At 44.0% G+C, this 72,089-nt stretch overlaps 1 pseudogene; it reads left to right on the top strand.

Moving 5' to 3' along the window:
- The first annotated feature begins 23,565 nt into the window (after positions 1 to 23,565).
- LOC144773727 (uncharacterized) lies at positions 23,566 to 56,196 on the top strand (annotated as a pseudogene).
- The last annotated feature ends 15,893 nt before the right edge of the window (positions 56,197 to 72,089 follow it).

Genomic DNA, 72,089 nt, shown 5'->3' with positions numbered 1-72,089 from the left:
GAAAATCCGCAAAATCCGCGAGCGGAACGGATTTTACGCCCATGCTTAAGGTGCACCACCCAGTTGCCACTCTTTGCTACTAAGTCATAGGGACATCTGATAGGTAGGCAGAGGCGACCAACCTGGTAGGCATGTCCTGGCTGTTTGCAGCCTCAATATTCCTTGCAAGGGGAAACTTGTCCTCTTTTACTTAACGTGCCAAGGTGTTAAATTGCGTTTCTTTAGGAGACTCACCTTTCACCACAGGACACTTGTTGCTTTGCCTCGACTTGGGGGGACCATTAATATTTCTCTTACTACAGCTCTTATTCAAAGGGGTATCCACACTTATTCATAAGAGTGTTTTGTTTGTGCACAAGGTCAGATCTATAGATAATGGTGGCAGATATGTGATATTGGTGGGGTGTTGGCCATTCGAAACATAATGCTGATTAACGTTTATGTCACCAATGTTGACGCTCTCGACTTTTATCATCAGGTTTCTGCCTGAGGGGCCAAGCAGATACAGATTTGATACTGTGGAGGATCTTAATATGGTGCTCATACGCTTGGTAAACACAATGGGGTCCCAGGTGGGTGGCAAGCTGCACATCCTGCTAGTCTTCCACTATATCCTAGAAATGTTCGGGCTCTCTTGCACCTGGTGCATGCGCTCTACCTCGGTTGGTGCTTATACTTTCTGATCTGCACCCCACGATGTTTCAACCTGGATAGATTTCTAGTTTCTCTCCATCAGAGTTGCTCAGTGGATCTAGGATGTGCACTCTTTCCAACCACCGGTGAGATTAGTTATGCGGGTGTCAGTGACACAATGTATACCACGGCATGATGCTGTGTTTAACCAGGTTTTCTAGTTCGAGCTCCGCGATTAAATTTTAGATTACTTCGCTCTTAATGCTGGCTCCATGGATAACCAGGCCACACTGTGGGAGGCTTTCAAGGCCTAATGTAGGGAGTTATCATTTCCAAACATGCAGGGGTTCTGCAAGACATCCGTATCCATCTTTGTCGTATTGAGAATGAACTCGTTACAATCGACTCACAGCACTGCCGAGCTGTCCTGATAGCCGAGTTCTTTGAGCGTGCAAAGAGGGAGGTGGCTTTCCTCGGTGAATATGCGCAGGTTAGGCAAAATGGGGAGGGGGAGAGACCTAGCAGTACACTACCTTGCCTCCTGCGCCATAATAAACAGAGTGGGTATATCCCAGACTTCCTGAATGCAGGAGGCGGCCACTGCTTTACAATGACAGTATACTGCGGGAGCTGGTGCGCACTTTGAGCAGTTATACACTGCATGGCTGGCTGATGCTGATGCTGAGACAGTTGGAATATCTGGCAAAGGTGGCGATGGTGTGGCTGACTAATGGGCAGCAGCAGTTCCTTAGTGAGCTCATCGCTAGCGAGGAAATTATCCAGGCCATTGATGCCCTGGATGTTTCCAAGGCCCTGGACTCAACAACCTTACAGGTAGTTTTTATAAGGCTTTTAAACATATACTTGCCTTCCACCCTTTGGAAGTATATGCCAAGTCACTGTAGGTGGGGTCCCTCCCCCTCCATGCTTACGGAGGCTGTCATTACATTGCTAGTGAAACCTAATAAAGCATCTAATTTGTGTGCATCCTACCGGTCGTTGTCCCTTCTAAACCATGACAACACAACCCTAGCTAAGGTTATCGCTACCCGCCCTGCCGATGAATCAAATCATATTGCCAATACAAACTGGCTTTTTTCAACACAGGTCCATTGCTCTTCGTCTATGTACCCTCTTTGTGATGATAAATCAGATTTCTTGTGAGTTGCCGGCAGCAGTGGCCCTCGTTGATGCTGAAAATGCCTATGATTGACTGAAATGGGCATTTTTGCTGGCCATAAAGATGGCCCTGCTGTTCCATGATTACACCACTGAAGCACCAACCGTGCTTCTCCTGATGGGGAAATCATCTCTGAATAGGACAGCCCTTCTGTAGATGGGCTATCTTTAATTTCTATACGGGCCCTGAAGTGAAGAGAAAATCACCCAAATGAAAGTCCTAACAATCTTTCTATTTGTCTCAGAGTTCTCTGATTCCGCAAAATAGCTTTATATGTTCTTCTTTATCAAAAAAGCCTTCCCTTTCAGAAAATGGAGTGCAGCCATGGTGGAACTGATTGATAAAGCTAAGATATCCATCACAGAATACCCACTTCGGAATGTTGATAGAAATTTCTAGAAAAGCAGATGTTAAGTGACCAGGAGACCTACTTTCGGAACCATAGAATTGCAGTTAGTCCCTGGATTTTTTTAACCCATTGTGAAGTTTTTGTTCTACCTCTAAATTGAATACTTTCTCATGTACTCTAGATTACCTATAAATCCAGATTGAAATGAGCTTCCTCCTCTTCAGTTAACTCAGATTCAGCCTCAGCAACATTGACCTTTGAAGGGTATTCCTCCAAGTGATTTCTGAGAAATACAACCAGTCATTGTCCTGGGAGTGATCTTCGAAGGAGGACATGAGCTTTACAAATCTGCTGTTTTAGCTGGAAAGACAGTCTCTAGTTTTTTAAAAAGATGGTCCAGGGAGCATTTGTTAGCTTTCCACTTGGCTTTGGTATAGGGGGGGCTTTCTAGTGCATTCGGTGTGATTACCGGCACCTTCTTTTTTTTCTGGTTGGAACCCTTGGGGTCAATCAGTAGCATTTTGATGAGTTTGTCAATTTTTTAAGGAATTGGTTCAATCTTCAATGCCATGGTATTTTCTACTGTGTCATGAACAATTTTGCCAATCATTGGGTAAATATTTTCTCCCAGCGTAATAGTGGCCACATATTTCTCTGCCGTGTTAGGGGTAAATATGTAGATAGTCTACCAATTGTTATCCTGACTTGCAGAGCTGACAGACGCGTTAAAACTACCCCTTTCTGGTTACTCAGAACTTTGTTAGGGGCATGATTCCCAGGCACACAAGATCAAATGGAAGTCTTTTGAACTGTACATGCTTCCTATGGCGCACAATGCCATAATATCTAAAATGGCAGCTGCGCTCCTGTTACAGAAAGAGGACTGTGAGCCCAACCCTCACCACGCGGGAATTGACAGATTGGAGCCCTGCATTGGAATGTTAGCTATACACGTTCCAAGGTATATGCTGTAGTGCTTACAGCGTAAGGGCCTCATTAACCACAAAACGACGTAGCAAGCCATTTTGCTGCCGCCGAGTTGTGTCATTTTTAAAGCACAGGGATGCATTGTATTAACAACAAGACATCCGAGAGCTTTCCCCTGCGCTGGCGCACAACTGGCTGTCATTCTCCAGTGCAGGCACCCTTGTTTCATATTTCAAGGGTGCCTGTGTTTTGGGGGGGATTGTTTTGTGAATTAAAGGAAACCTTCCTGCACAAAACCAATCATCTTTCAATGCATTATGCAGGATGCAGTATGCATAAGAGAGGAAAAATGATTAAATATTAAATTATTAAATAAAAGTATTTCTCCTTGTTGCACCACTCCTACGCCTCCCCCAGGGAGGCATAGGATTCTGATACATTCCCTGCTTCACAAAACGTTGTCAATCTGGGAATTTGTCAGGTTCCATGGATGTTGCGTGGGAACACCAACAGCAACACCAATGAAATACCCCTTAATGCGTGAAAAAAGTCCATATTCAGAAGGCCATGAAAAGTCATGCAGGGTGACTGTACTAGGCCTTGTAAATATGGGCAAGCCCACTGCGCCGCCAGGTTTGTTTGTATTACCTTTCGTGTGTACTGCTCTATCATTAAAGCAATGGAACAGAGGCATAGTACTCACCTCTGGGTTCTGGCATAGATAGATTAGTAGTAGCACTGGAGCCACATTTCCTCTGCTGAAGAAAACACATTTTGGAAATGTAATCCCGAACATTGGTTTAGCAACTGCTGTCGGGCATGATGTGCGTTGGGTCTTCCAAACAGAGGGGTAGCTTGACACAGCTAAGTATGTAAGTGACATAGCATGCCCCTTAAACGTTAATGTATAGCATTGTGAAGCACGTTTTACAGCAACATAAATATTTTCCCTTTTTACTTCTTGCAGGGCATTTTGTGAAATTGGTTTATTTAATTAGAAAAATATATTATGCTGCACCACCAGCCTGTTTTTGAAAATAAAATGGAACTGTTACACTGTGCTAATTACATTTGCTAACAATGCATCAACAGAATACTAAATTCAATCTGTTCACAAAGACTGCAGTAGGAGTATGTGCGTTTTACTCTGCAGTACTCCAGGGGGGAATATCGCCACCATATCGTCACTTTTAGTGATGCTGTGGTGGCGATAGGGGCTTTGCCTTATTTACAAGGCAGCGTTAAGCCACTTAATGTGGCTTAACGCTGCCTCGTAAAGAAGGCACCCTTTCACACTGTACTTAGCATGAAAGGGGAGGGCAATGGGTGTTGCGGTGGGCGTTCCACTGCAACACCCATTGATTCTGATGCTGCAAGAGTGGCATAAATAGGAGGCAGTGCCAAAATTAAAGACCAGGGAAAACCTGGTCTTACCCAGGCGAAACGAGGAGAAATAATTTATTTCTCCTCGTTTTTGCTGTTTCCATGTGTGCTCTCTTGTGCAGCACACATAGAATTAGCAAATATTCATTGAAACAATCCCCCTAAAAATCTATTTTGCAACTTCTACATGTGCTGCATTAAGCAGCACAAATAGAAGTGACAAAACACCATTTAAAAGATTGTTTATGTGCAGGAAGGAAGACCTTCATGGACATAAACAATCATTTCCCTCAACGCAGACACACTTTCAATGTGGTGCAAGGATGCCTGCGTTGAGGCTAGGTAGCTCAACAAAGCGCCAGCGCTAGGAGAAAGGCAGGGGTGAAACACATTCTTGTGAATATGGTGCATCCCTGCATTTTCAGAATGGAGAAGCGTGGTGTTAGCAATAATGGCTTAATGCCACACTTCTCCATTCTGTTGTAAATATGCCCCGGGTTTACTAGTGAATTTCAAGAGTAAACAAGGACTATCCTGCCCTACTCAAGGAATTAAGCAGGACTACATAAGTAAGTCCAGCAAATCGCTGTCAATTGAGCGCAATGAATTTTCATTGAGAGGTTCATATTGATGTGGTTATTGGATGCAAATGTTGAGAAGTCTAATTTCATTAACTGTTTTTGGCAAACTATTATTTGACGGCATTTTATGCGAGAGTGGCTAGCTACTACCAGTTCTTTAAAAAAAAATGTTTTTATCAGGCTTTTCAAAAATAAAAAATACAATAACAAATGTATAGGAAGGACGAGAAGTAAAACTATTACAGTAAGATTTCCATTTAGTATCTCAGAAAGTAAGGGGCCCATTTATGAAAAGTGTTGCATCAGCGCGATCCTTGCGACACCATGTATGCACCATGTTTACTGTACAGCACTCCATGTTGCAAGGATTTCCAGATATGTCAGTATTCCTGATGTATCTGTAGGTACAAAATTGGAGCATTGCTGGAGTGTGTGTGGGAACAGACGCAACTCCAGCAACGAATCATTTCATATGGGGCACCCCCATGTGAAAAGCCCTGCGTCTCACCTTATGCCTGCTGAAAGCAGGTGTAAGGATTTGACACAGTGACGCCCTAGAAGTGGTGCACTGTAATCTCATAGATTTAAAAAATGGTTTTAAATCTACCCAGGATGGCCTCAGCCACAGCAGCTCCGAGAGGCCTACACTGGCTTCCCATTGAGTCTAGGATCTCTTTCAAGATTCTTTGTCTCGCTCATGGGGCCCTTAATGGTACAGGTGCTGAGGGTCTTAGGTCACTTATCCACCTTTACTCTCCTGGTCGATCCCTCCGCTCCTCCAATAAAAATCTTCTGGAGGTCCCTAGGTTTGTAAAAGCCAAATGGGGAGGTAGAGCATTCTCTATGGCTGCACCCAGGCTATGGAACTCCCTCCCCCCTGAACTCCGAGGGCAACCTTCATTCGCCTTGTTTCGCAAAGCATTGAAAACCTGGCTTGTTTCCGAAGTGTATTTGTAAAGACTCCTCACTGGTGTGTATACATTATTTGATCTGCCTAGGCGTCTTGTTGCCCTTGGGCTAAGTTGCGCGTTAAAAGACTCTCTTCATTCATTCATTAACTTCTATGTGGCTTTGCTGTGACGGAACACCCACCCTGCATACTTTATACCTGACGTAGATATAATGTAGCACAGGGGTTTACAAAGTGACGCATCTGCCTAGATACGTCATTTAGTAAATATAGAGCAATGTGGTGCCTTTCTTAACGCTGCCACAAGGTCACAAAAAGTGATGCAATGGCGGTATATGTGCTTCTTAAATAAGGCCCAAAGTATTCACACATTTTAGACGATATAAAGATTAGTAGAGTGTAGGTCAGTGAGAGAAATTAAATGACCAGGTTGAGACATTTGCAAACATTGCTTGCACTATGACAGTGATCCTGAGGGGGGTCTACTTCTCGTGGAAAAAGGGATGTAAGAAGAAAAGAGAGCAGAGTAGTTTTAATGGGTGACTCCTTTATGAGAGACGAGCTATATTTTTCAAAGCATTATGGTTGTTCAGCTTATTACTACCAAGAAATTCCTGTTTTCTACATACTATTCTTAAAATAATTTAATTGCTTGGCTTGGCCTTCTAAATGATTTGAGCAAACGGAGTAATTTCGGATTCAGGTGTGAGTTGCTTATCCAGCCCAGTGTTTGAGGTTTGTTCTAAGACATTCACAATCTGTTGTAAATATAATAACAATATTCATCATCCACAATATACATACTGGCTTTCACTATAGTGCTCGGTTTTAGTGTAAATGAAGAGGCAAACTCACTTCCTCACAACCCGATGTACAACCATTACAAGAAAGACCAAGCAACATCTCTATGGTTACTAACTTTAGAATGTGCCTGTCTTTAATTTGACAGACAGCACGGAGAACCACACCCGGACAGGTGTTTTCTCTATGATCATGGCCCCAATCTTCGCAATGGCTATAAGATGGGTCAAAGAATATAAGCAGTCCGTTTTTGTCCAGCTATCTTTATGCTTTTACATGTAGCCTCTCGCCATTGCACAGAGCCAGCCAAAACTGCCTGCAGTACAGAGACACATATCCATCAAAACCCTGAAGGTAAACTGGTGCCTTTAGACTCAAGATGACCCGTCGACTGTCTGACATGCCTAAAAAGCTAGGGGAGGTTGACTGTCCCTATCATTATTGCGGTACTCTCATTATGGACGGTAAGAACGAAGGACTTATATTATCTTTTTGTCTTGGTCATTTGGTGACTGGACTTGGAAAGCAGCGTCGTAGCTTAAGGGTGGTGTTTGGGGTGCCCCCAATAAATGCATTATTTAATACATAGTTGGGTACAGGAACTTTTTCAGTCTGGTATAATAAGGTGTCTGTCGAATTTCGTCTGGGATTTTTCAATGCCCTCAGACAAACACACACACACACATGCACTCTTGTCTCTGTTTTGAAGGTCTTAAAACATGGTTATTTTACAAAAAACAGTTTTAAGCACCCCTCACAATCAGCACTCTTTCTCTTTCCACTGGCGCTTAAGCCCCCCTCATACACTGCTTGTCATTTAATGATTAACATGATATGCCAGCGTGATTGTCGGAAAATCTAAAGCTCACAGTCTTATTGACCAAGCTACACCTCTGTTGGAAAGAAAGAAGTGTAGGTGATGTCTACATTTTGTCCATGGTACCAAGTTCCTCTGCTCATAGCAGAAGTGTACAAACTAAGAAGCAGGTATCTCTTGTCGAAAACTACCAAATTCCACCGCTGACTTACATAAGTAAAAACACACTCTATGTCGTTGTGAAAATGTCATTTGATGATTATGCAATGCAAAACTGTGCACAAACAGTTAATAGGAAGCTTGGGAGAGTTTGGCTGCCTGTTTCCAGACCAGTCTGCATTTGGCAAAGTCCCAGGATAAACTAAACAAAATTAATATCATTAGACATTCATTTATTTTTTGCATGAGATTACTGACACCATCAATTGTTTGTTCTTAGAAGCACCTGCTCACCTGCTAAATAACATGAATTAACAATTTTGTTAGAGATGGTTTACAAATGCTGTAAATTAAACCATTCTTGTGTTAAAATCACAATGGAATAATTTACTGAAGGGCATAACCAAAAATCCTCAAAACTGAGGGATTCTCCTTCTGTTTCTTTGGCTCTCTACTCTGCCAAATTAGAGCTTTGCACCTACTGAAAGTTCAGCCACTGGAGGCACATTTGTCTTCATCATTGGCTGAAGCAGGGGCTCTGCTAACTCTGTCATAGATGTTGGCAGTCTTGCTGCTCTCATCTATAGTGCCAGATCCACCAGCATATTTTGAAAAGGTAGTACCCTAAAATGTCTTGATAGCATGGAAATTATGGGAAATGTAAACACAATTCAACTCATAACCTACAACAATGGTCTCCAACTCCACGCCAACTCTGTGGCCCGGTCTACAGATCTTTGCCTCCATGTTAGTTAGAATGGAGCACAACTTAAATACATTAACTTACAATATTTTAAAGTTCTGTCAATGATAAGAGGTTCGGTAAAATTATTCAAGCATTATTTCTAATTTAAGAGATTAGTAATTGGTTTTGTTTCTTTTATTCAGGTTAGATAGGTCTGTTTACATAAATATCAAGAAACATTTGATTAAAGATAAGGCAAGAAAAACCATGTGTGTTCCATAAACGAATGAGTCCCTTTCTTATTCTAAACGACCTAAACCTACCTCACAAGAGCACATAAAGATGTATTTCCTGAAAAGAGCAAGATTCTTTGTAGAAATAAGCTAAAAGCTATAAAAGATCGAGCTACCCTTAAACCGCAGTTCTGGAAACTCAGCCAAGTTCCCTAGCAGCTTCAGTAGCAACTGTTAAACCAGGAAAAAGGAAATATTCACAGCTGTAGCTATGATCAGCAAAGGAGGAGAGTCTCTTAATAAAATTATCAAGGAATAGAACATTACTGTTAGCAGTAGCTTACAGCTGTTCGGGCAAGAATAACACAGTCAAGTGCTAGAGGGTCTGGAAGGAAAAAAGGTACATAGAATTCCCATCCCTTCTCTAGCTAGGAACACATACCATATAGAGACATGAAAACATATGCTACAAACTCCGGGTGTTAGATCACATTGGGCCAATGGAGAAGGATCTGCCGATGGTCTGTCGTCTCTCCTCTCGATTCCCACGGTAAATGCTTGAGTCGACATGGTGTTATCGTAGTTTATACAGCCGCTACATTAGAGAAGGTTCTCACAAGAACCTTTGCAAACCTTCTCTGTGTGCTGTTGAGTGTTTGTTCAATGGACTAGTCTAATAAATGAAACATTTTCTATCTGCAACTTCCTGGTTAAATCATGAGCATTATAAGCACATTGTAAATGCATTTGTCTTAAAAAGATTAATTCTTATGGTGTGAGAAAGAAAGAAATACATTTTCTTTAGTACAGCACATTTTACAACATTGTGAAGTTCTGCAGTCAAATTCCAGTATTGCATCAGCATTTTCCCGTGCGTTCATTGTATTTAAAGGGGAAAGGGAAGAAATTAAGAAAGAAAATGAGGTCTAGCTGTGAGAAGTCGGTAGAAATGAGAACTTTTCTGAAAATTAATATTCTGCACGGTAATTATTAGCACGTTTAAGAAAGCACAATTTTCTGCAATTCACTTTGTTATGCATTCTCTATGTCAGGTCACATGTTTCATTAATGTAAGGTCAGTTTTGTCAAAAATGTTCAACTTTCTCAGTCTCAATGGAAAGGGTGCCAAACTTTCATAAAAACATGGGTATTGTGCCCCTAGCATTTTGGGAATCACTCCTAGCCTGTTAAGGATGCATGACATTTGCACTGATAATGTTCCCTCAATGTGTTCCACTTCCATTGCGCTCTGCAGATATTCCACAATCAGTTACAAGCATTTGCAGAATTTCCATTGGAGTTGCCCCCCATCAAAATTGGCCCCTCCCATTGTGGACACAGTCACTTTGATGAGGAGCTGCTTTGGTTGTGGTAGATTTGTCTCCTCCTGTATGGCAGAAGGTCTCGCCAACTACAACGGCTGATGGAAATTAACCGACACGTTTTCCTACAAATGTCCAAAATAACCCCCTTTTATTTTTTCATTTAAATATCTGTATATCCTGTATTTAAAGCTTCAATTTAGAGAATTACTTAGCACATATGAGATTCTGATTTATACACTTAACACTAGCAAGATGGAAAACTTTGACTTATTGGTCAAGTGACTTTTTTCTTTTGAATTTGTCTGCAGGATACTTTGTTGAGCCAAAACAACTGGACATTTGTCTTTGATGTTTTACTTTCATCTCTTTTTAGACATCCAGTGTTTTAGATGATATATCAACAGATCATTTCAGTCCCAAAAGTGTAATTTGTGTGTTTAATGTCTAACATAGATATGTTTTGCTCTTTCAGTACGATTCTAATTACAAAAGGAAGAACACTCACAAATGTAGATATATAGGCCTACGCCTTCATTTTGATCGTTTCTGAAATGTAGAAAGATTGCTGGAAGGTTTTCTGAATAAGTGTAGAACTGGAAGTTTTCCAAGAGTATGAAAAGTAGAACATTTACTCGTAAAGAAATGTTCATGTGTACCTTGTTGCATGAAACAGGTCTCAATAAAATACATTTACACTGTGTAACTTGTTTGTCTCTCTCCAAGGAAAAATTTCTTCCCCCCTACACCAACACTAATTCTGGGGTTTCCTATCCATTCAACACTCAAATCCGATTTAGTCTTGTACTTGAACAACAGAGTAAATGTCTGACCATTTTTAGGTTGTGAAACTGCCAGTAAAGTTATAGTAAGTATCCACAAATTTTAGAGTGTGTGGGTGTTCACCAACCTTTGCATGTGGGCCTACTCTGCAACTGTGAGTGTATTTTATCACAGATCCATTGCAATAGATGCTATTATTGTTCTAAATCCTTTTTACTTCTGCATATACTTAACATTCCAAGAGACCCAAAGATGTGCAAAGACTATTTTAACAAGGTTTTTTGAAATGTCTATCTCACTGAAAAGTTGCAGCTTCCTGTCATGCTTTGGAAAGTCAATGTCTGGGTGGATGACTGGGGAGTAGTTTTGGTTCTATTTTTCTAAACAGAAGGATGTCTATGAGGATTACCTAGTTATTACATGGTGCACTCCACAAGTTATCTTTGTTCAGGATAATCAGGGCATTAGATTATTCCATCATTCCCAAATTAGGCAAATTATGAACAAAAGGAAAACAGCAGCTGAAAGGATTATGAAACAGCAAAAGAAGCAGTCAGTGTAACATAGCTTTGGTACGTTCTTCTCTACATCACCACAGTGTTTTACTATCCACTAGTGAAACTATTGTTAACTGTAATAAATTATGTTATTAGTTGCGGAGGATGTGAGTCACAAGTCTCTTTACTAAGAACCAAGTGCTAGAACCTAGTCTTGCAGGGTAGAGAAGCAGAGCAGTCCAAGGCCTAGAAGTGTGGACTAGTAACACGAGTTCACTGGTATGCAACAACAACACACTGAATAAATGATTGTTCAGTCACTTGTATTACCCGCACACTACTACATACTGCATATTAATTGCTAATGTATACAATGAGGCAGGGGTAGTTACTCTCCAAGGGTGTCGGGGCTCCGCCCCGGCTACATTCAACAGTAAGTGCTCATATTTGATTTAATAAAAAAATACCTTTTTATTGTAGTCTTCTACTCTATTTATTACTGCTAGAACATGGGGTACTGTCTGCCGCACTCACCGATACTGCCGTCGTTGTCCAGTGGCCATTGTGGAGTCTGGACGTCACTAGACTGACTCTTGCTTGCTCCCCGGGTGGCCCCAAAGAAGCTTAAGTGTTTGCCAGGCCGACAACCTCACAGCCCTGAAGGCTGTGATGTCATCAGCTCGGTAAAAACCTAGCTTCAAGGAGCAGTCTCCACCCCCTGATGGCGTGGGGGTTAAGTTAGCCCCGGACGTTTTAAAAACAAGCCTTTTATCGCTAACCCTCCACGTCAATCAGAGAGTGGAGAGCTTGTCACCACACCCTTTCCCAACTCGTTACAGGGCGTTGTGGGACCCACCCTGTGATGAGATGGGAAAGGGTGTGGCAAGCGGGAAGCAGGAATCAAGTCTGCGCAGACTCAACCTCAGACTGCTTCCCGCACGTGAGTCTGCACTAGCAATCGGAGTCATGGTGGAAGCCATTTTACTGCATCACTCGAGACGGGAGATGGACTGCATTTTAGAGCCGAGGCAGTCCATCATTACTGCAGTGCCGACAGAAATGATTGCATGCCGTTGCCACAGCACTGCAGGTTGCTGTCCAGAGCAGGGCAGTAGGAGGGGACTTCTGTTGTTAACTCAAGAGTCGGAAGTTTACCAGGTAAGACCAAGGCGGGCATTTCTAAACGTATATAGGCCCGTTTTGGGCATTGTGGTCACATGGATGGATATCTGTGTGGGGAGGGGCGCAGACACACAGTGCATCATTGGCATTGCTAAGGTCCGTGTTAAGTGAATTTTAGTTTATGTTGTATACAGTGAAACTAAAACAGTGTTAATTTAAATTCTGCTTTAGGATAAATGTGAACAACATGAGCAAATGAGATAGAAAGTGGTTAGACAGAAAGTCGTGCGGCAGAGAGAGTAAACATATAGGCAAATGGTGAAAGAGATAGAGAGGTCAGGTAAAAAGAGATGGCTTGAAACAGAGGTGGCGTAGATGAAGGAGAAGTACAGGGAGATGAGATCAAACAATTGCGATGTTCAGTGAGGGTTTGAGGTAGAGATTTGAGGTAGAGACAATGGGTAAATAAATTACCTTCATTCAATCTAACTTTTCTTCTGCTAGCTTCTTACGCAAAAGTTACCCAATTAAGGCCAAGGCCACCGACCCTGCTTTTGATGTAATGCCCTTTTGGCTGAGGTAGTTAAACAAGTGATCTGGTGGAACGCTACATGTCGCAGACAACTAAGAGAGGCCCTGATACTTAATAGCTAAACGTTTCTTAAACAATTATAATCCATATGTATGCCAAAACGAAACAACATTTGAATGATATTTAACAAATATATGACTACTCTCTGCCATCTTCCGCATAGGGCCAGCAGATCCGAAAGAAGTTAACATTTGAATGAGATAACCGATTTGTGAATTAGATCTAGCATCCCCGCTCAAGGCCAGTAATAACAATGCTTTTTGAGTGCTCGTGCAATGAGTCATGGTTTACGATTCACCTCATCTTTCAGACAGGGTATGCATTACACTCTGCAGCGGGTAGGGAGGTAGTGGTAGGCACAGGGTGGTATAGAGAGGAAGAGTGCAGAAAGGTGTTTTGAGAGACAGTTGAATTAGATCTAGCTAAGGTAGAGAGAGAGAGAGGGGGCAGGTACGTACAGATGTAGCAATAGGTTGAGAGAGAGCGAGAAATGAAAAGAGAGAGAGTGAGAAGAGATGACCTGAAGTAAGGGCAGAAACTTCAGACAGAAAGATTATTTGTTTAATTTAATTCAATTCAGCTGCCTCATAACGCAAGGGTTACGTGTGAGCAGGCGAGGTAAACCTTCTAAGATTCAGTGACTTCTGCATGCCCATCTGTCACACTTAAAATAATCTTTTTTATGGACTACATTGTTATAGCGGGCCTGTTCTGATCACTTCACCATGGGTTGCTTGGAAGGTGGAGGCCCCAGGTATTCTTCATTTTAAAGATGTGTTAAAACAGCTCTGCTCATGATGCCCCTCTTCCTCATCCCCTGCAGTTCACGTGCGCTGACTGTGCCCCTTCCATTCTGCACTTCCTGTGCCCTCACACTGCCACATCCTCTTGTGCACACCTCCCGTTCACGGCCGGACTGGCTACCGGGCAGTTGTGTGTGCTGCCAAGCAGGGGGATGATTTCTCCGTGGTGTGGGCTTATTTCATTGATGGGGACCTGCGTGAGCTTTGAAATAAAAAAAGCAAAACGAATTTCGTTTTGCACACACAAGTCCCCAACAACGAAATCATCCCACTGCTCGACAGCCCTCACAAATGCCCGGTAGCCAGTCCGGCCCTGCTCCTGTTCCCCACACCTACCAACATACAGCCTGCATCCACAGTGCCGCATGCTCCCATGCACTTATCCTGCCCTCACAGCACCCAATCTCCCCCTGTACATCTTATATCGTTAAATTGGCCCACCCTCCCCAGTAAACAAACCCTTTAGCTCACAGTGTCCAGTGGTCCCAGGACTGAGCCACCCCCAAGGATGGAACCCTATGCAGGCTATTCAGGCACCCTGTGTTCAAGGACAAGGCCTAGAGGTTGGGGCCTTGGAGTATCTGAGGTAATTAGGGCATTGTGTGTAGGGAGGAAAGCTAGGGCTCACAGAAGGCATTGGAAAATTGCACGAGAAACAGAAACCGTTTGGGGGGTCTTCGGTTCCCCCCTGCGAGGATAGTGTGCATACCCTACCACCAGTGTCATCTCTATATTCGTGCACAGGCATCCTGGGAAAGATCCTGGACCACCAGCTAGAGAAGGCAGCGGAGGTGATTATACACCCAGACCAGGCTGGGTTTGTAGGAGTCTGCACAACATCAACTAATATACATAAGGTGTTCTTTGTTCTAGGACAGGGTACAGAAGGAGGCAAACAGTGTGCCCTAGCCAGCTTGGATGCCCATAAGGCATTTATTACAGTGAATTGGCTCTGCATGAAAAGTGGATTACTACACTATGACCTAGGGGTGGGCTACCTGAAATGGGTGGGACTCCTCATTACAGCCAGCAAAGCTAGAGTGAATGTGGGTCATAGATTATCAGATAGCTGGGCAGGGGAAAGAGGCATGCGGCAGGGCTGCCCCCTATCTTCAGTGATATTCACCTTAGTGATGAACCACTGGCACAGGGGATTCACTCCAGCCACGGGGAAGACAGCATACTAGTGTGTACCAGGCATAAGATCATATCCTTGTATGCTTATGACATACTCCTAACAGTCAGAGACCCAGGGTACACATTGAGGGCAGTGGAACATATGAGACAAGAAGTTGGATGCAACTTGAGTTTACGGCTGAATGTGGATAAGTCAGTCCTGTACCCTAAAACTCAATTCAATTCAATTCAAAAGTGCTTTATTCGAGTGTTACTCATAAAAGCAGACATACAAACACATAATAAAATGCAATTAAATTACAAAGGTCGAATATAACATAAGCACATTGAGAATAAAAGATACAATACATTTCAGCATATTTCATATAATCACAGGTGCAAAGTTCATTTAGTAAAATCAGGTTTAAAAACAATCCAATATCACTATAAAAAATCTAAAATTCATAAAATTATTCATCCATAAAGACACCTCGTGTGGGAACAGAAGAGAGAATAGATAATCTAGCAGTCTCTGTTCAAGTAAGCAGAGAGTAGTTACCCTACTAGCAATCTCTGCCTAATTACCCACGCCCACCCCAAGTACTTTGCAGTCGCTATTATAATCCAGGTTAGGGAGGTAGATTTTACAATACGCAAGGCTACCATACTACTTTTAGTACCCAGATTTCTACACATGGGAGCCAACCAAACACGTCTGGGAACGGAATATACATGACATGAGAACAAGAAATGACCTAGCGTTTCCTTTCCTTCCCCACATGTTGGGCAAGTAGCTGGACCTCCATCTCTCCACTTTGATGTTAAGTTGCGTAGAGGTAGAGAACCAGCCCTCATTTGGAAAAACAGTTTCCTATCCATGGGTTTCGTTATAAAATCCCAGTACATTTCATACATAGGAAACAGCTTGACTTCAAGGAAAGCAGTAGTCATTGACCCATTGTTAATACTAAGCAAACTCCTGTTTTCGACCCGTTCCCAGAAAAGATTTTTTATAAATAGCTTAGATGGAAAAGATGACCCGGCTGGATCGGACCACAATTCATTTAGTCCTAGTTCACATAATGCTAATTTTAATGATTTAAACCATCTAATTTTGTTAAATCGGTCTGCTTTGATAACATCAGCAAACCCTTCTGCATAATGTGACAACTCAGGAGTGGTCCAGATTCTACGCCAATATAATATCGGACGAAGTTTACACATTGCCGAGATTTCTTTCCTGACAAGGTCATATCTAAGAGGCAAAAGGGGACTGCTCTGTGGAGTGCCTGTAAGTTTCCGGAGGAAGTTATTTTCCGATATCTGTAACTCCTGGAGATTTTCTTGCCCCCACAATTCAGCCCCATACAATGCTGACCCTATTGCCTTAGCCTCATATATGATCAAGGGAGGTTTAATCGGTTTGGTCAATGATTTACTGTGCTCCTTAATGATGGTACCAGCCAATTGCTTATGTCTTAATACTGCAATGTTTAAATGTTGGTTCCATCTATTATCATTAGAAATAAGAATCCCCAAGTAAGTAAAAGAATTTACTACTTCAAGGTAACGCCCACTCATGGATATTTTAGATTTAAAATTTCTATAAGGGTTAAAAGCCATGAGTTTTGTTTTAGCTGCGTTTACCTCCAGGCCATGGTCACTACAAAACTTGTCAAAAATTACCAGTGCCTTTTGCAGGCCGCTAGGGGATTTCGATAAAATTAAGGTGTCGTCGGCGAACATTAAAATAGGAATTTTTACACCTGCGAGAGAAGGAGCATCCACAATCTGAGATTGCATACGAGAAACTATGCCATTGATAAAAAGGGTAAACAATGTTGGTGCCATCGAACAACCCTGTCGAACCCCACGCTCAACAGGAAAATCGACAGTGTTGTTTCCATAGCCCGCCCATTGGATTTTAGCGTAAGTACCCTCATGGAGTCTTATGATCAAGGTCAGCAGGGTCATTGGGACCCCCAAAGCTGCCAGCACTTTCCCACAGTTTTGCCCTAGGCACCAGGTCGAATGCAGCCCGTAGATCAACAAAGGCTGCGTAGAGACTACTTCCACCCAGTACCACAGTCCTCCACTGGATCAATTGGAAGCGGAAGACCTGATCCACAGTGCTGGTTGCTCTACGAAACCCAGCCTGAAAAGGAGACAGAACATTCTGCTCCTCTGCCCAATCAAGCAGATTGTTAATAATTACACGCCCTACAACCTTTTGAACAGTGTCAATTAAGCTGATAGGGCGGTAATTACAAGGTTGAGCACGATCTCCCTTTTTGTGTACCGGGATAATGACAGCACCCCGCCAGGATACCGGAATTTCAGCACCCCTGGCAATGTGATTTAGTAATAAGCAGATGTATTTACTCCATCTATCGGTGTCATTTAAGAAAACATCCGCGGGGACTCTGTCAATACCCGGTGCTCGGCCACTATGAACGGATTTCAAGGCAAGCAGCACTTCACTCTGAGCAAAGGTGTCACCCTCAGCGAAAAGATAAGTAGGACAGGGACCGTTACCGAATTCGGCCCCGGAAGAGTACTGTTCACTAAAAAATTTGACCCATGCATCATGGGAGACATTGTTATTGGGTGCTTCTGGAGTCCTTTCGTTACCCCATTTGACAATGTGCCAAAATAATCTAGAGTGTTTACGATCACTTGCACATTTCAACTTCTGCCAATGGGATTCGTCCCATTCTCTTTTAGCCCTGGCAATACAATTTTTGTAGTGCTTCCTAGCAGATCGGATCTCGCCCAGGTTGTTGCTCTTAATGGCAACTCCTAGGTTAGATCTTGCCGCCCTACAGTCATGATTATACCACTTTGCAGCTTTATATGGACAGACCTTCTTATTATGTACTGGTTTTATGAAGTAACTTTTAACTTCATTAAAGAGAGTCGTGTGTGCTTTAGTTATGTCCTCATAACCCTGTGAGGTCCCAGCTACGCCCTCCAGAGCCGCAATTGCCTTGTCTGTCGCAGCTCCAATTTTTTCGAGGACCTGCTGGTCTGTCCTAACACCTGACCACCTTAACCTGCGCATATCGTTAGTTGGAACGATCGTCGGGAGCAAAAGTTGATCACATGGGGTTGGTGCTATTACTTTGAACGACCACCAGTTATGAGAGACACATAAAGGGTCATGGTCGCTTTCTGGCCTTGCTGTTACCACCATGTCTCTAACAGATGTCCATATAGATATGCTGCAGATGACATAATCAATGCGACTTTTGTTTCGCCCGTTGTTAAAAGTCATGGCAGGGACGCGATCTTACTTTGTTCGACCATTCAGGGCTCGTAGCCCGTATTCCAGGCACATTGCGTTTAAGCCTAGTATGTCAGCCGTCCAACGAGTTATCGGAGGAGTGTCTAATGTGGGGATATCCCATAGCTTATCTTCCTCTACTCCAAGCGGGGAGTCACCAGTGATGAGAGGTTCAAAAGTGCGATTTAGATCGCCTGCAATTAGGATGTTTTTCCCTGCAGAGTGTATCTCTAAAAAATTAAAGAGACTCAAAAGAACCTCAGATTTACCTTTATTTCCACCTCTAGCGTAGATGTTATAAATATCTATAGAGATGGATAGATCGCTAGTGAGTCTGATGAGCTGGATATCTTTTTGATGAAGCTCCACACATTTTACAACAGTTTTTAAAGACTGCCTGATCCATATAGTAAGACCCCCCATCGGCCGCCCTTTAGGGCCCTTAGAAGCAGGAACATAAAAATGTATGTACCCCACAGCAAAAACAGGGTCACACGCCCAAGTTTCTTGGAAGATGCAAAGATCGTACCTGTTAATAAATTCAAACCAGTCAGCACAATCCAACTTGGAACATAGTCCAGCCACATTCCAAGACAGAAGACTCCCCGTGTTAGTTATCGTGACAAAACTAGGGCTAGTAATAGTCTCATGCATCCTCTTTCCACCAATATTGTTACAATTAATATTTTCGTTGGGTGGGCCTACTGGATCCTCTAAGGAGGACTCCTTAATTTGATCTTTAGTTAAGTAGCTGGCCACATCAGTAATACCACAGACAATCAGTGGCATAGAGTTGCAAATAGGTGGTTGTCAATCACAAGCATTCAAGTTTGATAATGCAGAGAAACGATTTTCCAACCCCAGGCCCCAGTCCACCGAGGCAACATCTTTCCTCCCCCTCTTAGTCACAATGTTCCATTTAGTTCTCAGAAAACTTGAATTTGGACCACTTCCCTTCCTTGGGTAAAAGAAGTCCAGAGTTAGTGGAACTATTGAAGTTGATCTCCGCTGTGGTGGTAAAATGTTGGGCAATATATTAGACAAAACCCCAGGGTCAGAGAAGTGAAGGACAACACATTCCCCCTTGAATTTTTTGACCCTGTCCCCAATCCACTGAACCCTTCTCGCATTTACGAGCTCTTCCGAGAGTTGCTGCTTTCCCCATGGAGAAATTACCATGTTGTTGGTCAACCATGATAAAGATTTATTTATTAAGGAAGATGTTATTTCGTGTTCTCCTTGGGCCAAGGGAGGGACATTAGCAAGGACAAGAACCAATGGGGAAGCTTCAACTGCAAGCTCAAACGTCCCTTTCTCAGTGATTGGGTCAACAACAGCGGGAACTGGGATCGGAACATTAGGAACATCACCAGGGAAGTTAATCTTGGGTGCCATTGGAAGATTTGATACAGGGGTAGGGGTAAATCCACTATTAACTACAGTGGCTGGTTTGCTCAGAGTGGACTCAATCGTAGAAAAAAAAAAAATAATAAATTCCGGGAGTTTGCCCACTTCGGCCAGGGTTTTTTCTAATAAACCTTCTAATCGGTTAACCTCAGAGGTTAACTTATCTATTTTACTGACCAGAGGTTTAACTACACCTTTAATTTTCGTATCCATCATTGCCAATAGCTTGTTAAATTGAGGATTTAAAAGTGTAACATAAGCCTCACTAGACAGATCAGCCTCCTCTACCTCGGAAAATTTCCTCGGAAGGTTTGCTACTTTGTTCTTGGCTGACCTTAAGCCCTCCCGTTTTGTCGTAGCCTTTTGGTTTTCCCCGTTAATCCTTAGATCTAAAATAGGTGCTGCAGGGGAGATAGGGGACTCATTACTAGTGGATATCTCTATTAAAGCTTCATTAGCACTAATGTCTTCAATACCAGCGACAATACCACTAGACTGGATGATGATGGTGTCAGGAAGAGAATCAAGCATTTCACCATTTGAGCTAATATTTGTCTGAAACACAAAAGGATCATCTAACTCAGTATCAATGAGGGGAGATTGGGTAGGTGATTCTATTCCCAAGGAAGATCTCCTATCACTGTTGATCCTTTCTACAACATGTACAAGATAGTTGTCAATAGTGTTATTAGGAGTAGCTTGCTTTTTCGGAGGCATATTTCTCTAAGCACAACAGATACAATTGAATGTGCAAAATAGTAATATCCAAAAAGTACTGGAAACAGCAGCAAAGTATATATTGCATCAAGCAAGAAACCGGGCCCAACCCAACCTTGGCCAACCTCGGACGGCCTCAGACGGCCCGCCCTTTGTCCGGGCTTCGTCCGGGCGTCCCGCTCGCGTCCCGCGACGCGGAGGACGGCGGCAATTTCAAGCGCCTCCGGTGACCCCAGAGATGTTCTTCCGGGTCGCTGGGCAGTCTGGGTAATGTAGTTCCCCTCCGCTCGGCGGCCGCGAGGTGGACTCGAGCGGCGGCGGGAGGGAAACCAGTGAAGTCCAACGCGAGGCTCAGGCAGCTCTGCACCCCCAGGCAAGTTGTGGCAAGTTGTGGCAAGATTGCGGCAAGACCCTAAAACCCTAAAACTAATGATTATGCGCTAGAAGAGGGAATTCCTAAAAAGGCTCCAGACAACCCCGGTCAAGTGCTTAGGTATATACCTGAGATTGAGCATGGGGGAAGTGTACGATTTGAATGTGGGCACCATCCTTACCAACCTGAAGCATAGTATTCACAGATGGTTTAGGTTCCCGATATCCATGGAGCATATAGCGATCAGTAAAATGATAATACTACCTACAGTACTATATATATTGCAACATATTCCAATGAGCATACTGGAGGCATGCTTCTGCAGGCTAGATGGCTTGGTTAGACCACTATACTGGGGCACCGGAAGGGCCAGGATTAACCTAGATGTCTTGCAGCACTTGTGGGATGCAGGGGTGAACAGGCGCACACTTTAAAATATATTTAGGGGCTGCCCAGCTTCAGACTGTTTTCCTGCATTTTGAGGAGAGGGGAGTATAGATCCGGTATAGATCTGGAAGTGCAGATTCTGAGATGCCTCACACACCCTATACAGTTACTGGTGATCCCATTGGTGGCTCTAAAGAAAAGGGGTACCCTTCCATTGCAGATCCAGATGATCATATAGGCATTGGCAGCCAATGACTTTAAAAGTAGCTCCTTCAATTTTGTACTGGTTTAGTAGTGGGTGAGACTGTGTGGTCAACTGTTGCAAATATGGACACTGCAATCTCTGCAACCTCTGAGCCCTCATTGACTACCATCATTCAATTCATGCAGGTTCGTCATTTTGAGGCACTGCAACAGTGCTCTCAGTTTAGAACAGAAAATATGCAGCTGCAGCAGTCTTTAACTGAAATAGCAGAGAAAGTCTCAGCACTGACCTCACGGGTCTTAGGGCTGCAGCAGCTAGTGACTTATTCAGAAGAAGTTGGTATGGCTTCCTCAAAGACAATCAGAGAGCATGAGGGTCAGCACACCCTGGTTCATTTTAAGATCCAAGATTTGGACTATCGCCAACATCACAACAACCTCTGGGTTTTTGGGATCCCTGAGGGATAGGAAGTGATGATCCCCCACAATTTTTCATTCAGCAGTTTTTTGAGGATTTTCCCAAGACTGTCGGATTGGAATTTGGATTGTCAAATCAACTCGCTTACCGACTCCCGCTCTATGGTGATACTTCTAAAACTGACAGGACTCACTCCCAGCCTATTGTGAAATATGTTACCTGTTATTGAGATAGCCGATATATCTGAAGATTCGTCCTTCAGCACTGAACTCGGTTGACTCATTGTCTCTCTTTGGACGATAGGACTTTTTCAAAGGTAAAGGTGGATCGACAATGGAAGCTTAGACAGATGATTGACCCATTGAGAGCGATGGGAGCCCAGGTTTTACTTCAGGAACCCAGCAGGTTGAAGATCAGTAGATACGGTCAAACACAGATTTGTCATGCTGAGACTGATACTGCAAGGGTTTTTAGAAAGTGGCAAGGATTAAAGACAATTCTTTGATGTACAAACTTGTTTCTTTAGTTATTTTTGCTGCTTTTGCACTCTTTGTTTTTTCATTAGCATCATTTACAAAATAAACATATTTTCATATACATGCAACAGCTTTCCATCAACGTTCATTGGAATGTCCAAGTATCAGTCACATTTTACTTCTGCCTGCCACTGCATACTGCATGGGCAGTCGGCCTTGCCTACTTCAGCCATTGTCTCTCTTCACTGTGAATGATGGTATTTTGCTTGTGTACATGTGCACAGAGGCCTAAATTGTAGTTCACTTTGTGTCATGGCTGGTGGGTGAATCTCAGCTTTCATTAAATGTTTTATTTATTTTTGCCGTGGCCCATTTTAAACCAATTTTCTTTGCAAGCATGTGCACACCACCCTCATAAGGCAATATTTTTATTTTTATTACTTTCAAAATATTAGGTGCCTGTTTAGAAGCTGCATTTGGTAGTATGTAAAGTAGCACAACTTATATTCTATAAAATGCTATTCAGAGAATCAACGATCCAGGTCAAGGAGATCTCCACACAGGTAGGTATATGTTTGTGCAGTAAGTGTGGGAGGGACAAAGAGGAGTTTCTGGAAAATGGGGAACACATACTGTTAAGTGAGAAGTGTTTAGGAAAATGTAAGGAGACATTTAGGAAAGACCATGCTAATACATACAAATGTTGATAGAAATGTGGGTCTCTAATTGGCAGAGGTTTGCACCCTGTCCAAGTTGAGAGCCTTATTCTTGTCAGGGTAAGGGACTCACAGATAACCCCTGTTCATCTCCTTGGTAGCTTAGCACAAGGAGTCAGATTTATTTCTGAGGCAATGTGTAAAGCATTTGTACAAACACACACAGTATCACAGTGAAAACACTGCAAATGGACACCATACCAGTTTAGAAAAATAGCCAATATTTATCTGAATAAAAAAAGACCAAAATGACAAAACGTCAACATACCCAAGTAAAGATATCACTTTTAAATAGGTTCAAAACTGTTCAGTTCATAAAAATCCATGGATGCATCACTGTTAGCACAAAGTGTATGGGATGCATCAAAACTAAAGATGAAAACAGGCACAGGGGTGGTGAGGTGCCAGAAAAGCAAAGCGATGAGTCAGTTCTTTACTCCTAGGGGAGGTGATGTGTCGGCTCCATACTGCCAGGGTAGCTTATGCGCTGGTTCCTTGCTGCAGTGCAGGGGAGATGATGTGCTGGTTTCTTACTGTGAGGGGAGGTGATGCATTGGTTACTGTAAGGGGAAGTAATGCATCGATATCCGGACATGCAGCGTCGGTTCCGTATTGCAGGGCAACTTTGATGAAGAACTTGGCACCCAGGGACGATGCGTTGAAAATCCAGGTGTGCTGTGTTGATGCCGTGATGGTGGAACAGGTGCTGCATCAATTTCACAGCCGCAAAGCAGGTGATGTATCAATTTCTTCAGCCGCACAGCAGGAGTCGGAGCGTGCCCCAAAGACGTCGGTGACATGTTGCTTGGGACTTTTGGCAGCAGTGGTCTTTCAGCCTCACAGCAGGTGCTTCATCTATTCTTTGGCCGCACTGCAGCAATGCATCGGTGCTGCATCTGAAAAACAGCTGCTGGGAGTCGATGCATGGACTTTCTTCTCAGATTTACCAGATTCCACTTTCACAAAACCAGGAACTGGATTTGGAACCACTTGCCAATTAAGGGCTCTCAGCAGAAGAGGCCAAGCACTGGTAGGTGAATTATTTGATGGCCCTGAGACTTTGTAACAGGAGGCAGGCACACATGAGCCCTTCGAAAACCTTGGAGGCGGGATACAGAAATCAAAGTCTAGATCTTTCACTGCCAAAGACAGAACCAGCAAGTAGCAGGCCAGCACAACAAAGCAAGCAGCAAAGTGGTCTGTCCCTTCTACAGCATCCAGCTCTTCTTCTTGGCAGAATTTCCTTTAGTCCAGAAGTGTTCTGGAGTTATGGTGTCACAGCTCCAGTACTTATATCAGTATCTGTCTTTGAAGTAGGCAAACGTTAATGAAAATTCTCTGTAGTGCACAAGACCCTGCCTTTCCCTGACCTGGCTCCAGACACTCTACAGGAGGGTGGAGACAGCTTTGTGTGAGAACAGGTACAGCCCTATCCAGGTGTCAGTGACAACTCCTCCCACCACTCTAACTCAGGAAGGCCCATCAGCCTGGTGATGGCCCATCAGGATATGCAAGGCACACATCCTGCACAAAGGGCCAGGTCCAACACACACCAACAAAAGAGTAAGGGCCCGATTCACAGAACTAACTTAAGACAAAATCCTAAACTTACTACCATTTTCGTATTCACAGAAGGCACTTACTCATTTTGGTATTCACAGAAGGTACTTACTCATTTCGGTATTCACAGAAGTTAGGAGTCCTAACTTTAGGACTCCTAAATGCCATCTGTGAATACCGAAAGTCTTAAAGTTAGGATTTTTCTCAGTTTAGGAGTAGTAAAGTTAAGACTGCTAAGTTTAGGACTCCTAAATGCCTTCTGTGAATACCGAAAGTCTTAAAATTAGGATTTTTCTCAATTTAGTAGTAGTAAAGTTAGGACTCCTAACTTTAGGACTCCTAAATGCCTTCTGTAAATACCGAAAGTCTTAAAATTAGGAATTTTCTCAGTTTAGAAGTAGTAAAGTTGAGAAAAATCCTAATATTAAGACTTTCGGTATTCACAGAAGGCATTTAGGAGTCCGAAAGTTAGGAGTCCTAACTTTACTACTACTAAATTGAGAAAAATCTTAATTTTAAGACTTTCGGTATTCACACCCGGCATTTAGGAGTTCTAAAGTAAGGAGTCCTAACTTTACTACTACTAAACTGAGAAAAACCCTAATTTTAAGACTTTCGGTATTCACAGAAGGCATTTAGGAGTCCGAAAGTTAGGAGTCCTAACTTTACTACTTCTAAATTGAGAAAAATCTTAATTTTAAGACTTTCGGTATTCACAGCAGGCATTTAGGAGTTCTAAAGTAAGGAGTCCTAACTTTACTACTACTAAACTGAGAAAAACCCTAATTTTAAGACTTTCGGCATTCACAGAAGGCATTTAGGAGTCCTAAAGTTAGGAGTCCTAACTTTACTACTACTAAATTGAGAAAAATCCTAACTTTAAGACTTTCGGTATTCACAGAATGCATTTAAGAGTCCTAAAGTTAGGACTCCTAACTTCTGTGAATACCGAACTGAGTAAGTGCCTTCTGTGAATACCAAAATGAGTAAGTGCTTTCTGTGAATACCAAAATGGTAGTAAGTTTAGGATTTTGTCTTAAGTTAGTTCTGTGAATCGGGCCCTAAGATTGTTGCAAATCACAAACTGCACTTCTAAAGTTACCACACCTCATAGGTAACAAAATAAGTTCATATGTACTCCAGCACAGTATTTGAGTATTAAGCACTATGGATGGCCACTCACAACTACTGAAACAGAGGCCAATTAATGTAATGTATTTAAACTGATTCATTCATTTCTAAACATTTGATGTGAAATTATTTTTTAAATATTTGATTTGATGTAAAATAATGTATTTAACCTGATTCATTCATTTCTAAACATTTGATGTAAAAAAAAAAAATTTAATATTTGATTTGATGAATTGGCGAGCTGTAACATCTTATTTTATCAGTTTTTGGGTAATTATAAATATTTTAAATGACTTTAAATTAACTTTTATACATTGGAATATGTTTCCTATATGTTTTCAAGAATAATGCATTTTATTCATTTTATTTATTTACATTTTTCAAATCCTTCCCCTTCTCAAGATTTCTGCCATGTGGCAGGCATCTCTTCCTTATTTAGAAAATATATAGTAGTAGTAGTTTCACACTTGTAAATCTTTTTTTAGGAGGCTTCACTCCTTTTTTTTTTTAATAGGTTGTGGTGACATGTAAGTCTACAGCTAGGTGTAAATCAACACTCAGAAGTGGTGACTAAAAAAATGTGGTTACACCTAGGTGTAATAGCAGATATATACATGAGTAAATTTACACGTATATATTTACCTTTGAGAATAGATCCGACATGTGACTAAATATACGTGTATATACTTACCTTTTTAAATATGCCCAATAATGCCTATTGTATACATTGGCAGTTAAATATATAAATATAACACAAATAAATAAATAAATACAAATATTGCAGGCTACGTAGGCCAGACCTATTGGCATTGCCACTACTTGCTCTATCGTGTCGGTTCTCAGTTGCTAATTTTTTGGGGGAATATTTAAGGGGATATTCAAGCAAAGCGATATATGTACATTTGAGAATGATCAAGAGACCATTGATGATCTCCCACATTTAGCTAGTCTTCTGTGTTCAAGTGCAAGTTGCAAATCACATATCCAAGCTGTTTAAAAACATAATGCACTTTTATTTTAATGTCCGTCAGCGCTTGTATGACACAACCACGCATGCCTTAACCACGCAGTCTTTACAGTGACCGCGTCTTTGCCAGTGCTTAATTTGTAAAATATTAAGTGCAGGTGCTGATGATTTTCATCAGAGGTCCCGCTCACTTCATCCACTGGCCCCACCCACTTCCTGTATTGGCTCCATCCAAACCCACAAGCCCCAACACATCACAGCCACCTCCTTACTTCTTGAGTTCCGCACGAAGCTGAAGACCTGGGTCTTCATATAAGCACCTTCTGGTCATACCCTGCGCTGATATTACACTTCAGAGGAACTTTGCTGCCAGTCATGGGGGTACCACACTTGCAGACTAGGCTGATTTGTGTTAATATGCTCATCGATATTGTGTGTTTGAATGCATTTGTGCTTCCACTATTCAAAAGTTCAACCTATTAGTTTTGCTAGTGTTTATTCTGTTTTGCTTGATACTAAACGACATCTAATTTCAAAGAGTAGTGAAATGCTGTACGGAGAATACCGAGTAGTTTTAGCTTCTCAAACACAAGGAATAAATACAAATGTATGTGGGGCAGTAGAACTTGTAGGAATGGAATCAGGCTATAATGAGAGTAGTATCGCAATCATGGAGAATAAAGTGATTTGCTTATAATTGCAGAATGTGTTGTGAATGAGAGGTTTTGAACCAGATCAGTGGTGGTGCACAACAGCAGAGTAAGAGGGAGATTGGAGGGGGTTTAATGGGGTAAGTAAAGAAACTGATTTAAAGCAGCTGGGTCTGAATCATTGGAATCAAGAGGGACGTTTTTGTTGGCAGGACTCTACGTGTGCTCATTTTAAGATTGGCCACTTAGGCCTAGCTTGCCAGGCCAAAAGCCGGCCCAGATCAGAACCCATGTCTCCGTTCCAAACCCTTTGATCAGGCGAGATGGGGGAAGACCAGTTAAGGTAAAATGTCCCAGCGTTATTTCATTACCGTGAAAGTGCCTATGATGGAAACTACACAAAACAAAATGAAAGAACTTATTCATCACTTCGCAGCTGCACCTTATACTTTAACACTTACTCAGTGTCTTTCTGCTAAGAGTAACCAGGGCACACCGAGTAAGATCCACACACGGAGGCTGGGGCCAGAAAACCTCCATAAAAAAAACGCACACACAAAGGAAGCCTCCAGCGAGAACAGCGTTAACCCCTTTGCTGCTAGGCCTTTTCCCCTCCTGTGCTAAGCCTTTTTTGGGCGTTTTGGGGTAGTGCACGCTTAGGCCCTTGTAACTTTTTGACCACATAAGGTATCACGCCAAATTTGCATCCTTTTCTTCCAACATCATGTGGATTCTAAAGGCGCCCAGGGTTTGTGGATTCCCTTGGGGGGGTCCCAGAAATTAACCAAAATATAGTGAAATTTTGTTTTTTTCAGAAAAATGGGAAAAACGGGCTGCAAATGAAAGCCTCTGGGTTTTTCCCTGAAAATGTTATCAAAAAAGGGTTTGTGGGGCTGAAATCTCCATTTTCTCAGCTTTTAGGGAATGACAGTCTTTTGTCAGAGAACCGACATTTTTCACACAGTTTGGGCATTTTTCTGGGACATAGCCTATTTTTGCTATTTTTAGAGCTTTCCACCTCCTTCCAGTTAATGGTAGAAATGAGTTTGAAAGCAATAATGGATCCTGGAAATCTGTACATTTTCCAAAATTAGACAAAATTCTGAATTCAGAAAGGGGTCATTTGTCTAAATCCATGAAGGTTTCTTTATAGAAACTAACAGTTAAATATTGGAATAATTGAAAATTTGTTGTCTCAACGTTTTCACCTATAACTTCTTCTAATTTTGACATCTCTTGGAAAGCAATATACCGTTACATCCGTTAGACCTTCCTGGTTGTGGGGATATATAGGACTTGTAGTTTCACCAAGAACTCGACGAACCCAGATCCAAAAACTGAGCAGCAACTTGCAATGGTATTTTTTCATTTACTGGGTATAGAGCAGTTTGTCTTGGAAAATGTATACATGGAAAAATCTGTATGAAAGACACCTATGTATTTCTGAATTGGGTACAAATTATAGAGTTCAGAAACAGTACATAATTGCACATTTTCAAAATTGGGAATACTCATACTAGCATGAGAATTTTCAAAAAGATTTGTTTTTTACACAATGTCTTTCTTTGAAAGGGAGAAATGCATGAAAGCTTGATTGGTAATAACAGTTGATTTACAAATCTGAATTACCCCAAGTCGCCCGATAAAAACGGTACCTCACTTGTGTGGGTCGACCTTGTGCCTGCGACAGGAAACGGCGCAAAATGCAACGTGGTCACACCTAAATTTTGCAGTTACAAATTGACCCTTTTTTGGCAAAGTGCCAACCTGTAGTTTTTGCACCCTAGCTCTGCCGGCACCTAGGGAAACCTAGCAAACCTATACATTTTTGAAAACTAGACACCCAGGGGAATTCAGGATGAGGTGACTCGACTGCCTACCACCAGGTTTTGTTACCCAGATTCCCTTGCAAAGCAAATAATTTGACAAAAAAAACACATTTTCCTCATATTTCTGTGGAGGAAAGTTCCGGAATCTGTGTGGATCAGCAAATTTCCACCCACCCAGCGTTCCACTAGGTCTCCCGAAAAAAATGGTACCTCACTTGCGTGGGTAGGCATAGTGGCTGCCACATGAAACAGCGCCAAACGCAACATGGTCGCACCTCAATTTCCGAGTGAAATCTTGCCCTTTTTGGACAAAAAGACTACCTTTTGTTTTTTAGCCCTAGCTCTGCCAGCACCTAGGGAAACCTACCAAACCTATACATTTTTGAAAACTAGACACCCAGGGGGATTCAGGATAGGGTGATTCTACTGCCTACCCCCAGGTTTTGTTACCCAGAATCCCTTGCAAACCTAAAAATTTGACCAAAAAAACACATTTTCCTCACATTTCTGTGGTGGAAAGTTCTGGAATCTGTGTGGATCAACAAATTTCCACCCACCCAGCGTTCCCCCAGGTCTCCCGAACAAAATGGTACCTCACTTGCGTGGGTAGGCATAGTGGCTGCGACACGAAACAGCACAAAACGCAACGTGGTCGCACCTCAATTTCCCAGTGAAATCATGTGCTTTTTGGACAAAGAGACTACCTTTTGTTTTTGAGCCCTAGCTCTGCCAGCACCTAGGGAAACCTAGCAACCCTATACATTTTTGAAAACTAGACACCCAGGGGAATTTGGGATGGGGTGACTCGACTGCCTACCACCAGATTTTGTTACCCAGAATCCCTTGCAAAGCAAAGAATTTGACAAAAAAAACACATTTTCCTCACATTTCTGTGGAGGAAAGTTCTGGAATCTGCGTGGATCAACAAATTTCCACCCACCCAGCGTTCCCCCAGGTCTCCCCAAAAAAATGGTACCTCACTTGCGTGGGTAGGCATAGTGGCTGCAACAGGAAACGGTTCAAATCATACGGTGGTGAATTTACAATACCCTATTGCAAAACTACCTTGAATTTTGGGGGGGGGCACCTGAGTTTTTGGCAAAAGCTGGTGGATTAGACAATGGTGACAATGTCAAGTCCGCCAGCTTTTGCAAGAGGGGTTACCTGGGTTTTTGGCCCCGTGCTAGACGGCCATCTAGGGAAACCTACCAAACCCACACATTTCTGAAAAGTAGACACCCGGGGGCTTCCAAGAAGGTATGGCTTGCGTGGATCCTCCAACGTTCCTTTACCCAGAATCCCATGCAAATCTCGATTATAGCTCAAAAAAATCAGATTTTTCACACATTTTTGTGTGGTAAAGCGTGGCATTACTGGGCTCACACAAATGTCCTCCCACTCAGCGTTCCCCAAGGTCTCCCGATAAAAATGGTACCTCACTTGCGTGGGTAGGCATAGTGGCTGCAACAGGAAAAGGTCCAAATCGTACGGTGGTGAATTTAAAATACCCTATAGCTACATAACCTTGATTTTTTGGGGGGGGGGGCACCTGAGGTTTTGGCCCGGGGCTCGGTGGCCATCTTTGGAAACTACCAAACCCGAACAGTTCTGAAAACTAGACACCCGGGGGAGTCCAGGGAGGTATGGCATGCGTGGGTCCCCCAATGTTTTCCTACCCAGAATTCCTTGCAAACCTTAAAATTAGGTAAAAATATCACTTTTCCAAACTTTTTTGCGTGGGATCTCTGTGCCGGCAAAAATGTCCTACCACCCAGCGTTCCCCTTGTTCTCCCGAGTAAAAGGATACCTCACTTGTGTGGGTGCCCCAAAGCAGAACAGGCTAAAAATGAATTTTTAAAAAAGTAGTATTTAAGTTTGACAAATTAAGCCCCCCTACCTTAGTCACAGGCCTTTGGCCCACCCACACAAGTGAGGTATCATTTTACTCGGGAGAAGAAGGGGAATGCTGGGTGGTAGGAAATTTGTGCCGGCAGCGAGATCCCACCCAAAAATGTATGGAAAAGTGGGTTTTTTAACCTAAATTTAGGGGTTGCAGGGATTTCTGGGTAGGAAAACATTGGGGGACCCACGCATGCCATACCTCCCTGGACTCCCCCGGGTGTCTAGTTTTCATAACTGTTTGGGTTTGGTAGTTTCCGAAGATGCCCGCCAAGCCCCGGGCCAAAAGCTCAGGGGACCCCCTCAAAAAATAAGATTGTTTTGCTAAAGGTAATTTTTTGGTCTCCGCAGTACGAATTGGGCCTTTTCCTGTAGCAGCCACTATGCCTACCCACGCAAGTGAGGTACCATTTTTATCGGGAGACCTGGGGGAACGCTGGGTGGTGAATTTAAAATACCCTATAGCTACATAACCTTGATTTTTTTGGGGGGGGGGGCACCTGAGTTATAGGCCCGGGGCTCGGTGGCCATCTTTGGAAACTAAAAAACAAAGCATGTAGAGAGGAGGATCCTGGGGCTAGATTAATGACCCTATCAGACATGTACCCCAATTATATACATCAATAACAAAAAGAACATCTGAGGGTCAAGTTTAAATGAAGATGTGTGGAATGGAAGGTACTGGAGGGTTGGACGAAAGTGCATTAAGTGCAAGTAAATAACACAATCCCACAATTGGGAAAAAGTGCCCATCAGTTCCCAAACGGTTCCGCCCTAGTCATCATCTGGGCTCTCCTTACCCAGGAGAAAGTATATTTTGTATATACAAGTCACTTTATGTTATTGTGACTATTTAACTCTATGTAGATGGTACATGAGTTATGTGAAGGGTTGAACCAAGGTTGTTTTGTTGTAGTGAATATGGGTAACTGTTTTGCAGTGCATAAATGTGAAAAAAACAAACGTGAGATATATAAAATTCGGTAGAGATTGAGTAGAAAAAAATTAATTTTAATGATTTCTCTCAACTCTCCCAATATTAAAAGAAGAGAAGTGTAAATTAACTAGCGGATTTAACAAAATATCCACCTGCAAGTAGGGTCAACATGTTTCAGCATCGGTGACTTCTAATGCGTAACTGCTTTCATCAGGACCTAGATCTATACTGCTACTGCAAAAAAAGGGGAAAGGAATACCTGAATAGTTGCGGGATATTCCTTATTCTTCTCCAACCTAATTGGTAGGAGGAAAAATCATCCCCCCACCTGGCTGCAGCTCAGGTGTGTGGAGCACCGCTCTGTCCGTCGATGCACCTGGCGTCCCTCTGTGCTGACTGGGAAACTACCAAACCCGAACAGTTCTGAAAACTAGACACCCGGGGGAGTCCAGGGAGGTATGGCATGCGTGGGTCCCCCAATGTTTTCCTACCCAGAATTCCTTGCAAACCTTAAAATTAGGTGAAAATATCACTTTTCCAAACTTTTTTGCGTGGGATCTCCGTGCCGGCAAAAATGTCCTACCACCCAGCGTTCCTCTTGTTCTCCCGAGTAAAAGGATACCTCACTTGTGTGGGTGCCCCAAAGCAGAACAAGCTAAAAATGAATTTTAAAAAAAGTAGTATTTAAGTTTGACAAATTAAGCCCCCCTACCTTAGTCACAGGCCTTTGGCCCACCCACACAAGTGAGGTATCATTTTACTCGGGAGAAGAAGGGGAACGCTGGGTGGTAGGACATTTGTGCCGGCAGCGAGATTCCACCCAAAAATGTATGGAAAAGTGGGTTTTTTAACCTAAATTTAGGGTTTGCAGGGATTTCTGGGTAGGAAAACATTGGGGGACCCACGCATGCCATACCTCCCTTGACTCCCCCGGGTGTCTAGTTTTCAGAACTGTTTGGGTTTGGTAGTTTCCAAAGATGCCCGCCAAGCCCCGGGCCAAAAACTCATGGGAACCCCCTTGCAAAACCAAATTGTTTTGAATGATTTAAGTTTTCAGTTGGAGAACGTGCGATTCAGGGGACAATATCGCATGAAAATTGTGACAGACAATTTCAAGTTTGCAAGAGATTGTGGACAAAAAACAACAATAGAATTCACCAGAAAGACATGACCATATACTACCATGAATTACCAATAATATCTAAATTTAGAAAGTTATTTATAGCTATAATATACACCATAACTGAGTAACTCAAAAGACAAAGAATCAAGCACGGCTATCTATTCCTCAAAGACACACACATACAGGTTGGATTTGGCACGAGGGCGAGTGATGGTTCAGTACATAAAATTTTATTAACATGATATTTCAAAAAAATTAAATGCTCTGTTAATAAATAAATGCATAAAAACCGAACCAGTGACTCGCAACTCGTGAGCTGTAAAGCCACGACAAGGCACCAACCGTTTTACAGGCCATTCACGCACCTTTCATACCTGATACAAACCAGACCACTGACACCATCTGGAAGGAAAAGCAACACATTACAACAATCACAATAAGGGACAAGGTACACCCTACTGCAGAAAGAGAAAAAAAACAAATTTTACTGCACATCCATCTAATCCGCAAGCACACACACATACTGGTTGGATTTGGCACGAGGGTGAGTGATGATTCAGTACATACAATTGTATTCGCAAGTATTTTCACAAAAAATGAAATAAACTGCGTATAATTGAAAGTATGATTAACTGAACCACTGACTCGCAGCTCGTGAGCTGTAAAGCCACGTCAAGGCACCAACCTCTTTACAGGCCATTCATCCACCTTTCGTACCTGTGACACATTCAAAACATTCACACCGCCAGCCGCGGACCCATCACATTTCAACACTCACACCAGCAAACAGCGCCATTCAAGGGCCCATCACTTTCACACGCCCACATTTCTGCCACTGCAACTACACAAAATGATGGACTGCGTGGAGTGTCACTCAACTAGCAGTGTGTGTAGTGACCAACAGAAAGTAACTACTCACACACCGCCAGCCGAGCGCCAGTCCACCCACACCACCATCCAAGCACCAGACCATGCACACCGCCAGCCAAAAACCACTCAGCGCACACCGACAGCCAAGCACAACTCCGTGCACAGCCAGCCAAGTACCACTCCACACACACCACCAGCCAAGCGCGACTACACACACACCGCCAGCCAAGCACCACTCCGTGCACAGACAGCCAAGTACCACTCCACACACACCATCTAGCCAAGTACCACTCCACACACACCGCCAGCCAAGCACCACTCCGTGCATAGACAGCCAAGTACCCCTCCACGCACACCACCAGCCAAGCGCAACTCCACACACACCGCCAGCCAAGCACCAGCCGGCACACACCACAAACACATTTAGAATTCTTTTTTTGAAAATAACACTAAACAAATGGAAATACCTACAAATCAGCTAACACAAATTCTGAAACTAAACACTTTGCACTAATGCCAATCCTTGAAACAAACTAAAAAATTTTACAGAATGCAGACCAGGCAATTCACTTTACAGCTCATTAAAACTCCCAAAACTTCTTTTGCGTGTGGTACGATTTAAAACAAGCTGACATACACAATCCAGGCTTAGAAGGATAGTCAGGACAGTATATACGAGACTCCTTCCGCACGCCTCTTCGCCAACAGACTCTGCATCTTCTAGTCGGAAAGTCTCTTGCGGTAGTGGAAGGAATAGATTCAGGAAAGTGGCGATCTTTCAATCTAGCCACTTCCTCCACCACTCCAAATCTAGGAACACTTGCCTGCTCCACAAGTACAAGGCTGCCTATTATAGACTCCTGAAACTTAACAAAAGGCATCTTCTTCTCAGGACAAGACTTCTGGTACACAACAAAAGCATTAAAGGATGCCAAGTGGAACAGATGGATAGCCAACTTCTTGTACCAAACATAAGCCTTTCGAAGAGCAGCATAAGGTTCCAACCTCTGATCTACTCTGTCAACACCACCCATGAACTTATTGTAAGCTAAAATGCACACAGGTTTGCGCACTTCAGCACCCTGACCCCAAACAGGCACAGGTTCTGTACTTTCATCGTGGATAGTAGTCAGCATGTACACATCTCTCTTATCTGAAAACTTCACAGCTAGAAGCTCCCCACATCGCAATGCCGTAGACTGTCCCCGCACAAGCCTTTTGCAAACAAGTTCCTTTGGGAAACCTTTACGGTTACTGCGCATTGTGCCACAAGCAACAGTGCCCACTTTGGCCAACTCCTTGAACAACCGGACACCAGTGTAGAAGTTATCTACATATAAATGATGGCCTTTGTTAAATAATCCTCTACCTAGTTCCCACACAATTTTCTCAGTCACTCCAAAAGTAGAAGGACAACCAGGAGGGTTAATGCTGGACTCCTTACCAGTGTACACCCTGAAATTGTAGACATATCCAGTCTCACTGTCACGCAGCATATACAGTTTGATTCCATAGCGTGCCCTCTTACAAGGAATGTATTGCCTAAAAACCAAGCAGCCCTTGAACAACAGCAAAGACTCGTCCACTGCAATTTCTTTACCAGGGGCAAAGATCTCAGAAAAACGATCAACAAAGTGATCAAGGACAGGCCGAATTTTAAACAAACGGTCACAATCAGGGTGATCGCGTGACAACGCTAAACTATTATCAACAAAATGCATCATCCGAAGAAGAAGCATATACCGATCACGACTTATGACTGCTGGAAATATAGCTGTGCTGTATAACTCCACACACACCACCAGCCAAGCGCCACTCCACACACACCGCCAGCCAAGCACCACTCAGCGCACACCGACAGCCTAGTACCACTCCACACACACCGCCAGCCAAGCACCACTCCACGCACACCGCAAGCCAAGCGCCACTCACCGCCAGCCAAGCACCGCTCCACGCACACCATCCAGCCAAGTACCACTCCACACACACCGCCAGCCAAACACCACTCCACACACACCACCAGCCAAACACCACTCTGTGCACAGACAACCAAGTACCACTCCACGCACACCACCACACCAGCCAAGCGCCACTCCACACACACCGCCAGCCAAGCAGCACTCCGTGCACAGACAGCAAAGTACCACTCCACGCACACCACCAGCCAAGCGCCACTCCACACACACCGCCAGCCAAGTACCACTCCATGCACAGACAGCAAAGTAGCACTCCACGCACACCACCAGCCAAGCGCCACTCCACAAACACCACCAGCCAAGCACCACTCCGTGCACAGACAGCCAAGTACCACTCCACACACACCACCAGACAAGTGCCACTCCACACACACCGCCAGCCAAGCACCACTCCACACACACCGCCAGCCAAGCACCACTCTGTGCATAGATAGCCAAGTACCCCTCCACGCACACCGCCAGCCAAACACTACTCAGCGCACACCGACAGCCAAGTACCACTCCACACACACCGCCAGCCAAGCACCACTCCATGCACACCGCAAGCCAAGCGCCACTCACCGCCAGCCAAGCACCGCTCCACGCACACCATCCAGCCAAGTACCACTCCACACACACCGCCAGCCAAACACCACTCCACACACACCACCAGCCAAACACCACTCCGTGCACAAACAACCAAGTACCACTCCACACACACCACCAGCCAAGCACCACTCCACACACACCGCCAGCCAAGCAGCACTCCATGCACAGACAGCAAAGTACCACTCCACGCACACCACCAGCCAAGCGCCACTCCACACACACCGCCAGCCAAGCACCACTCCGTGCACAGACAGCAAAGTAGCACTCCACGCACACCACCAGCCAAGCGCCACTCCACAAACACCACCAGCCAAGCACCACTCCGTGCACAGACAGCCAAGTACCACTCCACACACACCACCAGCCAAGCGCCACTCCACACACACCGCCAGCCAAGCTCCACTCCGTGCATAGATAGCCAAGTACCCCTCCACGCACACCACCAGGCAAACACCACTCAGCGCACACCAACAGCCAAGTACCACTCCACACACACCGCCAGCCAAGCACCACTCCACGCACACCGCAAGCCAAGCGCCACTCACCGCCAGCCAAGCACCGCTCCACGCACACCATCCAGCCAAGTACCACTCCACACACACCGCCAGCCAAACACCACTCCACACACACCACCAGCCAAACACCACTCTGTGCACAGACAACCAAGTACCACTCCAGGCACACCATCCAGCCAAGCACCACTCCACACACACCGCCAGCAAAGCAGCACTCCGTGCACAGACAGCCAAGTACCACTGCACGCACACCATCCAGCCAAGCGCCACTCCACACACACCGCCAGCCAAACACCACTCCACGCACACTGCAAGCCATCGCCACTCCACACACACCGCCAGCCAAGCGCCACTCCAAACACACCGGCAGCCAAGCACCAGCCGGCACACACCACAAACACATTTAGAATTCTTTTTTTGAAAATAACACTAAACAAATGGAAATACCTACAAATCAGCTAACACAAATTCTGAAACTAAACACTTTGCACTAATGCCAATCCTTGAAACAAACTAAAAAATTTTACAGAATGCAGACCAGGCAATTCACTTTACAGCTCATTAAAACTCCCAAAACTTCTTTTGCGTGTGGTACGATTTAAAACAAGCTGACATACACAATCCAGGCTTAGAAGGACAGTCAGGACAGTATATACGAGACTCCTTCCGCACGCCTCTTCGCCAACAGACTCTGCATCTTCTAGTCGGAAAGTCTCTTGCGGTAGTGGAAGGAATAGATTCAGGAAAGTGGCGATCTTTCAATCTAGCCACTTCCTCCACCACTCCAAATCTAGGAACACTTGCCTGCTCCACAAGTACAAGGCTGCCTATTATAGACTCCTGAAACTTAACAAAAGGCATCTTCTTCTCAGGACAAGACTTCTGGTACACAACAAAAGCATTAAAGGATGCCAAGTGGAACAGATGGATAGCCAACTTCTTGTACCAAACATAAGCCTTTCGAAGAGCAGCATAAGGTTCCAACCTCTGATCTACTCTGTCAACACCACCCATGAACTTATTGTAAGCTAAAATGCACACAGGTTTGCGCACTTCAGCACCCTGACCCCAAACAGGCACAGGTTCTGTACTTTCATCGTGGATAGTAGTCAGCATGTACACATCTCTCTTATCTGAAAACTTCACAGCTAGAAGCTCCCCACATCGCAATGCCGTAGACTGTCCCCGCACAAGCCTTTTGCAAACAAGTTCCTTTGGGAAACCTTTACGGTTACTGCGCATTGTGCCACAAGCAACAGTGCCCACTTTGGCCAACTCCTTGAACAACCGGACACCAGTGTAGAAGTTATCTACATATAAATGATGGCCTTTGTTAAATAATCCTCTACCTAGTTCCCACACAATTTTCTCAGTCACTCCAAAAGTAGAAGGACAACCAGGAGGGTTAATGCTGGACTCCTTACCAGTGTACACCCTGAAATTGTAGACATATCCAGTCTCACTGTCACGCAGCATATACAGTTTGATTCCATAGCGTGCCCTCTTACAAGGAATGTATTGCCTAAAAACCAAGCAGCCCTTGAACAACAGCAAAGACTCATCCACTGCAATTTCTTTACCAGGGGCAAAGATCTCAGAAAAACGATCAACAAAGTGATCAAGGACAGGCCGAATTTTAAACAAACGGTCACAATCAGGGTGATCGCGTGACAACGCTAAACTATTATCAACAAAATGCATCATCCGAAGAAGAAGCATATACCGATCACGACTTATGACTGCTGGAAATATAGCTGTGCTGTATAACTCCACACACACCACCAGCCAAGCGCCACTCCACACACACCGCCAGCCAAGCACCACTCAGCGCACACCGACAGCCAAGTACCACTCCACACACACCGCCAGCCAAGCACCACTCCACGCACACCGCAAGCCAAGCGCCACTCACCGCCAGCCAAGCACCGCTCCACGCACACCATCCAGCCCAGTACCACTCCACACACACCGCCAGCCAAACACCACTCCACACACACCACCAGCCAAACACCACTCCGTGCACAGACAACCAAGTACCACTCCACGCACACCACCACACCAGCCAAGCGCCACTCCACACACACCGCCAGCCAAGCAGTACTCCGTGCACAGACAGCAAAGTACCACTCCACGCACACCACCAGCCAAGCGCCACTCCACACACACCGCCAGCCAAGTACCACTCCGTGCACAGACAGCAAAGTAGCACTCCACGCACACCACCAGCCAAGCGCCACTCCACAAACACCACCAGCCAAGCACCACTCCGTGCACAGACAGCCAAGTACCACTCCACACACACCACCAGACAAGTGCCACTCCACACACACCGCGAGCCAAGCACCACTCCACACACACCGCCAGCCAAGCACCACTCTGTGCATAGATAGCCAAGTACCCCTCCACGCACACCGCCAGCCAAACACTACTCAGCGCACACCGACAGCCAAGTACCACTCCACACACACCGCCAGCCAAGCACCACTCCACGCACACCGCAAGCCAAGCGCCACTCACCGCCAGCCAAGCACCGCTCCACGCACACCATCCAGCCAAGTACCACTCCACACACACCGCCAGCCAAACACCACTCCACACACACCACCAGCCAAACACCACTTCGTGCACAAACAACCAAGTACCACTCCACACACACCACCAGCCAAGCACCACTCCACACACACCGCCAGCCAAGCAGCACTCCATGCACAGACAGCAAAGTACCACTCCATGCACACCACCAGCCAAGCGCCACTCCACACACACCGCCAGCCAAGCACCACTCCGTGCACAGACAGCAAAGTAGCACTCCACGCACACCACCAGCCAAGCGCCACTCCACAAACACCACCAGCCAAGCACCACTCCGTGCACAGACAGCCAAGTACCACTCCACACACACCACCAGCCAAGCGCCACTCCACACACACCGCCAGCCAAGCTCCACTCCGTGCATAGATAGCCAAGTACCCCTCCACGCACACCGCCAGGCAAACACCACTCAGCGCACACCAACAGCCAAGTACCACTCCACACACACCGCCAGCCAAGCACCACTCCACGCACACCGCAAGCCAAGCGCCACTCACCGCCAGCCAAGCACCGCTCCACGCACACCATCCAGCCAAGTACCACTCCACACACACCGCCAGCCAAACACCACTCCACACACACCACCAGCCAAACACCACTCTGTGCACAGACAACCAAGTACCACTCCAGGCACACCATCCAGCCAAGCACCACTCCACACACACCGCCAGCAAAGCAGCACTCCGTGCACAGACAGCCAAGTACCACTGCACGCACACCATCCAGCCAAGCGCCACTCCACACACACCGCCAGCCAAACACCACTCCACGCACACTGCAAGCCAAGCGCCACTCCACACACACCGCCAGCCAAGCGCCACTCCATACACACCGCCAGCCAAGCACCACTCCGTGCACAGACAGCCAAGTACCACTCCACGCACACCACCAGCCAAGCGCCACTCCACACACACCGCCAGCCAAGGCAGTAAGGACAAAAACAGACCAACCGGCACCAAGGGAGGTGGACAGTAAAAAACAACCAAAATTAAAACCAACATTGGAACAAAACTCAAATCCTAGGGCCTAGTGGGCCAAAAAACAGGAGGCTAAACGTCAAAAAAACGCTAGCCAAGCACCGCCAGCCAAGCACCACTCCGTGCACAGACAGCAAAGTAGCACTCCACGCACACCACCAGCCAAGCGCCACTCCACAAAGACTTTCCAAGGGGTCGCTTCCTAAAAGCTAAAAACAAAATCCCTGGTGCTAGTGGGCATTTTCTGTCCCCCCTGGGGGCAAAACGGCAAAAAAAATGGTCCGATTTGCCCCCAGGGGGGACAGAAAAACGTAAACAAAAAACATGGCCGCCATATTGCCACCAAAAAACAACCCTGGTGCTAGTGGGGAATTTCTGCCCCCCCCCCTCCCCCCTTGGGGGCAAAACCGCCGAAAAAACGGGCTGATTTGCCCCCAGGGGGGGCAGAAAAACGAAAACATAATCAGACCCCGCCTGGAAGCGACCCTTGCCCAAGGGGTCGCTTCCTATAAACTAAAATTAAATCCCTGGTGCTAGTGGGGGCATTTCCGCCGCACAATCGCGACGCTGTGCGCGATCGTGAGGCAGAAATGCCCTGCAAAGAGACATCAGGGGAGAGGAAAATCTCTTTCCTCTCCCCTGATGCCTCTTCGCTGCCCCAAACCCCCGCCAGACACGAGAATCCTACCTCTTCATTCGGCGTGCAGGAAGCAAATGGCTTCCCGAGCGCTGGGAATCCCTGATGATGTCAGCGCGCGCTGTGCGCGCTGACGTCATCAGGGATTCCCATGGGGGGGGGGGGCGGGGGCGACAGCGGAAACTCTTCCGCTGCCGCCCCCAGCAAAACAAGCAAGATCGGAGACCCTCGGGGGGAGCGCCAGCGCTTCCCCCGAGGGTGGGGCTCATGACGAGCTGGCCTTGTCATCAGTGCACGACCGGTGTGCGCCATGAAGAGCCCAGCTCGTCATCAGCCCCGAAGGGGTTAAAACTGAAATGAACAACACAATTCGATTAATTGGCCACCTCGAGCCTGCAGGCTTCTCATTATTAGTGTGCGCTGTAATCCCACACCTGCAAGGCAGGTCCAAGAGGTACCCCCAATTTCCATACAGCCTTGCAGCAAGATTTGCGAGCTACTGCGAAACTGTGCATTTAACTTTATTGCTTTTCAAATGCCCCTGAATTTATATACACATATAACATTATTCAAACTGCAGCCCAACTCTTTTCCTTAGTTAGTTACCTTGCTTGGAGCTGTGAGGACGACAGCACAATGACCGACATTAAAGAATCCTATTTATTGTCCAAAACCTCTCACACCTGTACAAACCTTGGTGTATTTGCTTTTAAACTATCACTCCACAGCAAAGAAATATCATTCTTATTCCTCATTACTGTACAGCTCAACTCACTGGTGACAAATTCATAATTTTGTCAATACAGCACACATGCAAAGCAGGTGTAAACAACTAACTTCAGGGAATGCTGGTCTGAAACTGCGCTGCGGCCAAGAGACAGCACAGTGGACACCTACACATAAGAGGAAAACAATGCAGGGGCTTAACCCCTCCCATGCTGGTGACGGAACCGCTACGTCACCAGCCTCGGTCGTGCTGTGCTGGTGACGGAGTGGTTCCATGAAGGCCCGGCCGCTGCGCCTGCGCGGCGCGTTCTATTAAGCGGGCGGGCCGTGACGGAACCGCTCCGTCACAAGCACAGCGCGCCCGAGGCTCGTGACCGAGCGGTTCCGTCACGAGCATGGGAGTGCCGCGCGGCTCCCCTCCCCCCTAGCGCTGCGGTGGAATTGCCGCCCCAGCGAAGGGGTTAAATGCTTACCAAATGATGATATGCATTAACAATAGTAAGTGGGAGACATTAACCTCCAAGGTATGCACTGTAGCCATATGACGCCTATTAATGAGAAAATGACACCTAGTTGCTCGTTAATTTCATACATTCACTTATGACGCACTGCATTTAAGTATCACATTCCAGAGTGCCACCTTCTAAACAAATCTCGCCGTTTGCCGAGAACTCACAGTGGAAGGAGGCGGCAAAAATCACACCTGCCTCAATCATTCTGCTCAATCACTTTGTGCCTCTCCCCCCTGTGCTAGCATTCAAATCATACCAATGAAACGGAGCAATGGTTTCTTGTCTCTGTCTCTAGTAAGCTTGTCCCGAACAACTTCAAGCAGTGTCCAAGCAGTAACATTTCTCTTCTCCCCTTGGTTCAACTGCAAGCTACCTCAACTTCCGCTTCCAAGGCAGAGTCAATATAGTGCAATGTAAGAAGCAGAAAACTGACCATAAAATAATGTAACACGGCGGCCAACAAGCATTGGCAGTCACAACCAGTGTCCCGGAGACATAGACCCGGCCCTGAGAAATAAGTGCAAGTGCTAAGCACTGGAAAGCACCGGCTCAAATTAAGCACTGGCCAAGCATGCCTTTACCATGTATGCCTTTACAACGAATTTCATTGTAAAGGCATGTTTGGTACAGGTATAGGTATGGTAAAGATCCCACCCCAGCCACCCTGCCCTGAGCCCTAAAATCAGGCCCTCCTGCTTATAATCTATCTGCCCTGGCACTATTAGCTTCCCTGAGCCCTAAAACCGTGTCCCCAGCCAAAAAAACGAACTCGACCCTGAGACCTAATAACTGCCTCTTGCACTGAAAATTGCCCCTTCCCCCCTGCTCTGTCTGAGCCCTAAAACTCTGCACTCTGCCCTAAAACCTACACTGACCCCAGTCCCTCGCTCTCAGTCCTAAATGCGGCCCATCCCCTAAAACCTCCCCCCCCTCACCCTCACCCGATCCCCCCCCCGCCCCATCCCTAGCCCCAGCCCAACTTACCACGCCTGGTCCTTCCTAAAGCGATCCCTCCGGTTCTTCTCCCTGCCCGCTTAGACAGCTAGAACACCGACTGCCTTAATTACGCTTATGCATGGTTAAGGCAAGCATTGTTTAGCTTGTGGGGAAACGGCACGTATGCTAAAGGCTGCGTTGTAAAAGCTGTTTCCTCCATCAGCAGTCTTCAGCATTTCCCTGCACCGTTAAATAGGAACTCTCCTTCTACAGAGATAGGTTATTGAGTACAATTGATTTTGGCAATTTCCTTCTTTTTCGTATTCATACTCAGTATTTGTACAATGGCAGCTGTTCAAAAGCTAAATAGTCATTTTTGATTCACCAGACAGCTTGAAAATCCATTAGATTTTGAATTATTTTCATGTTCTCCAACAAACTGCTGCTGTTTTCACAAAGGTTACTTTTTTATTTTCATTCCATAAATCACATTTTGATAATGGAATGATTGAAATCCTGTTTCTGATGAGACTAGTTAATTGATGTGTTTTTTGAACATTGCTTTATCAGACTGAACAGAAACTAAGGACAACATGTCCTAGTTATTCTAAAAAATATACTGACAAGAATAGCCGAGCGTCAGATGAGAATATATTTATTAAAAACACTTCACTATTAGATTTTCTCTGCACAAAATAATATAATGCAATCTTTTACTGGTATGTCATATGATAGGACTCTGGCCTTGCAAGCTAGCATCCCTAGGAACATTTTGTAATTACCTCTAGTTCATTGGAGAGCTCTAAATGTCCTGCAAATCCTTTTCCATGATATCCTTCAACATAACAGATGCTGACAGAACCTCATCGTATTGCGATGACCTCAGACAAAAACACTTCTGTTTTTAAAGTGCTGCTCAACTGGGCATGGAACGATATTCAAAGGCCTCTACTTAGTAATTATGGATTTGCGCACATTCGTTCTCAGATAGGTACAGATAAATAGTATTTCTTTGGTACTGTATGATCATATTCCAATTTAATAAATGATTCCCAGGCTCAATGCAACAGGCTGTAGGTTTATTTGAGCGGAGCAGGTACAGTGGAAAGGGTGTGAGGTGCAAGATTGCAGCCTCAGTGTCAAATATGAGTACATTCAGTGCCACCCCCAGGTTGGAGTATTTTCCCATTAAGGTTTACTAAGGCTTCAGAGCTTGAATTGCTTCCACCCTTGTAAGTGTTTTTTGAGTCATATTCATGTGTGGGTTTTACTGTGCTGCATCCAAAGTAGTTCTGCAATAGTTGCCACTTTCACCACCTAGCGCCAGTGCATAACTACCATCTGCTATCCAAAAGTGATGATAACTACCATCTGCTATCCAAAAGTGATGCGTTTCGGCTTCCTCCAGCCTTAGTCAAACTATATATTTGTATATTTAATGATCCTAAATATGTTGATTTTATACATTTTTAAAATCGATCAGTTCCCCGTTTATCCATCTCCTCCATGTTTCTCAAACTAAACATAAACACAGGACTTATTCAACAACTTTCCAGTAGGAAAACACATGGTGTGATTTCGTGTGACAAAACAAAAGTAAAACATGGAGAATGTAATTCGAAATGTGTTCTAAATAAGTATAATTCACGGATAACAGTAAAGGTTACTTAAGCATTGCAATTTGTTGTCTGTACAACATCGGTAGCCTTGAGAATATATAAAAATGACACAATTGCATAAATGTATTATGGCAATTCAATTAATTAATCTACATGCAATAATTCAATTACAATAATGTTTCTTTTTAACATCACTCAATAGAGGGTAGCTTCTAATTGTCATTAACGTCATGACATCCTTAATAAACAAAGGCAAAAAAGAAACTGATAGTTTACACTTGGTGTGATCCAGTTGCACGTTCACATAAAACGGTGCACAGACATAATATCGACTCCAAAATATCGTTTGGACATAATATCGACTCCAAAATATCGTTTGGAGAAAATATCGACAGGACAGAATATAGACAGCCAAAATATCGTTTTTAAGGTAAGTGAAGTAATATCGTTTTTAAGGTAAGTGAAGTAATATCGTTTTTATTTTTAGGGTTCAGGGTCAGTTTTGGGTTTTTGGGTAAAGGGGTATTTTTAGGGTTCAGGGTCAGTTTTGGGTTTTTGGGTAAAGGGGTATTTTTAGGGTTCAGGGTCAGTTTTCAGTTTTTGGGCAAAGGGGTATTTTTAGGGTTCAGGGTCAGTTTTCAGCTTTTGGGCAAAGGGGTATTTTTAGGGTTCAGGGTCAGTTTTCAGTTTTTGGGCAAAGGGGTATTTTTAGGGTTCAGGGTCAGTTTTCAGTTTTTGGGCACAGGGGTATTTTTAGGGTTCAGGGTCAGTTTTCAGTTTTTGGGTAAAGGGGTATTTTTAGGGCTCAGGGTCAGTTTTCAGTTTTTGGGTATTATTTTATTATATTTTATTACTATATATATATGTTTAATAAATATGAAATAAAAAAATATTTATTTAACTTTCATTAATTATTTAATTATTATAAGTTAATTTAAGTGATTTTAAGTATATTTTAGTAATTAATTATTAATATTAATTTAATTTAACACTGTTTTTAGTAAATACGATATTTTTTACAACTATATTTTTGTAAACGATATTTTTAACTCGATATTTTTGTACTTACCTGTTTGTAGATAGAAACTCGATATTTTGACTGTCGATATTTTCTCAACGATATTTTTGATGGTCGATATTCTGTCCGTCGATATTCTTTCAGTGATCCACATAAAACACTCGGATACCCATTTGAGGTGAAAAAATGTTCTCCCCATGTAATGTGATCCTCAAATAAACCTAATTAATAAAACTATTAAAAGTGTATAAGGAGACTTAGTGGGACTGTACGCTGTTACTGAGCGGACCAATGTATATAATTTGCGCATTCTGGTAGAGCTAGTTACGTAATTCATATACTTATCAGCATCTGTATAAAGTATTGCTCAGTGGGCTGTTATCTAGTCCAGCCATCCAATTATATTATTAGTACTATTGTGACCTATACAATATTTAGGAATAGAGCTGAGTTACAAACAGATTGATATGTATTTGATGAGAAATGGTTCCAAAATGAGTTGTGGTATGGACATGAGGTAAACCTAGGTCAGTAGTGGTACCAGGAGCGCATGGATTTTCTGGAATAGACAACTGCCCACTGGGGCAAAATGTGCCTTAGATGGAGAAAATACATGTATACTTAACGGCTCATCACAGTTAGAAACAGTGCTGCCTCACAGGTGGATTGACAGAACTTTTATGATGAATGATTTCCACACGTACACCACATGGTTATTATAAAGAAATAATTAATTTCATATAATATATAATAATTTAGGTTTAAACAATCTAAACTTGTTTAATGCATGAATATTTTTGTGATGCAATATTTTAATAACATTTCTAATTTAAAAATAAATGTAACTTACTTTTTTTAAAGCAATCTAAATATTTTAAATTAATTCTATTCCTGACTTTTAGTAATTATTGATACATAATAAATAAAATATAAACAGTTCAATTTTGGTAAGGTTTTTAAAAATAAATCTGTAAACAATTATGGTTCTACATTTCTGTTACTTTTTTCAAGTTTAATAAACTTCTTCAACTTTGTTACTTTTTGCTATACTTTACCCTATGGAGAGCTCTACCATGATGGTGGAGAAAAATAGTAAAAATATTTTTATGTTACATATTACTGTAAATATTTTTTATATATATATATATATATATTACATGTAGGAAAAAGAAAATTGCTAAAGCACTATTAAGTTCATTTTAATTATTTAAAATGCAATTATTTTAAATATATTAAATTAAGTTAGAATTATTTTTCTGAAGAGTGATATAAAAATGTAATTCCCATGAGAAGCAAATAAATGATGTTTTTATCATGCAATAAAATATTTAAAGTGATGTATAGAATCAATTAAAAGTAATTTCATTATATTTTAATCCAATTTTATGTTGTATTATTTTTTAATTAGATACTTATTAACAATAAATTAAATTCATTTCTATTGTAACTAGTTTAAATAATGTAATTTAATTTAGCATTATTTCCTACGGGTTTTTATTTTAAGTCCTTACTTCTATTATTTCCTTTAGGAGGGGGTTACCGTACCAGTGGTTTGCCATGTGTGGTGCTGGACTTATCCAGCTATGAGCTAGAGTACAGTAACAACAGTTTTGAGTCTCTCTTAGTTGTAGATGCTTTAGAAGTGCACTTTGTGAATAGCAATTGGCTTAATCTTTTGTGGGTGGATGCATGTCCCTATCCTCTCTAAACCCTCCTTACTTCGTTATAAACCTCTCCCATTTCGTAGTAAGTATGACCCTTTTTCTAGCCACTCCCCTGGTCCCTTGCACATTTATTATGATGAAGTAAACTTACATATGTGAGGATCTCTCTATAGAAAAGATAGGCTTGGAGCTGGAGATTTACACTTGCAGGGTAGTAAATTGCATTATGTGGTAAGTAGTACTACTTCTTTACGTATTACAAAATGAAGTTTCTGAATTAGGCTCTTAGTTTCTGCGTTTCCGGTTGCCAATGATTTATGCTTATTGTGTCTTCTTGTCCAAGTGCTTCTCTGTCTGTCTGTCTGAATGGTAAGATGGTTTGTTGAGACCCCTTTTGATCACTAGAGGAAAGGGGGACCCCTCCCAGTAGCCATGGTCAGGTCCTTTCAAAGAGAGCAGTATACATAAAAGGTGACAAGTGTCTACATTAGAGGGTCCAGTAAGGGGCAAAAAAATCACAAAAAAGTACAAATAATTCTCCCTATACTCGTATAACGCTTGATTGAAGATGAATAGTGGTAGAAATCTGAAGAATAGGATGTTGGCCCATTAACAGTGCTTAGTTTGAGCCAGTGGTTTCCAGTGCTCAGCACCAGCACTTAATTGTCAACACCAGCACCTATGACAGCTGCCACAAGGTGGCATTGTTTGTGTAATTTAGAGATGAGCAGGACAATAATTGTTTAATTCAACATACATTAAAACAACTAATACTGCCCGCGCAGGGGCTCAAACAATAGCAGTGTAATGGTTAGAAGTTGTGTAAGTACTGCCATTGGCAGTGCTGACAGTGGCAATGGTTGATGCAAGCTGATGCGGCCTCCTGAGGAGAGCCCTGGCACTTATGTTTTTCAAAAATTAAGCACTGCCCCTCAAGCTCCACTCCCAGATGTTTTGCTTTTCGACATTTCAGTTTTTGGACTGCTGTGAGTGAGTCTTACTAACTTAGTGTCACTCACTGGAATCTCTGGTAAAATGATTTTAAGTGCTAACTATCAATGTCTGTTTTTAAAATAAGGTCTGCTGCTATGCAATTGGTGATTACACATGCGTGCTCATGTGCACAAGTGTGAAGGCTGAGTGCGTGGGGCTACTGTCTAACTAATCCTGGTATATGCACACAGGTAACCTGTCACAGAGTGGACTTTTAATAAATTATTTACGGCCTGTGTAGACTTTAAAATGCAATTGGCCATTCAAAAATAAATTTCCTATTTTGGCTATTGTTTGAGTGTGTAGCACTTCTCCGTAAGTCTGTAGTACTTTACGGAATTCACACTGTAGTAGAAAGCTGAACATAGAGAGTTGTTTAATGTGCACCTCCCTAGCTAAACAAGGGTACTGAGTAAAGGTGAAAATAGTTATTTGGTAATATCTTCTTTGCTTCATGTACATTTAGTTTGATTGGTTTATGATTTTTAGTAATGTTTCAGCTTATAGCCGTAAAGTAATAAAAACAACACACACAAAAATTAAAATTAAGACAGTTTTCAAAATAAATATGTAATACAATTCAATAGGAGACTTCCAGCTAATAATGAAAACATATACATAAAATGAATTCCATATCATTCAGAATGAGCCTTGAGACGTCTAAGAAAGAAGAGAATTTAAGCGACTAATGACGTTACAATGCTGGCAAATGACAATTAAGCGTTCTGCCTTTTTCCTCAGAATAAACAACAAAAGCTACAGATATAAACAAGAAACCAAGAGAGGAGTATGTTTGTGCAATACAAATCCGGGTTGAAGACTCACTCTGGCTCTTTCTTCAGGATAAGCCAAGCGGACCATATATAAGAAGCAACAGAGCAAACAATGGCAATATCATTTGTCCTATAACATGGTGAAAGAGCATCATGTTGGGATCTCATTCCTTTGTTCTTGAGAAGATCAGGAGGCATCACAGGTTTTCTGGTCCCTATAAAGAACCGGACTGGTACAGCCAGTTCTGCTCTGCTGACTCTCACCGGTCCAAACTCGACAGATAGAAAGGCAGTGGAGGAAATTTCCCCTTTCTACATTTGCATAGTGAATAAATGTTTCGCAGGAATATACATATTGATTCCTTGCTAAAACTATGAAGTACATTCTTCTCATAATCTTTAAATTGATTGAGATAAGTTATGAATTTGCATGTGGGAAGGTTGTATGTCAGAAAATTGATAACATAAATAAGGTCTGAGATAAGTATTTGGCATATATATTATTAACAAATATATCACTACATTGGGTTTACATTTTCTGGTAACCCCAGTAGGACAATATTATTGAACATTATATTTTGAACACAATACTTGTGTCAGGTAATAATTTTGTGATCAAAATTCCAATAACATGGACTGAATAGGAATTGATACCAACCTTTCCGCTATCTCTCTACCTCAAATACAAGTTCATCAACAAAATGTCCGAGCATTATGTGGGCATAACATTTATACATCCATCCATCCTTCTTTCTGTGGGTTCTTCCCCTTATCTTATGATATGTGTCTGCTTCTCTGGAGTTACAACATATCTATATAGTGTGTGGAACTGCATGTGTACTGCCTTTGTCATCCTCTGTGTATTAGTTTGCAGGCGTGGATACGTGGAGCTACCTGGCTCCCCTTACCATCTAACAGTCCACCATCTCTAACATGCTTTCTCACAATGTCTATTCCACTTTGATTTGTATCTCTTGCCCTCTCCTGCTCACTTGTATTCTCCTTTTCTATCCTGCAGCCTTGTTTGCCGTCTTCTTGACAACTAGATGTCTAAGGATGTCTTCCCACTACCACGTTGTTTCAGGGAAGATCATCCCTTTCACAAGGCTCCTTCCACATTATCTCTCTGAATCCGTCTTTACGCTCTTGTGTCACATGTTGCTCTTTGAGATGCCCCTTCAGCGGCATACTGCAATAACATGTAAACAATATAACAATACATCTTTTGGTCTGTGTTTATGGGTAACTGCCTCATGTGGGCTACCAGTAAGGTTACATAAGATGTAGGATCCTGTACGTAGTTGACTGTTTCCCTGATGCTCTATCAGTGTAGGGGGTCATGGGTAAGATGTAGTTTAATCAGGGCCTGCTTTAGGGCTGTGGAACTGGTGCCACTGTGCCGGGTACTGACCTCGGGGTCACCAAGTTTTACATATCAATCTAATGATTCAGAAGCACCTTCTGCAACGTTTCTGCTGGAGAGAGATCGAAGTTTTGTTTAGTGGAAGTTTTGACTAGGCCTGGGTGTAAAATTTCTCTCTGCCCTTGAAATTTCTTTCACTTCGCGTAGTTTTTCACTCATTTACCCTCGGCAATATTAAGTTGCTGAGCGCAAAAATCTTACTTCAGACCACCTCCTGGCAAGATTTCAGAACGTGGGTGGTCTGGATAGGCGCTACTGCTCGCATTGAGAACAGTTCTGTTTGCGTTGAGGAAGCTGTCACTCGAATAGAAAATCTATTAGAGTGGCAGAAAGAAGCAGCGTCATCTTGCGCTGCGCATGGTGCCGTTCATGCTGATTTTCCAATGCGGGCAAACACTCAGCACTAAAAATCAGCGTGAACAGCGTAACCCAATGCACTCTGGTGTTGCTGAACTCCGCGCAGCAGAGTTTTTTGGTCACTTTGCGGAGCTCAGCAAACTCTGCCCGTGCCTAGTTTTGACTCATCATAAAGTAGCACAGAGGGTAAATATGCCTACTGCAAACAGTCTTTACCATGCAGTTCACACAAGTTCATTTAATGTATTTCAGTTGGTATCTGCTGTTATCACAATGGTTCTTTTGTTACTTGCAGTTCATACGTTCCAATCGTGAAATAACACAGTGAGCATTCCACTTTCATCAAACTGCATGGTATAGGTTAATTTGGGTTGAAATCACTTATTGGTAGAGCCAACCACAACCACTTAGGTACCTTAAAAACCCCGAGTTTGTGCTTCACAAGACCAAGCACTCGGAAAATATACTGCCTACTTGTATTGGACACGTGATCCCTACACCTTCTAATCTTCATTATCTTACACCACATTTTCTACAGACTGTCCTCCATGATTTAATACATGAGTTATCTGGGCTTCCTACCAACCATTCACATGGAAAGTTAAAAAAGAGACGTGAAACACTTACTGCATGATAGCCACGTTCTGTATAACCAGCTCACAGTTCAGGAAAGTTATTGGTCCTACGTTTTTCACACCCAATAATTACAAGGAGTGATAATGACTATGGGTGGAAGTAACTCATGTAATTTCATGTAGCAAATCACGTTTAATTACTGAAGAATTCCACAAGATAACGCTTGAATTATGTGAGATGAGTAATTATGCTTTTAGCTGTATTTCATTGCACAAAAATATCCACTTGCGTAAAAAAAAAACGCGAGGATGCACTTTGGCCTAAGAAAATTGCACTAAATGCAACAGAACACAAATAGCAAGCAGCCGCTAACTGTGCTCTTGGGGTAAGATTTTCCACCAATTTACTACCAGCGTTTAGCACGATTTTCTTACTGTAAAATGCAGCCTTATGTCCAAAATGCACACAAGGATGCATTTTGCGCTGAGAAACGGTGCTAAATGCAGAAGAACATGAATGGCGAGCACGAGCGCCGACTCACGCTCGCTAAAAGTGCTCTTGCAGTAGGATTTTCTTCCTCACATTACTCTTAATTATGTCAGCAAGAGTAACTGCATAATTATCAGTAATGCCTCCTCAAAACATAACTCGAATGTGTGCATTTACTTCTATCACTCCAGTGTTATACATTTTATGGGCCCAGGACTAATAATGAGCACACCTTTGTATTTTCTCTTAAATACATTTCAGTAGTTCACAGCTGTCAATATTTAACAGAGGCGAAGAGACCCACTAGGCACCAGATTATGAGGATATTGGTATGGCTTATTCTTCTGAGCTCAATTTGTGATAGGCTGTATTTATCTCCCTGATGAATGCCCATACCAGGATATCATTATTTGTGCACTTTTAAATAGCTTGTATTTACATGTTTTTGAACTGTGTGCCGACACTAGTCTCAGTTCAGGGATCATTGCATCTCGGCCCCCTTGTTGATTAGTCGTTGATTCCATATTTCTACGAATCACATGGTGGGTGGGTATTTAGGCCCTGCTCTCATTAAAACTAAGGGCTATATTTATGGCAAAGTCATGCAACGCAGTGCAGCAAGTCACCTTGCTGCAATGCGTGACAGGGAAAAGGCAGGAATGTGGGCATATTTAAAAGAATACATACAGGACATTCCTGCCTTTGTTCCTGCGCTGGTACCATTTAGGCTGCATATTGCCAATGTAGACACCCTTGCACAATGGTCAAGGGTGCCTGCGTTGTAGGGATGATTTTTTTGTGCAGGAAGGGATCCTTCCTGCACAAAAACAATCCCCTGAGGCAATTTTTTCTTTCTATATGTACTGCAAAGTAGAGTACACATAGAAAGAGGATGTAACAAGGCAAAATAAAGATTCTGCTCCTCATTAAGCCTCACCTGGTAAGGCATAGCACTTTGGCGCATCTCACATCTGATACTTTTGGTAAATCTGGGAATGTGTTAAAATGCATGGATGTTGCGTGGGAACACCTATACAACACCAATGGAACGTCTCCAAGGTGCAGACTAACGCAACGCAGAGATTTGCACTGCGTTGCGTAACTCTAGAATTATGAAACCACTAAGGACATGCAAGTTGGCTTTGCGTGGCTTCATAAATAGCATTTTTGGCTTGCGTGCACATGCACAGCATTGCGTGGTGCAAGTGCGCCGCAACCTCACTCATAAATATGTCCTTCAATGTGTGCAAACATGCCTGAAAGTAATTGTGCATGATTTTGCCCTGCATACCCTACTCTGGAATGCCGCCAAAAAGGACCCAGTCCCAAACAGGCCAACTTGCTTAACACAATGTCAGTTAGAGTGTACGGGAGTTACTTAGGCAATAGGCAGCCAGCCAGGATTGGGTTGCAAACGTTCTCTCTCCTTCAGGAAACTCTGCAAGTATGCTGGAGGGTCAAGGTCCCAGTCAGCTAGCGGTGAAGACTTAAACAGCTATTGAAGTATGTGGCAGTGTTATTTGGCACTAGCAAGTCAGAACAGGAGCTGTGTCTAGGTAGGCATAGGCAGGCATCACTAAAGCTTGCCCTGCAATGCATACTCTAGGGACTAGGCCTCTTGGTGGCTTTGGTCGCATTGTACTCATGCAATGGATTGGCAAAAATGCACAGTGCCCTGCACTGCCTTTGTAAATGCTGAAATTTAGAATGGTGCTACTGCCTTAGCACAGAGTAATAGTGCTTGAATGGTCAGTAACAATTTTTCATCCACACTGCAGGCTCCATAGAGAGATGACTAGCAGGTGGTGATTGTGACTTCTCTTCATTGTAGTCCAACGTTTTATGCATTAAGCTAATTTTAAGAATTCTCTGTCTCAACAACACAGCTGATACATAATACGTGTAAAGTGTTGTTGATAGTTTATGTATATTTAATGCTGATTAAAATGGAAAATGGAATAGATTTTTTGTACTGTAGATTTCAGTTATAAGATTTCTTCACAAGTGCACATGAAGCATGGAAAGTAGACTTGGAACACAATCTAAATATGGTCCAAGTTAATGTACAAAAGATTAAAATGATCATAAACTAAAATAAAAATGGGAAAGCGCAAATGAAAGAAGCTTCTGTAGTTTAAAGCTACAATAAGAGATGAACTCCTCTGACAGTTCATCCTAACATACTAACAATCTAAACTGTATTCCATTTATTTTGGTCTTGGAAAAAATGATTTGATAAAAGCTGTATCAAATCAATGAGAGATGAAAGACGTATAACGTACTGAACTGTAACATCTGATAAAATAGATTGAACTGAAAACGTACTAGAGTAATAACGCTCTAACATTATGCAAGAGCAAAACAATCTCAAAAGGTGAAACTCAGTACAAGGGCTGTAGCAGAAAATGCTCCGATATAGTGGATGGGAACAGGCTGCAAGTTGTTTACGGAGATAGTGCAATAAAATATGGTTTCAAAGAGCACAAATGAATGAAATTAGTAACTTTAGTTTGTTCTACCTCCATCTACAGAATCACTAATAGCGAATATAAAGCTGGATTTAAGCTTATTGGAGTTGCTTGTTTTCCTGTTAAATCCATCTGGCTAGTCCCAAACTCAGCTGTGAAAGGAGGAGGGTTATGTGTGGGGCCAGATTTTCCACCATGTAAACAATCCTACGGTCAGAAATGCAAAGAAATGACCAAAAGATATCTCGGTCCTTCACAGAGAGCCATCATACCTTGTGGTGAAAATCAGAGATCCTTGGAAGTGATAAAAAAGATTCGCCTGCTTTAAACCATAGACCATCACCATCAGGACATGGAACGTGAGAACCATGTATGAGGCAAGCAGATAAGAGGGAAAAATAGAAGCTTGCCCTACTTGGTATCAGCAAAACCAGATGTACACGTGTCCGGACAGAAAATACTGGCTCCCGGGGAAATGCTGCGGTATTCTAGACACGAAAATGCCCCAAAACTCAGAAAGTAGCACTGATGCTATCATCAGCAGCCTATAGAGCTCTGAATGGATGGGAAGTCCATGGTACCAGAATCATCACAGCGACATTCTACACAAAGAAAAAAAAGGTCCATATGAATGTTCTTGAGGGCTGTGTGCCTACAAATGACAGCAAAGAAGTGGAAAAAGAAGTGTTTTACAACAGACACCAGTCCATCCTGGAGAAATGCTTTGAAAGAGACATCACCATACTGATGGGGGAACTCAATGCCAAGATTGGAAGCGACAACAGTGGGTACAAAGAAGTCATGGGCGACTATGGCCTTGACGACATCAGTGAGAATGATGAAAGGTTCACAGATCTCTGTACCCTGAACAGTGTATGACAACAGAGAATGAAATCAACCATGTCTGCATTGATAAGAAGTTCCAGAGGTCCTTGTAGGGTGTGAGAGTGATGAGAGGAGTGGATGTAGTGTCAGACCATCACCTTGTCATAGACTGGCTAAGCTAAAGCTGACGAAAGTATGGATAAAACCGACGAAGCAACGCCAGCGATATCCAACTTCCTCAAAGATGCACAGAAACAGAATAAACTCAGGCACCCTCAGCAGCACGTTACAATGTCTGCAAGAACTATGTGATGACTGAGACCCAATAGAAAGCCAGTAGGAGAAGATCAAAGAAACAGTGGCATCAACCTGCCAGGAGGTACTCGGTCCCAAGAATCCCCAGCATAAAGATTGGATTTTCCACTGAGACTTGGTGAAAAATCCAAGCAAGAAAGGAAAAGAACGATGCAGTCAATACCAGCTGAGCAAGAGCAGAAAAAGAAAACTGTCAGGAAGAATACACCAAACCCAACAAGGAAACAAAGAGAAGCTTAAGAGCAGACAAGTGAAGATTCATTGAAGGATTTGCCACCCAATCCCAGGAAGCAGCAAGCCAGGGAAATTTGAAAGAACTCTATGATATAACAAGAAAACTCTTGGGCCATTACAGCAAAGCCAGAACAACATGTTAATTGCAAAGCTGGGAAGACAATCATTGGTAACAAAGACCAACAACGAAGCACTTTGAAGAACTGCTGAACCAGGAAGTTGAGAAGCTTCCTGGGGGATGCCACCAGACTGCCACCATTTTGACAGGTCAGCATTCTAGACGTGATGTGCCTTCACCAGAAAAATACTTAAACCAAGGCAATGCACAGACAGCCACCGCGGGTGCACCACAGGTAAGCCAGACTGTGCCTGTCCGCGCCTGGATGATGCCTGATGCTAGGACCTCTGCCTTTTTTCAGTTTTCTTCTTACAGTTCCTGTTTAAGCTAGGCATCTCAGCATCATTGCACTCCTCACTGCACTGAAGACGTCCTCTGAGTTACGTCAAATATGTGCCAACCTCACTAATATCAGCAGCCCTTCGTTGTGCTGTAGTCAGTGCTTCCCCCCTTGAGAGGGTCCGACCTCTTGTAATAAGTGCAGATTTTCCTGTTCTGTCACTCCATTGTCAGCTGGGACTCTAAAGACCTTCCCATCTCCATCACTTTAGCTAAGACAACTCATTTGGAGGTTTCCAACCAGGATGCTAGCTCCTCTTCCTCCTTTGCACACCATTTCTCCCTTGAGATAGAGGAACTATACTGCAATATCAGGTCCATGGCCAAACACTCAGTAGAAATATGGGATCTCCCCTAAGATATACTTTTTCACTTAGACCTTGCTGAACACCACAGCACTCACTTACATTCCATTAGCTATACTGAAAGGCTTTTCTTTGGTTAAACTTGACAGATAGGGGAGGCCTGGAGGAGGTGTGGCCATCTACTTCGACAACTTTCTTCAAGTAAAACAGGTAGACACTTTACTCCCCAATTACGTTGAGATGTGCATTTTAAAATTTAAATCTCCACCACCGAATGTTGGAGGGAGAATTGGTTTATCACCATCCTGGTGTGAAGAAAAACTTTAGCCAGTTATTAACCGACTATATCGCAGCACAGAAAATTCTTACTTCTAGGGGACGTTCATTTTCATGGAGAAAACACTGAAGATTTAGAAGTGAGTCGATTCTTAGGAGACATGGAAATGTTGGGGCTCAAACACAAAGTGGCAGGACATACCCTAGACCTTATTTTAACTAATGTTGTGGAAGTAGCAAATGAATCCCCTTTGCGTATTACATGGTTAGACCATTATATGATTACATTTCACATTCCCCGTATTAGAGCATCCACCAAGCCCAGCAAAGAGGCAAGTAGATCAAGACGCTCTTGAAAGATGATCTTCTCTGCCTCTTTGTCCTAAATCTTAATGATTAAATTCATCACTCCACAAACTGACATCAATACGACTTCGGTCACTTACCACAATTCTCTTATGCTGACGTTCAACCAAATTGTCCCTTTAGAAAAATCCTCAGCTACCTTCTTTAGACACCAATCCCCCTGGTATGCAGAAAAACTACGCTTGGAAAAATCAAAGTGTAAATGCCTCAAACAAAGATGGTGTTCCACAAAATCTCCTACTGATACAGAAGCGTTTATAGATCACTGCTGAACTATTTTTACAATCAGCTCAAAGTAGCTCATAAATACAACATAACAACTACAATCGATCAATCTGGGAACTCCCCAACAGAACTTAACAAAACCCTGAGTAACTTTGCAAAGTCATGAGATTGTGCTCGCACTGTACTTGCCTCTCAAAAACTATGTGGCTCTTTGACAGATTTTTGGGTGATGAAATGAATATAATCTAGAGGAATTTTCCATCAACCAGGAACCTGCCTGAGAAGGAACTCGGTGTAAACCAAACACTTTCGAACACTGCTAATGTGCTTGGGAATTTTGAATCATACGCTCTCGAGCAGGTGCAGAAGATGTTCTTTTCAGCCAAATCTGTCTCCCCTGTGGATCTTTGTCCACCCAGGATAACCTCCTGGGTAGCCAATTTCATCACACCATCTATAATCTTTCCATAACCTCAGTGAAATTCCTGACTGAATGGAAGTGCGCCCTAGTATCTTCGATTGTTAGGAAGCCCTCTGCCACCCTGGAGATCCTCTCCAACTATCGACCAATTTCTCTACTAGCAAAACCTTTAGAAAGTTACTTCAATAAAGAACAGGCAAACTTTCCAATAGGACAGAAGATCTTAGACCTCTCCCAGTCGGGTTTCAGAGTTTTATACATCATAAAGACCGCACAAGTGGCAGCCACTCAAATCATTAGACTATCACAAGATGCAGATTCACCAGTCCTGTTGGTACTACTGGATCCATCCCGCCCCTTTGATATGGTCTCACACTCAATCCTCATCCACAGACTATATGAGGCAGGAATACACAGCAGTGTGTTACATTGACAGTCAAACCCAAACTATCTGCTTGGACTCCTTCAAATCAAGAACTATGCCTATCAGTGAAAGAGTCTCACAGGGTTCCTGCCTGAGCCCAACACTCTTTAACATCCCGGTAGCACCTCTACCACATATAGTGACAATACCCAACTTCTTATTTCTTTTGGGTCACATCCAGAACAGTGAGATCTCAGTTTGCAGGCTGAATGAGGGCAATAACCGACTAGATGATCAACAACTGTCTCCAACTAAACAGTGAGAAAACTGAGATAACAGTATTTGGTTAAGCACAGGAGCTCTGGCTGGCCAACTCATGGCCTACAAAATGTGGTCCTGCCTCCTCTCCTAAACTGATGGTGAAAATGTTATTATTAAGATTGACCAAACTTTATCTATTAAAGACCAAGTTAATACCACATGTGGCACCTGCTTTGCCACAATACAGTCCTTACAGAAAGTCTTTCTGTGGCTTCCATCCAATTCTAGCAAGACCTTACTCCAGGCACTAATCACCAGTTGCCTGCACTTTGGAAATGCATTGTTAGTGGCCGCAAATTACTCCTTGCTGTCCAAATTGCAAATTGTGCAGAATACAGGCTAAGAATAACTTGCCCTTCCACTCCTCAGTTGCCTTTTGTCTGGCTCTCCAACAGGAAACAAGTAATCTTTAAGCAATGCTGCCTGACCCATAAGGCACTAAATAAGGCCCTTGCCAACTAGCTGCACTCTTGACTTCATCACTATCAGTCCACCAAACTGCTCAGGTCCACAAATAAAGTCCTTCATAAAATTCCACACATTTGCACTTCCAGGTATGGTGGCAGATCCTTCCCTTACTTTTCCCCATCCCACTGGAACAAACTGCCTCTCCACATATCTACCTGTTCCGATTTCGCAATGTTCAAGAAGCTGTTCAACATGTATATATTCTAATAAGTCAACTACTGTCATGAACAGCAATGCGCAGAGACACTCCTTCAGGAGTGAGCCGTGCACTATACCAAATGTATGTATCATAACAATATAACATTACCAGCTCATGACACAATTGACTGCAGCAGACCAACCAAGGAAGAAATATGCCAAGCTATCAAACATCTGAGAAATGGGAAGGCCGCAGGACTTAAAAACATTCCTGCAGGAAGACAAGCATTGCAAACATGAGTAGACATGCACTACCCCATATTTGTATGGATGCGGGAAGAAGGAAATGTGTCATCAGACTGGAAGTAGGGATATCTGCTCAAGATCCCCAAGAAAGGTGACTTGAGTAACTGCCCAAGTACATAGGAATAACTCTTCTGTCAACCCCAGGCAAAGTGTTCTACAGACAGATTCTGAACAGAATGAAGGAACAAGTCGTGGACAGTTGTGAGACCAGCAAGCTGGCTTTTGCAAAGACAGAGCCTGCACAGACCAGATTGCAACATTGTGTATCATCATTAAGCAGTAAATTTGATGGAACTCCCCCTTCTATGTCAACTTCATTAACTATGAGAAGGCATTCAACAGCATGGACAGAGAGACCCTTTGGAAACTCCTCCTCCACCACAGAGTGCCAGATAAACTTGTAAGAATCATCAGGAACTTTCATGAGGGAATGACATGCAAGATAGTCCATGAAAGATAATTCACACAAGGCTTCAAAGTGAGGATCGAAGTCCACCAGGGTTGTTTGCTCACGCTTTTTCTTTTCCTACTGGTCATAGACTGGATCATGAAGACAGCCACAGAAAGGAGTAGAAATCAGATGCTATAGACATCTGGGACGCAGCTCGACAAAATTGACTTTGCAAATGACCTGGCCCTACTCACCCATGCCCATCAGCAGATGCAAGAGAAGACCAACAAAGTGGCAGCCACATCAGCAAAACCTGGCCTCAACATCCACTGGGGGAAAACCTGGATCCTAAATGCTAACACAGCCAGCACAACTGCAGTCACTATTGCAGGTGATACCCTGGAAGAGGTTGACACCCTCACCTGCCAGGACAGTGTCATAGACAAGCAGGGCAACACTTACGCTAATTTCAATGCAAGAGCTGTCTTCATTTAGTGAAAGAAGATCTGGAGCTTCAAGGACCTAATGTTGCAAAATAACATTGGGCTTTTTACCACCAACATAAAAGTGGTCCTTCTGTGTAGAGCTGCAACTTAGAGTGACCACCACCAACAAAGTTCAGACCTTCATCAACTCCTGTCTGAAGAAAATCTTCCAAATCTGCTGGCTAAACATCATCAGCAACAGCGATCCATACCAGCAGACATTCCAACACCCTGCTCATGAAGAAATCATGAAATGATGCTGGGTTTGAATAGGTCACACCCTCTGCAAGTCTGCATAAAACTCCACGAGGCAAGCCCTTCAAGCGAAAAGGAAAAGAGGAAGGCCAAGAAACAACTGGTGTCAAGGCCTCGATCCTGACTGCGGGTAGTTGGTTACACCTGGAGTCAGATTGAAAGAAAATCCCAGGACACAGATGGCTGGAAAGTCCTGCTTGATGTCTTATGCCCAGGAGGGGTTGTAGGCATAAGTAAGTATGCAAGTAAGTTGTTTTCCTGTTCAGACGGGTCAAAGCTTGACGGTTTAGCCAGATCAGTTCATATAGGAGCAGGACCAAAGATGATTTGCATATTGTTGTTGTCTGTAGTCACACATTGCGCAAAGAACAAAGCACTTGAAGCATTCTGAAGTAATTATCAGTGGCTGGGCTTCATTTATGAATGCTACCCATCGATGTTTTGTTTTTCTCAGTGATGCCCTGAGTGCAATAAGTATGTCCAGTTGCATTAGGTCCCGTAGCTCTTTGTGCCTTAGGACACAATCTTCACCTCATTGATGAGACCCAAAAAGTCTAATAACAGTTTGAGGCTGCTTCTTTACAATAGGGAGATCATCCATTTTGGGGTGCAATTGGGTCTACAGATTAATTGAACTGAATTTTACGTATTCCCACTCATCGCACACCCTTGTCAATGGCAGGGATTATTGCCCTGATTTTTTTTGTAAAAACAATTTTTATTGGCATTCCAGGCCAAAAATAGTACAGTGCAAGGATAAAACAATGCAGTAATAACCAACAATCCAGGATAACAATACATTTCTGATAAGATGCCTTTTCTAGATAACAATCCCCAAACCGTTCCCTCCCTGAGTCCCACCCCCTAGTCAGTGTGCCGTTGTTCTCTCTCTCAAGCAGCTGAGAACCAACAGTGAGTTACCTCCTCGAGAAGAACAATATCAAAAGGTAAGTAGTGCATATCAATGGGGGTTCCGATCTCTCAGAACCTCTATCGTTACGTGTCACGATTGTGTGCTTCGCTGGAAGTGGAGTACCCCTCAAAATAACAACCCTACGGTGTCGCTACTCCGTCATCCCCACTCTGGTCACTCTCAGGCGACTGGAGCGCAGTCACTAGGGCCTCCCAAGCTCTAGCCACCTCCAAGGCCCTGTCATTATCTAGGCGCCTGGCCTGTTGCAGCCGCAACGCGCTCTCCGCTTTCGCCCACCGCACCAAAGTGGTTCTCCAACGCAAGTAGCTGGGTCCCCGGCTAGATTTCCAATGCATGGTGATCTCTCGTTTAGCTAGTATCAAGCCCAAGTTGTAGAACTTACTGGTAATGCGATTACGAGGGGGTGTGAGGGAACCATAACAATAAGCAAGCGCCCATATCTGCGTCAATCCGCCGGTCCGTGACAGCATTCAGGCAGGCCATCACTGCTTCCCAGTAACCAGTTAGCCTACCACAGGACCAAAACATGTGCGCAAAGTCCGCTTCCCCTGTCCCGCATCTAGGGCAGAGTGAAGATGCACCTTCAAAATATTGCGAGATCTTAACTGGCGTTAGGATTGCTCGGTGTAGGATGAAAAACTGGACCAACTGGAACCTGGCATTCCCAGTGCCTTTCCATGCCCGCTGCAATAGCTGCGGCCACGTCGACTCAGGGATCGGTCGCCCGATATCACCTTCCCACTTGGCTCTCAGCCCATCCAGGCGCTGCAGGGTTTCAGTCGACAGCCTCCGGTAAAGGCAGGTGACGGCCTTGTAAGTACCAGCAGCCATGACCACATATTGACAGCACTCAGAGGTCGGCGGTTCAGTGAGCCCTTTCTTCCAGTGTCTCCGAATACCGGCCACCAGCGAGGCGTGCAACAGGTAGTCACCCCTTGGGAGGCCGTAAGCGTCACGCAGCTCTTGAAACGTGAGCAGCGATCCCTCTTTGTAAAGATCACCGAGCATTTGCAAGCCAAGCTCCTCCCAGGTCGCCAGCGCAGACCAGTCGCCTCCGTGCGGAAAGGCAGTGCACATCCCTAGCGGGATCTCAGGGGCATATGGGCGAGTGGTGCCAGATCGCCTATGGCAACGAAGCCAACAGCTACGAATCGTGCGTTCCTCCCCTGTGAGCTGGGTAAGGTCCAATTTCTGGCCTAGAATTATGAAGAAGATGACGTGTCTCGGAAATAGTCTGCCCACTACCCCCTCTGGAGCCCGGAATTCTAAGGCCACTGCCTGGGTAAGCCACTGCAGCTGCGCCGCCAAATAATACCACTCGAAATCCGGGACCGCAAGTCCCCAGTCCGATCTGGGGCGCATCAACGTGGCCAGCGCCACGCGCCGTCTACCCGATCCCCAGATGAACCCGGAAATTAGGGAGCGGAGTCTGGTAAAAACCGACGCCGGGATCCAGATCGGTAGTGTGCGAAAAAGATACAATAAACGAGGAAGTGCCACCATTTTCAGTAACGCCACTCGTCCCGCGACCGACAACGGCAGCGTCCGCCAGATTCCCATGCAGCTTCGCAGATTCCGGATCGCTCTGTCAATGTTACCCTCCAGGAGGCCCAACGACGACCGATAGATGTGCGTACCTAGATAAGGGAGGCAATGGTATTCCCATCGCAGTTCACCCTCCGGTTGGGAGTCATCCGTTCCTAGTGCCAACGGGACGAGGCAAGACTTCCCCCAGTTGACTCTCAGTCCCGAGAGGTGACCAAAATCCGAAAGCAAGCGCCCGGCCCCACGCAGGGATTTGTCCGTATCGGCTAAAAACAGCAAACAATCGTCTGCATAGAGAGAGATATAGTGGGTGTCGCCTCTCAGTGGGAGGCCTTCATACGCTCGGCCCATACGGGCGTGAGCGGCCAGGTGCTCTATGGTGAGCGCGAATAGTAGGGGGGACAAGAAGCATCCCTGTCGAGTCCCCCGCCCTACTCTGTACGGGGCAGAGATGGTGGCCCCCGTCTTGACTCGGGCTGCGGCCGCAGCATAAAGCAAGATGGTCCACTTCACAAATCGTTCGCCCAGTCCGAAGGCCTCCAGTACTCGGAGCAGGTACGGCCACTCAACGCTGTCGAATGCTTTCTCAATGTCAGTCGAAAGGACAGCGGCACCCGGTAGGCCAGCAGCATTTCCCCCATGACCCGAAGCAGCCGACGCACACAGGTGGCGGTGGTGCGCTGGGGAATAAAGCCCGCTTGGTCTGAGTGCACCAAAGCGCGCATGTGGGCCAGAAGCCGCGTCGCAAGAACCTTGCTCAGAATCTTGTAGTCCGTCGTGAGCATGGACAGTGGGGGGTAGGCCGAACGAGAGCTAGCATCGCCGCCACGCTTCAGTAAGGGTATCACCAAGGCCTCTCGAGTAGTCGCAGGTAGGACCCCGGTGTCCCAGGCCTCCCGGTAAACCGCCTGTAGTCGCAGTATCAATACATCCGCGTAGGCCGCATAAAATTCAATCGGTAGCCCATCTGTGCCAGGGGTCTTGCGGCGAGCCATGTGTTTAATGGCCACTCTAATCTCTCCCTCAGAGATGTCCCCGCCCAAACGGTCCGCATGTCCCGGGTCGAGCTGGGGAAGCCGCGCCGCTAGGAGGAACTCATCCAGGTCCACCGGCGCACGTGGCATCTCGCTCCTATAAAGGCGCGCGTAATACGTCAAGAATTGGTCGTTGATCTCCGATTGACTATAAACCGTGTGTCCCTCCAGAGTTGTCAGAGCTACAATCGGAGTGCCTCGGGTCCCAGGGGTGGCCAACCAGGCCAGCAGCGAGCCCACCTTGTCTCGTTCAGCATGAGCTCAAACCAGAAACTCCTTGTAGTCGAAGCAGCGCAGCTTCTCCATCGCTGCCGCCACTTCCTCCCGTGCGGCCGAAACCGCTCCGTGAGCCTCAGGAGTCACGTGATGACGTCGTTCCTCCTCGCGTAAGCGATCCTCGCTTCGCATTACATCCTGCAGGAGGGTCTTGCGGACTCCCGCGGTAGCCGAAATACAGACGCCCCGAACCACTGCCTTAAAGGCGTCCCACTCTAGCGCCCTACTGGAAGCTGTGCCTACATTAGCATCAAAGTAGCCTTCCACCCCAATGCATACATCAGCCTTAAATGCAGTGTCCTCCAATGCCAACAGGTTTAACCGCCACGTCGGGATAGCTTGGCGTTGCCGTGTCCAGTGGACCACTACCAAGCAAGGGTTATGGTCGGATATCGTTTTAGCCAGATATTCGCTGTGGCGGACCAAGCACTGAGCATCCGGCGAGCAGAGAATGCTGTCAAGGCGAACATGAAGCGCGTGTGGGGGGAATAAAAGGAAAAACCCCTCTCCGTAGGGTGTTGAGTTCGCCATGCATCAACCAGGCCCCAGCTACTTTGCCACTCTCCCCTGCTCTTCGCTAGCCTGTGAGCTGCCGCCTGCACCAGTGGTGGGTGAGACCTATCCAATTCCACATCTAATACAGAATTAAAGTCCCCCCCAGTAAGACCGTATTGGCTAGGACTGTCGCCAGTTTCCCGGACAATCGCGCAAAAAAGGCAGGCTGTTCCACATTTGGGGCGTAGACGCTGCAGAGTGTCACGTCCCTCCCATCCAGGCGGCCCTGTACAGCCACAAACCTCCCCTCGGGATCGATCATTTTCACCAAGGGTTGGAAGGGAACACCCGCCCGCACCCAAATCAAAACCCCCCTTGCAAAGGGATTATTGCCCTGATAAAGATGATTAAACTTCATCAATCGCTTTCCCAATATCACTGTCTCAGGCAGTGTTCAGCACTTTAAGGGACCTTGTGTCTCAACTAATATGGCAAATAAATAACTGTGATTGCCCACAACAGTTGGTGCATCCCACCATAAAGACAAATACTGTGGCGTGACTGGTGTGGGTGTGATAAGGAAAAATCAGATACTCTGAAAAAATACTTTTACACTCACCTGAAATGCTGCTTCCGAACAACTATTGTAACCTGGTGACCAGGGAAAGAAATGCATGCTTGAAATTGACCAGATTAAGTTTAACAGAAATGAAACAATTGTATCCTGAAGGCAAGTTTCCTCAGATGCTGCACTTTCAGTAACTTGCTGTTATTTCTAGTCTAGATGTTTTCTTGCAGTATAGGCTGAAACACATTGCAACACAGAGCTCTGCCCATCAGATGAACCAGAGTGCACAGGGAATTCTTACCTGTCTGATTGTTAAGCCATCAATCCAGGTGCAACATCTGCATTCTCTATACTACAACATCTACCACTATAGCTCCTCCCACGAATTAAACCGGATATAGTTGGGAGCGAAATATAAAACTCCAATCAATAGATGAGTACTGGTGAAACTGCTGCTCTTGGAGGTGAGGGGTCTTGCTGAATAATGAGTACTAATGCATTTACACAGATATCGAATAGTATCAGAGCAGTGTTGCATGTGAAGTCATCACCAGTCATCTGATTTTTTTGGCATCTTTCGTGGAACTGTGCTACCATCCTTAACATCTGGCAGGAGATCTTCGAAACATTCAGTAACATGATGGCTACTCCACTGAGCCCCTCACCTCTACTGACCTTACTAGGAACCATCAAGGAATTTGTGCCCAGGGCTAGTCGGTTTTGTTACAACGTCACGTTTGTTCCCCAAGAGAAGGGTAGCAATTGATGGATTTCATGAATCTTGTGAAATAAGAATAAAAATTAAACAAATTAAAAATGTAAACACATAAATACGGTACCTGGAGGGTATAGAACCAAAAATGCCATAACATCAAATATTACAGTAACAAATCGACCCCCTGAGGCAGTAATCCATCCTACTGATTAACCGGCAGCAGTAAAGTGGGAGAAAGTTCTGATCACATTGACCATTAAAAAATCCATTACCCAAAACATAGTCTGGTCTGGGTTGTCTCTTGGTGTGTTTCTATGAACGAAAACTTAATGCCCCGGATCTGGACCTGGTCTTCAGTACTCACAGGTCTTTTGTTCTCTGATTCAGTTCCATCTTCTTTACCTTCTGTTTTTTTATTCTATTGTGGGCCATTGTGAGTCATGATACTCAATGCCTAGAGTGCCGTGCCTGGGCATCCCACCACTTTACAATGACAACCACACACCATAGATATCCACCAGGCGATGGCACACACAAGCAAGGGGTATGCATTACTGGGCAATATGTTCCATTAGATGGTGGGGGTATTGAAAGAGAAGGTATGAAATTTCAAAACACAACCTGTCTCTGCAGTCATAATATCAAATTTCTATGTCCTAAAGATGAAAAACTCTGCATCATCTTGTGCTTTGCCAAGGTGGTCAGTGTGATTCTGGAAAATGTTTCGCTAGAGTGCTCTGAATCGGCAAGTTGCTTTTATTCCAGTTTGAGCTTTCCTTTCGCAAAACATTGCTTTCAGATATTATCCTCCACCTGGGCCAATTGCAGAGTACTGTGTCTTTAGCTCCCAGAATGCATTGCAATGGTAAATTACATTCTGGCACTAAATGATGGTGCCCAACCAACATGGAGCGGTATGGTAACCTAAATATAGTATATAATAATTTTGCCACTACTTGTAAGGCAACAATTCATTTTTTGTTCTCCTCCCTCCATTAAACCATCACAAATTAGCAAAAAATGCTGAATTGTCTATAGATGTACTTTTTTGTCAATAAGTAAGACAAGGGAACCAGTCCCTATCATCTAATGTAAAGTATTGGACTATATGTATATATAGCAGGTCACATGGGCTTTATGATGGCCTCCTGCCTCATTTTGAGTCGCTCTTTTCTTGATTCTCTCCAGATTTTGTTATCTGTTTTACTGTTTCTTCCTTCTTGACCTCTTGTAAAGCACTCTGATACCCTCTTTGAGTCATGTTCTCGCTCTATATATATATAAGTGTTTTTGTCATTCAAATCAGAAACTGGATTGTACTGTGACATCTTCTGTCTGCTTTAAAAACCATTACACTTCATATTGGTGGTTAAATTATATATTTTTTCAGAAAATTGTGGCTCAGGTCTAAAATACAATATTTCTATCTTTGAAATTATATGAATAATCCAATTTTACCACATAATCAAGCAAAATCAATTTTGTAACTCTAAAGGACCACTGACTCCGATTTATTTTAGGGGTTTATTACAAAGCCAAAATGACTGAACATACAAACACCTCAGCAAGAGGTTAAGAAAATAGATGGCCACTAATACAAACATAATCATACGCAGGAGTCTCATGCGATTCAGAATAAGAAGAATAGTTAATTCTAAAAGCATCAGGCATGCAATGACTGCTCCAAATCTCTATTTTAGTCTTCATTAGCCTACAAAAGAAAAGCAATTAATCTGTTGCTGAGATGACATCCCTACTTAGCATCATCCCCAGGCAAGAGAGAAAAAGGTGTCAGTAGTGAAGACTTGCGTAGAAGTACACTCACTTTGCATAGGTAAGTAGCCAAAGCTACAGAGCTCATTCTAAGATGCTCCTTCTAGCTTCCCCTCTAGTCCTCAACTGCTCCACCCTCTGGGGCACTATCCCTAATACAAAATCACAAAACAGTAAAACACGCCCTTTACACGCCTCTTCAGACAGGTCTTCTTTTCTGTACTTTTCCATTGAAACTCTGACTTCATCCAGACACTGTTGGTGTGTCCGTGGGTCCCAGGCACCTTCTGCGCTGAAAGAATCATATCTGCATTCCTGTAGGCTTCTCCTACCATCCTAACTCCTAAAACAAAGGGTTATTCTTTCTAACAAGATGTGTGCCCTTGCACCTGCAACTAAAGCATGTTAACGAGAAAACTTTCCATTTCAGAAATCGGCTAACTCTACTACTGGGAGCCTTCTCAAGGGAAAATATATTTCAGCCAACAATATTCAGCTAACATAAGAAACAAATAGGCCTTTCTCTTGAACGTATATGCGATTAGGCCTTCACACATTTAAATCACATATTAGTAGCATTACATCCATAAACATTTATTGCATTACATTTTCTTAAATGAATAAGCAAACCTACACGTGCAGACTATAATAAGGTGCACATTAAAATCTAATGCATCACATTATATATGAACTAATATAAATTGACCAACATTAATATACCATTTCACCTATACATCCTATCAATCACTACAAATAACATGATATTAATGTCAACACACTCAAATATAATTCATGTTAATGCTACATTATTACAAATCACACATTAATATATATCATAAATATGTAGGTGCGTACTAACCACGATTATGATGCACCCCTACAAATTTCAGAATAACATGACGCTCTATCAAGTCCGAAGTGTATTGGAAGACTATTCCCCAAATCTGCACCACACATCGAAAGTTTTAGCATTAATTTAAAAGCAACATTGCCAGAGTATTATATAATCAGATGAATTTGTTAGATAACTTTAAGATTTTTTTACATATCTCTAATGTAATTGGCAGAACTAATTTTGTCTTTTATGCATTATTGCTTAGAGCACTGTTTATACTATAATAATTATTAGAATATTGGTCTTATATTCTTCGTAATTCTTTTTTATGAACCGCACAATAAAAATGTACTTTCTTACTCGTTGAAATTCTGTTTATTTATTTAGTTATTTACTACTAGGGGGGGGGGAATTGGGAGACCTCCGAATTGTGAGACTTCTGTGATTGTTTTTAGTGAATTTTAATGTCTTATTCATTTTACTGGGATCTTGTTGTTGTACTTAAATTAGGATACATGCTAATCTGTTGGTTTGTTTGTTAAAAGAAATGAACTGAATGTACTTTGAATTTTTGTACTTTTATGGTGATTTCTAATCATCGAATAATGAACCCAATGAATGTAGTTATTTACTTGAACATGAACTGTTTGAACAGAAACTTCTCTGCCACCAGTGCGCTTCATACTGGGGGTGAGGTGGGGGGCAGGTTGGGAGGATGGGGCAGAATCACATGGTGATGTGGTGGCCATAGGAGAGTGCACATAGCATCAGTACGTATGGCAGCAAGCACACTTCCTGTGCACCTACCACTGAGTGTAGGCAATCCCTTGAGCTCCCACTTTTGTGATGCAATTATCGGAAGTCCTAAATTGGGATGCAGGTGGCAGAAGTTCCACACTTTTGGGTGCAACACTGAATATTCTGCCAGGATGGCATTGATTTTTGGCACTTCGGTCAATTGGATGTCTACTATCAGCCTCTCAGAACAAAAAATTCAGCGCACCTTCATGATTTTCGGAAGCGGTGGGGCAGCTTCCCTCTTGCAACAATCACTTGGAGTGGGGTGTTACCGCTCACAGCTGTACACATTGCTCTGCCTCCACATGGGTTTTTGAAGTGACTTTGGCCTATGGTAAGACCCCCAGCCATGAGAAAAGCCCAGTTGACGCAGAGTCAAAGGTGGCAAGGTCTACTGCAACTCCCCACCTCTGTTGCTTTGCAGACGGACAGAAAGGCCAGTCCTCGGACAAACAGATATTAGAGGAGGGGTTCTGGATGATCCAGGGCTGAGTAAAAAGGAAGGAAAAGAGAAGAGCTACCTTTCCCCTGTGTGGATCATTGCTGGGGCACTCCTTCGGTGGCATCACACAGTAAATCTAGAGCCTCGAGAGATGAGCATGCCAGTTAGGGGGCTGGACAAAAGTCTAGGTCATCATGGTTTTGCTCCCTGGTGGACGAGAGAGTTGCTAATACTGCTGGTACCACTGCGGATCCCTATGGGAAGTGCTGGGGCTGAGGGGGGGGGAGGGGCGGGAGCTAGAGACTTTGCAGCACCACTTCTTCAGGACAGTCATTGGTAAGTGGGAGATGCACGGTTCAGGGACTGACACCAGCCTACGTGGGTCGACATTAGGATGGGGTCCTCTGGTTACCAAAGAAATACTATATTCAGGGATGCCACCCTGTCTCCAGCTCACTCCCCATGTGGGGTGTTCCTGGGCTCTTGAACAGTAACTGCAAGGATCGCAGGTGAGGAGTGGGGAGGCAAATAAGTATGTACAGGGGGTGAAGAACAGGGCAACTCCCAGATCAGTTGTGGTAAGGATCATGCAGTGCCCAAAGAGGAGTGTGGCATGGGTGTGGCAAAGGGCCATAGGATGTTTTATACTATGGATGGGTATCCGTCTGGTGTGGATGATGCTGAGTAGTTGGGTCTACTTTTCAGAAGGAGAGGTGTAGAATACTGGCCTAGAACATGCTCAAGACAGAGGTGGCCATACTCTAGGGGGGCAGGTGGCGAACAAGTCCTTTAACAGTAGCGAGAGTATCCTAAGCAGGAGAGGTGGATATCAGGGCCTAAGGAATGCACAGGAATGGCATGAAGTGGATCATCATTCAGGAAATGGCCAGCAGAGAAGGGCCAGGAGGTGAATACGATCAGGACTGGGCAGACTCATCGGGGGCAAGGGAGGTAGAACAGGGTGTCTGGGTTTGCACAGGCCTGGGGATCTTTCTTGTGAAGGGACTTCGAGAAGATTTAGAAGGCATAGTGGAAATCATCGGAGTGAGTTCTGGTGGCATAGTGAAAAGGGGAAGTGGGGAACCATGGCATGAGTGTAGGGATCATTGGGTGATGTGGGGCAGGGATAGGATTCAAATGTGGCTCATTCAATAGCTGCCAGTGCAGCAGGGGGCATAGAGACATAAAGGATGCCCTAACAGTAGTGCCAGGTGGGCTGCATCAACGGTTAAGGCGAGTGATGTGGTGCTGTCATATGTGGTCATTGGGGACCCCTCAGGGGGTCATTTCATGCAGGCAACCAAGAATAAGCTTTGGACCAATGAGTGTATTGATTTGTTTAAATTGCTGCATAGGGAAACAGTAATCAAAGCAGGCGCTAAAGCAGAAGAGGAGCTGGCTAAGAGGCCTAAGCTGCCCATTAACTTGGATAGCTGGATGGTGGAATTCAATTTATTCACCAGCATCATCTGTCAAAAGTCCCAGAGCAGAGTGTGGCCTTATGGAAGTATATTGAAGTCATTAGGACAGCAAGTATTACATTCAGGGGATTTGCATGATTATATGATGTGCAGAAGTGCACCATGCTGGCAAAATATTTGGGGACATCGACCAGGAGCTTTTGCCATGATACATGTCACCTACGAGGCCACTGCAAATGGCACATTTGGCAAATGGATTGCCAATACATCAGCAGCCCTTTCCGGGTTGCCCCATCCAGATCAGAGTGGGGTAAGGGTAAGCTGCCCTCTGTGGAGGCCTGCTGAAATTTTAACAACGGAACCAGTTATAGGTGCCCCTACACGTTTTGCCATGACTGTTCCAAGTGAGGCGGCAGGCACCC

The sequence above is a fragment of the Lissotriton helveticus genome, chromosome 8 (assembly GCF_964261635.1).
Source record: "Lissotriton helveticus chromosome 8, aLisHel1.1, whole genome shotgun sequence".
NCBI classification, from domain to species: Eukaryota; Metazoa; Chordata; class Amphibia; order Caudata; family Salamandridae; genus Lissotriton; species Lissotriton helveticus.
The sequence above is the reverse complement of the archived record's forward strand: the minus strand, read 5'-3'. Positions and strand labels throughout refer to the sequence as shown.